The following is a 72,089-nucleotide window of genomic DNA, read 5'->3' on the forward strand; positions in this document are numbered from 1 at the left end:
CATGTAAGCAAATGAGCCAGAGTGGAGAAGGCTCTGATGGGGCTTCTTTGGCCTCCGTGGGGATCAGACAGCTCTCCAGCCCTTAGTGGCCTCTGGCATCCTAACCTCCCTCTGGCTGGAGGATGCTTTGTAGATTTTCAGCTTGCTTTCACGTTAAGTGATCTTATCCAGTGTTTCTGGCTATTCTGTAAGTTTTGGGAATAGAAAAGGGACTGAGTACACAGCTCTAACAGGTAAAAAAAAAACTGAAGAGCAGAGTTAAATGGTGGTGGAAGAAGGACCAAAATTAGGGCTCCTGAGTCACCTCCAGATCTCCTTTGCTTTTCAGGCCAATCTCTCCTAGACAAACCCAGCTGCAGACAGTCTGCATATTCCAGCTTGGAAACGTATACTTCTCTTTTCCTGGAAGGTCCTCTGCATGGCTGGTTGTCTTCTCATCATTCAGCCTCAACTCAGATGCCTCTTGTATAAAGAGGCCTTTGCTGGCAGCCTAATCTAATGTTATTCCCACTTCTCTACTAGCCACTCAGTCCCACCACATTTTTCTCTTCGAAAGCACAGAAACGATCTTCTGTATCTGCTTCTTCAGCCGTCTGTTTCCCATCTCCTCTCCCACTAAAAGGTGTGTCCCATGAAAGCAAAGAGGATGTCTCTTTTGTTCATTCCTGGGTTTTCAGAACATAAAATACCGCACCGTGCATTGAAAGTATTCAATAAATATTTGTTGAATAAATGACTCCCAATCATTCAATTTACCACATACTATGAATCGGGGAAAAATCGTATATGGGAAAGGTCTTCGTCACATATCAGGAAGGTCTTCTACTGAGAAATCATGAGACGGGCTCCAGTGGGACTTCCCACTGTCTGAAAGTGGCCATGGCCTAAAACACTGGTTCCCGTAGGACAGTGCGTGGCTGAGACACCCTAGGTCACCTACATCACTACTTACAGCTGCCCCCTCAACTCTCTCGTCCCGTCAACCGATTCTCTTCCTAAATGAGCCCCACACCCTTTCTCCACAGTGAAAATTTTTTCCAACAATGCCCGTTGTTAACCATAGAGAAGATAGTTTCACCAAAATCGAAGGGAACGTGTTTCTTTGATTTCTAAATCTCAAAGTCCTGATGCTAGCTGACTACAGGAAGTCCAGTACTTTCCCAGGTTTCCTCGTCCACATATTTCTAAGGAACCTCCAGAAAGTTTTCACATGATTCTTCTCTCTCTCCTAACTGTGGCTCGCCGCTGCCGCCATGCATTTGGCTACACACGCCTCTTCTGTGTTCTGCAGATCCCCTGCCATCTTGAAATCATTTCCTCTCAGATTGCTGTTGTTTCACAATGAGCCACTGGTATCAGACCTTTCCTTCAAGTCCACATGACTGTGGAGACCAAGAGGTAGCTTTTAACATGTTGAAGACAGAAGGGGACAGGCAAGAACAGTAACATAAAGAATATGCAGACAATGTAAGTGATGGCTGCTCTCAGTAGTCACAAACGTCCTCCACTGAACCTTGGCTGATTTCTTCTCTTCCCTTTACTAGTTCCTTCCTTTTACTTACTTTGGGTTTGCTTTCTTCTTCTTTCTTTACCTTCTGCCAGTAGAGACATAGACAATTAATTTTAGACTTCTTTCCTTTTACAACATAAGCTTTTAAAGCCACATATTTCCCTCTAAGCAGTGCTTTAGCTGCTTCTCACTAGTTTGTGTGAGGCTGTGTTTTCACTCAGTTAAAAATAGTCTCTAATTTCTCGTGTAATTTCTTCCTTTATAAGTTAATTAGAAATGTGTGGGGACTTCCCTGGTGGCACAGTGGTTAAGAATCCTCCTGCCAATGCAGGGGACACGGGTTCCATCCCTGGTCCGGGAAGATCCCACATGCCGCAGAGCAACTAAGCCCGTGTGCCACAACTACTGAGCCTGTGTCCTAGAGCCTGTGAGCCACAACTATTGAGACTGTGCACCACAACTACTGAAGTCCACGTGTTTAGAGCCTGTGCTCCACAACGACAGAAGCCACCACAAAGAGACGCTCACGCACCACAACGAAGAGTAGCCCCTGGTTGCCGAAGAAACTAGAGAAAGCCCACACACAGCAACGAAGACCCAACACAGCCAATAAATAATAAAGTTCTCGAAAGGAAGGAAGGAAGGAAGGAAGGAAGGAAGGAAGGAAGGAAGGAAGGAAGAAAAAAAGAAAGAGAAAGAAAAGGAGAGAAAGAAATGTGTGACAATTTCCAAGTATTTGAGGATTTTCCAGGTATTTTTTTGGTTATTGATTTCTAGTTTAATTGCACATATAATTTCTAGCTTGATTTCAAAATCTTTTAAGTTAGCTGAGGTTTCATTTATAACTCAGGAGAGGGTCTATCTTGTTGAGTGTTCAATGAGCACTTCCACAGACTGTGCATTCTCCTTGCAGCTGGGTGACGTGTTCCACATGTGTTCCATGTATTTCAATCAGGCTGACAGCACTGTCTTCTAAATACCTATTGATCTTTCTGTCCACTTCTTCCAATAACAACAACAACAACAAAAAAGGAGTTTTGAAATCTCCTCCTATTACCGTGGATTTGTCAATGTGTCCTTAAAGTTTGATCAGTTTCTGCTCCGTGTATTTGTATTGCTATTGTTAGGCCCATACATGCTTAGGATTAAGTTTTCCCAATAAATTAACTTATTATTACTAAAAAATCTTCTTTATTCCTTATAATAATTCTTTTTCTGAAGTTATCTTTGATGTCAATATAATCACTTCAGAATTCTTTACATAGTGCTTGCATGCTATACCTTGTTTCGTCCTTTTTCTTTTAACCTATCTCTTTCATAGTTAGAATGAGTTTCTTATATACAGCATATATTTGGGTCTCACTTTTATCCAGCACTTTATAACGGAGTGCTTAGAATATTTAAATTGAATGGAACTATCAATACGTTTGGTTTAAAGTTTAAATCTATGATCTTGCAAGTACCCCATCTGTTGTATCTTCCCTCCTTTTCTGCCTTCTTTCTGATTGTGTTTTATATTTATTAACCAGAGGTCTCTTGACTGATTTTTACTCTGTTTCAAACTTTTCTGCTTCTTGGCATGCTCGGTAATTTTTTATATTACACCCTGAATATTGTGATTTTATTTTGTGGTATGCTAGATTTTGTTACATTTCTTTAAAGAATGTTAGGTATTGTTCCCACAGGTGGTTAAATAATTTGCATGTCAGTTTGATCGAGTTTTGTTTTCAAGCTTTTTGATTATGAGCCTAGACTAGTTTTTCCTTTAGGATTCTTAAATGAATCTTCTCTCTATTCACTCTGGCATCTCCATCAGGCTTGGGGATTTACATGGTTCGAAGTCCTGTGTAAATTCTGGGAGTTGTTTGACTTACAACCTCTATCCCCACCCCAGGAATTGCTCTTTCCTCAGAAGCTGTTCTTTGTCCAGCTTTGTGAATGTCACTCCTGCATGTGCAGGTTGGTATCCAGCCAAAGACTCAAGGACAGACACATGCATATTTCTGGAGCTATTTCTCTGCATGTGTGTCCCTTCTCCTGGTCATCTGCTTTGCAATTCCAACCAGTCACACCAGCCTTTCTGAACTCCAATCTCTGTGTTTCCAACTCAACATAGCTGGACTATATGTTTGGATTCCCATTCCCTGTGCCATGGTTTAAAAATTGCCAGGCATAAAGGTAAGGTAACTGTAGATTTCATGTCATTTGTTCATCTTCTTTCAGAAATCACTGTCCTGCACCATTGTACAATGTCAAATAACAACAACAAAAATTGTTTCATATGCTTTGTCCAGTTTTTTAGTAGTTAATAATGAAAAGGTACATCTGGACCTTTTTACTCCCTTGTGGAAAGGTAGCCTTTCTTCCAGGAGTGACTGATATCAAGGAAGTCCATTCATTTCAGGACAATCCCCACTAAGTCCCATAGAAACTAGGCCTTAACATCTGAATTGTCTCACCCCTTGACGTTAGCACAATAAACAACATCCATGTATTTTCCAAAGTCTGGCTCATTGATTCTGGAAAGTACTGCATGTGGTATTTCTATACCTCAGTCAATCCAATTCCTTTCAAGATTCCTCTAACAGCATCAAATTTAAAATGCTAACATAGCTTCAGTCATTTGGGTCTTTCTTCATGACTTCTGCCCCAACCATGAGACAAGAACTCATACCCATCTTTCAAATATGATAAATGTTTTTGAAAGATGAATCAACCTAAATCTTAATGTGGAAAACATATATTTTTCCATGTTAAGGAAACACAATACAGTGCAATGAAATGCTAGCTAAAATGGAAACAATTTTTTTCCCATCATCATGAAGAATTGTTCAGCTTTTTGGTCCATATCATCTCGAATGTCTCTATTTTCAAATCTGCTTTATCTTAAAAAAACTTCAAACTTTATCAAAGTGGTCTTACAGTGCAAAGAGCATCTACATAATAACTTTATTTCCACAAATTTCAAAAAAAGAGAGTTGGAGAAAAAGCCTGAAGCTTTTAAGTTATAGTTCTTTCTGGAGTTCAATATCTCTACCAAAGTTTTAAAGATTCACAGGACTTATTTCAAGCCCTGGGTTAAATTACATTTTTTTTCCCTCTTCCCGCAGCAGTCTCTTTAAAAGGGAATCTTTTCGAAGTTAGTGGCCTAAGACGGGGTGCCAATTAAAAGATGAAGTCACATGAAAGTTTCTTCCCATCCTTCGGGTTTTCTCCCTGTTTCTGTTGTTTGGTTCAGAGGCATCTGTATTACCTGCATCTAATTATGCGGCCAGATAATCAAGGATGGAAGTCAACTGTAGATACACGCTATTGAGCCACTTCTCAGATCGTCTTCTCTCATGTATGGGACAACAGTATTACATTGCTCCTGGGGCTGTTTTGAAAGAACATCTGATTATGTTTTAAAGGGACAAGGACAATAAATGTACAGCTTTTTGCTTTTTATCGTGTTCCTAATTTAGTTTCATTCAGTTTAATACTCATATATTCTTCTGCATATATGTGTTGTAAAAACCACGTGAAAAGGTGTTTAAGAACACCAACTTAGATGACAGGTCTTTAAAATTTTAAAGTCTCTTCTCATCTGGGACAGGTTCTTTCTCACTTAAAAAAGTCATCAGGTGAGACAGCTAGATGTGGCCGGGCCTATACGCGGAGAGAAGAACAGACTTAATTGCATTGATGTACCCTAAGATCAGAGCCTCCTGGTGACCTCGCGGAAGACCAACGTGTGTTACTACGCAGAAGAACGAGTCTCCACCCCTTCCACGATCAGAGGTCTCTCTCTCTCTGAGTACAGGGAGGACACTAACAGGGAGGAATTCCATCAGTTCCTCTTAGTTCTTGATTATTTGGCCCCAGAAAGACTGAAGCTAGAATCCAGGCTTGTAGTAGAGCCTGAAACATGGCCCGGAGTAATTCCTGCCGCCTGGTAGTCACACCCTTGTGGAATCCCCTCCCTTGGGGGTGTGGGTTTTATTCAGTCACCTGCTTGTTATAGAATATGATAGTGTGATTAGATGTCAATTCTGAGAGTCTGTCTTGGGTATTCTCTCTCCTGCTCTCTCTCCCTCCCTCCCCCACCCCACCCATCTCTGTCTCTCTCCCTCCCTCCCCCACCCCACCCATCTCTGTCTCTCTCCTCAGTTACCCTGGAGGAATCCAGCAGTCCTTCGGAGAGGTCCAAGTGATAGGGACCTGAGGTTAATCAACAAACACACGAATGAGCTGAGAAGTGGATCCTCCTCCATTTGACTCTTCAGATGAGACCACATCTTGCTGCAGCCTCATAAGAGATCTTAAGCCAGAGGCAACCCAGCTGAGCCATGCTGATTCTTGACCCACAGAAACTATGAAATAATACATGTTCACTGTTTCAAACTACTAAACTCTGAGGCAATTTGTTAGGCAACAGTAGGTAACTAATACCAACGAAGCTACACAATGTTATGATTAAAATGAACTCAAAGAAAGGTCAACAGGTCGGGAAACTCGAGCGCTAGTCCTGCCTATGTCACGAACCAGTTCATGTCTGTAAGAGTCTCATTTTTTTTTCTGGGTTTCTGTTTCTCCATTTTTAAAAATAAGCAATTGTGCTTGCTGATTTTTTAAACCATATAGTTTTGTATTTCTTTTAGGATCTATACAGTGTAAGTAGTTTATGTGTGTAAAAATAGACAAGCCACAAGATTCTGACAAAGAAAACAAAGAAAATATTTTTACAAATGGAGAGAGACTTCCTGCTTATGGGTAGGAAGTCTCAATACTGTTACGATATCAGTCCTCCCAAGCTGACCTATTACAGTCAACATAATCCCAATCAAAATCCCAGCAAATTATTTTGTGACTATCAACAAACTGATTCAAAAGTTTCTATGGAAAGGCAAAAGACCCAGTACAGCGAATTAAATATTGAAGAACAACAACAACAGTGTCAGAAGATTTACCTCAAGATTTACTATAAAGGTACAGTAATCAACACAGTGTGATACTGGTGAATGAACAGACAACTAGATCAATGAAACAGAACAGAGAGCCAAGAAACAGACCTACACATACACGGCCAACTGATTTTTGACAAAGGAGCAAAGGCAAAACAATGGAGAAAGACAACCTTACTGTCTTGAAAAGGTAGTCTTTTCAATAGATGGTGTGGGATGACTGGGAATCCACATGCAAAAAAATAATAATAATAATTTAGACTTTACATCTGTCACACACACAAAAAATGAACTCAAGATAGGTCACAGGCCTAAATGTAAGAAGTGAAACTATAAAACTCCTACATGACCTCGGGTATGGAGATGACTTTTTAGACACCACAGCAAGGGCCCGAGCCATGAAGGAAATCACTGATAAGCTGACCTTTATTAAACTTAAAAACTTTTCCCCTCCTAAAGACACTGTGAAGAACATCCCCGCAAAACACATGTATCCGATAAAAGATCCACATCCAAAACAGATGAATAGCTCTTAAAACTCAACAATAAGGAAAAAACAGCACAATTAAAAAGCGGGCAAAATATCTTAACAGATACTTCATCAAAGAAGACATACAGATGGAAAATAAGCATGTGAAAAGATGCCCAACATCACAGGTCTTTAGGCAACTGCACGTTAAAACAACGAGATACCACCACACACCAATTAGAATAACCAAAACTCGAAACACCGACAATACCAACTCCGGATGGGGATGTGAAGTAACAGGAACACTCATTCCTCGTTGGTGAGAACGAAAAACGGTACAGTCACTCTGGAAGAGAGTCTGGCGTTTCTTACAAAGCTAAACATAGTCTTAACATACAATTCAGCAATCACGCTCCTTGGTATTTACCCAGATGATGTGAAAACTGTCCACACAGAAACCTGCATGTGAATGTTTACAGCAGCCTTATTCATAACCGCAGAAACACAGAAGCAACAAAGCTGTCCTTAGATTGGTGAATGAATGAACAAACTTTGGTACAACCATACAATGGAATGTTACTCAGCAATAAAAATAAATACATTATCGAGCTGTGAAAATACACAGAGGAATCTTACATGCACATTACTAAGTGAAAGCAGACAGTCTGGAAAGCCTACATACTACATGACCCCAACTGGAAAAGGCAAAATAGTAAAAAGATCTGTGGTTCCCAGGGGTTGGGGGAAGGGAAGGAAAAGGTGTACAGGTGGAGCACAGGTGATTTTCAGGTCAGTGAGACTATTCTGTAAGACACTCTAATGGTGGATACATGATATTACACGTGTCAAAACCCACAGAATGTACAACACAGAGTGAGCCCTAAGGTAAACCAGGGCGTTTAGTTAATAATAAAGTATTTTCTGTTCATCATTTGTAACAAATGTACCACACTAATGTTAACCATAGGGAAACTGTGGGCTGGGAGGAGGATGGGGAAAGAAGAGATACATATGGAAGCTCTGCACTTTCTCATCAATTTTTTTGTAAACCTAAAACTATTCTAAAAAAAATTTTTTTAAATATTGTTATATATCTATTCCAATTCCCATACTGGGTTGGATTTGTTTTCACCTGGGCTTATGTCACACTCATGACCCAGCAGTGACAGCTCTGCCTACGACAGTAGACTGCATGGTTACCTTCTAGACATCAGTGACAGTCTTCAAGGTGTGATATCTTCTAAGCATCTAATAATTAATTATTAACACATTTATTATATGTGTGGGGTTAAGAAGACTCAGAGGGGAGACTGATTCAAATTTTATTTCCAATCTTTCTAATAGTAAATTGCTAGTAAAGTTACTAAATCCATATACCTTGATTCCCTAACCTACACCAGTGACATAAAAAGTGTGAGGTTTAAATGAGTTCCTGATTATAAATCACAGAAAAATGTGTGGCACATAGGAGGCACTCCATAAACGTGAACTATTATTTTGGTTACACATTGCTCCTTTGGGTTTTACACACTGCCTATATGTGTGTCTCTCTGTGTTAGCTCCCTAGCCAGACAGCAGGTCTATATTTTAAACATCTTAAGAAACAAAACAAAAAACTTGGATATGAACAGTGGACCTTGCATGTGCCAGGTGCTTAGCAAGTATTTGCTGATGGATGTTTAGAAGAATACAAAACACAGGAATGGCTGGAGGGAAATAAATAAGGGAGTATTTTCAAAATGGCCTTTCGTTTGGCACATCAATACAAATAATCCTATTTTTAACCAAACTGTCTGGAGAAATATTTTCATCCACACCTTTGTCCCAAGGGGACTTTTTTCTTTCTCAATGTATTCTATATCAGCATTGACTATCAGCTATATTCTTCTCCTAATAACTTTAAAATAGAGCTAAGAAGAAGGAGGGTCAGCCTCACAAAGAAAACGCACTCACCAGAAACCCCTCAATGGAACACAACAGCTGTGTCAACAACAAGTGAAAGGATGAATTTTTAAAGAACAACTCTGAATTCCAGCTTGGAAGCGTCTTGTTTCAAAGAACATCGATGGGATTACATTTCACTGAACTAAGTATTGACTAATAAAACATAAGAAGCACAATGCAACTAATATGTATCTTTCATAAATTCCAAAAAGAGATGATGGAAATTGAATTGCTCCAAATTGAAGAGGTTACACAAGTGTATCAGTCACAAGATCCATCAGTTTTCTAGGCAATGGAAAGAATCCCACTCTTCCTTTTCAGTGATGTGATATACTTATAAATGAAAATGCCTGGACCACAATATTTGAGTGGCATGAAAGACTGAATGTCAATAACAAGGAATTTGCTTTCTTCTCCCAAAATTGTGTCCCCTTGAGTCTCCTTTGTTCAGTAAAAGCATATGATGCAATAAAAATAAAACAAAACAAAAAACTGCCTTATTTTTGGTGTACCATCCAAAAGATTGGATTAATAAGAAGAATGAAAATAATAGCCAATGTTAATTATGTACTTTCTCATTTAATTATCAAAACCGTATGGTGTGAGATATTTTTTATTATCTTTCTTTTACTATCTTTCTTTTTTATCTTCCTCTTGCAGAGAGAACACTGAAGCTCAAAGAAGTAAAACAACTTATTCAAGGCCTAATTATTAAGTGAGGAAACAGCTTGAAAATGTCTGGATCCATACCCTCCCTCTCTCCTGGCTGCCTGGACCTGACACCAAAGTAACAGAAGACTTAATTCTCCATTCCCTTTTCTCTCCTATGGGAAATCAAAACTTGTCTAGGCTCTGTCCTGTTGCCCCAAGGCTTGACTGGTGGTGCAGCAATGAATTAGTCACAACTTCCAAACTAAAATGCTAGCCAGTTCACTGTCACCTCTCCACAAAAACATACTGCCTTACATTAAGGTTAAATATATGAAAGGCAGTAAGTAGTCCCAAGGGAATTTTAGAAACCAGGACTAACCAGAGGGAGAAATATTTCAGTTTGGGGGGTTAACTTTGGGAGACAGAGGTGTCTTCCTTCATCATTTTACCAACACAGATGGGAGTTACTTTTTCTACCTTATGAATGGTCCATCTTGATTTTTAAAGACATAGTTATACAACTGGGTACCAACTGTCTATATATGCCTCTTCACATATGGCAAACAATGTGAAGGCTAAGGACACTGACATGGAAAATAACAATGCAGAAGCAGAAAAACTCACCTGGAAAGACCTATGATATGAATCTGATTGCCTAGAATAGCGTTTCTTAAGGTATACTCTGTAAGACGTTAATAAAAAGATAGGAAGTGATGTAATTCCAAAATATGCTCGAAAATTCCGTGTATTGTCATCTCTTAGAGACTCAAAAATATAAAGGCACTGATAGGTCTCAAAGTAAATGAACAAGGTAATCTTTGTTTGAGTCAATGTTACCAAATGGAATATCTATTAATATTCTTGGATATTAGGGTTCCATGGAACACACTCTGCTAAACGTGAATGCAATCACTGAAGAGAGAGAGGAGAATAAAAGGAAAAAGCGATGCTTGGATTCAGATCATAAAGTGAAAGTGGCCTCCATCTGGAATCTGGATTAAGTGCAGTGAAGCTGCTATGTATCTAGATGGTGTTCTAGTCATCATGGACTGACTGCTAGAACATTCCCCCGAATCTCAATGAACGTACATGAGGGAAGTTGCTTTATAACACACGTGACAACTCAGTGTGGTAATTTAAGGACCCAGCATTCTTCTATCTTATACTTCCAACATCCTGTAGGGACCTCAAAGTCATCTTCTAGATTCTTAGCATCAGACAGAGAAAGAACAGAGGCTCTCACAGGAGATTGTTTGGCCCAAACTTGGAAGTGGTGTGCCTCACCTTTCACGTTCCTCCACCTAGAACTCAGTCATCTGGCCATACTTTACTACAAAGGAGTCTGAGTAATGCAGTCTAGCTGTGTGCCTTGTGGGAAAAGAATACCATACAGTGACTATTCTCTGCTACAGATGGAATTAGAATCTGAATTGAAGTCATAGAAACCAGGCTGGGTCTGTCCAAACAAATTCCCATGGAGATGAGAGTTCATATTTTTACCTTGGAATGGAGAATCCTGGGTTAATTGGCATTAATCTATCCCTCTGCCTATTTCAAAACTAAACTGATTGTGCTTCCTAAATTACAGAATGAGAGAGCAAAGTCTCCTGGAGAAGAATAAACAGTGAAGTTGCACCAGAATGTAAGGCTGCTTGCCCCTGTAAAGCAATGTTCTATTTTGTTTTATTTTGTCAGTTAAATAAGGAGCCTTTCTTCAAAGTCTAAAATCATGAAATAATAGGAAGAACATGAGTATGCCAGTTCACCAGTTCAGTGTACAGAGCTCTCTTTTTTCTTCCGTGACAAGGGTCTTACTAAATACGCCGAGAACATTCACTAGCACAAGAGGTTAGAAGAGATGTTATATAAATGGACTTTCAAGTGACTGATGACTCACAATATTGTCTTAAATTAATTTGAGCATATGTTATATGTTCAAGTCACAGCCTTCATATAGGTGAGCACGTGTGCATGGTTATTATAAGATCAACTGTTACAGGATGAGATGCTTATGAAAGAATTATCCATGAATATAAATAGATACCGGCTCACCAGAAATACTGCCAAAGCTCTGCCAATGGCCTGACATAGCAAGGGACTAAGCAACGAGACGCTCGTCCGTTAAAAATAAAATTCAAGTATCAGAGGGGCAACTCACTTATTGGAAGTTCCAGGAACACAGCACTAAGTAAATAAATGACTTGACTTGGCAGGGAGGAAAAAAGTCGAATTTGGAAGAAAGACACCCCTTTAATGTTGCCATCGGTGAGAAAATCCTACTGGAGCCCCCAAGGCTGTGCTTTAGTCACTGCTTCATCTGGGATGGAAGGAGTAACACTCCCATTTTACAGAGAGAAAAACTGAGAGCTTGAGAGGATAATCCAAGGGCGCAGCAGAAAATGACAAATATAGGATTTGAGCCTGGTCTTTCTGGTTCCGATGCCTACGTTTTGCCTACTGTATATCATTCTGTCTGCCTCCTCCAAACTGACCGAAAACAATTCATGGTGACACATCCTAATTTCCAAACCATTTCCAACCAAAGATATTACTTCCTGAAATATGTCCATGAAAAGCTATTATATTTTGCGATCTCAAAGAGTAATTTTCTTTTAAGATACTGAGTTTCTTTTTTGCTAAGTGGCAGAGTGTGCCCAGGCTTTGCCATTTTACTTTGCTTAAAGTAACTTCTATAAATGTGCATTTTCTGAAGATGCGTAAAAAATTCTCCCTGTTTTCTAAGCGATTGTGACTAAGTCATGGAGAATCAGGTTGAGAGAATCACATCAAACATCTCAACAACTAGTTGAAAATAAATCTGTTTGATGCCACACATGCCTATATATAGCAAATATAAGCTCTTAATAAATATTTATTGAATGAAAGAATAACTGAGAATTTCATATGGCATTTGGGAAGTACCCAGAAAAACAGAAACATTTTTGCCATTGTTTAAGTTGCTCTATTTTTCTGGTTGAGTGGTATCAAATAAGAATCTGTAGGAAACTCACTGGCCTTAATAATAGGCAACGACTTGGCTTAATAATAGATAACAGTTTACTCTAGGGGTACAAAAAATGTGACTACAAAATAATGAGACATCTTTTAAATGAACACTTCAAATCAATTTCTCAGAATGAATATTACCCCTAAATTAGTGTATTAGGAGGCCACAGTATCATTTCAACAATGATACCATGTTTGCAAACGTTGTGGGATTACCTAAGTGAAACTGTTTTCATAGCGGCAGGGATGGAGACAGTGGCAGGAGGGAAGCCAGTGAATCAAATCCTACCTGAACTTCCGGGGAAGAGACCCCAGGCCTGCCCCTGCAGATGGCTGGTCAGGGAAAGCCTGCAGTAGGAGAACGGGAGCAGCTGGCTCCAGCTAACTTGGCCGTACGAACAAACATGTAAAAGAAACACATAGGCACATAATACAGACTCTCTGCCAAATAGCTGCTTCTGACTGTTGCATCCTTCTTACTTTCCATGGGGGGTGAAATGGACCTGCAATCTGCTGAAAGAAAACCACGGCAGATCTACCATCCCTTCACCCATCTTCTGGGCCAGAACTATGCAAGCTCTGATCCACACAATCTTTCACAAAACTCAACTCAATTCTTAACACTCGTATAAGGTAGAAATTTTCTTCCCATAAGAATTAATAAACAGATAAAAGTCTCCAGGCATACTAAAAAATACTCAGTACTTGAAAAGAAGGGTAGACAGAGACAGAGATTTAGACATACTCATATGCGTGCATATATATACAAATCATATCAAATTTCCCTAAAGAAACAGATTTACTGAAAGAAATAGGGAAAAATGTATATACCTCTCTCTGAATTATATCAAAGAAATTCAGAAAAATAGTCAGTCTAAGAAATGAAAACAGCATGAGATCAGCAAATTTTACTTTCAGTTTAAAAATTACATGATGAAACAGCACTATGTAAAACAGCCAAGACATGGAAACAACCCAAGTGCCCATCATCAGATGATTAGTTTAAGATGTGGGGTGTGTGTGTGTGTGTGTGTGTGTATAAATACATATATATAATGGAATACTACTCAGCCACGAAAAAGAATAGAATATTGCCATTTGCAGCAACATGGATGTACCTAGAGAATATCATACTAAGTGAAGTCAGACAGAGAAAGACAAATATTATATGAACTCAATTATACATGGAACCTAAAAAATAATGAAAAATATATATATACAAAACAGAAACAGACTCACAGACATAGAAAACAAACTTATGGTTAACAAAGGGTAAAGGGAGAGGAAGGAAGGATAAATCAGTAGTATGGAATTAACAAACTACTATATATAAAGCAGATAAGCAACAAGGATATACTATATAGCATAGGGAACTATATTTAATATCTCATAATAATCTATAATGGAAAATAATCTGGAAATATATATATGTATAAAACTGAATCACCTTGCTGTATACCTGAAACTAATGCAATATTATAAAACAACTATTCCTGAATTAAAAAAAAATTTTAATCACATGTCTGTAGTCATTAAAATTACAGTGATGAAAGACAACAGAAAATTGCAAGTTTAAGAATATGGAATTAGAAGACAAACATTTTCCCTACTGACTCAGAAGAGTTACAGATAATGAGAAAATGAGAAAAGGAAAAAGAGGAATAAATGAAACATCAGGAAAGAGAACGTACATACAAGTAAGAATAAATTAAGTGGATAAAAGCAACAATTAAAAAAGTAACAGCACCCCAATGTTCACTGCAGCACTGTTTACAATAGCCAGGACATGGAAGCAACTTAAATGTCCATCAACAGATGAACGGATAAAGAAGATGTGGTACATTTATACAATGGAATATTACTCAGCTGTAAAAGGGAAGGAAATTAGGACATTTGTAGAGACACGGATGGAGCTAGAGACTGTCATACAGAGTGAAGTGAGTCAGAAAGAGAAAAACAAATATCGTATATTAACGCATATATGTGGAATCTAGAAAAATGGTACATACCAACTGGTTTGCAAGGCAAAAATAGAGACACAGATGTAGAAAACAAGCACACAGACACCAAGGGGGGAAAGTAGGGGCAGGGAGGCAGGTTAGGGTGGGATGAATTGGCAGATCGGGATTGCCATATATACATTACTAATAAGAAAAAAAATGTCAAATTGTACACTTTAAGTATATGCAGTTTATTGTATGTCAACTGTATCTCAATACAAGTTTTTTGGGAAAAAAAAAAAGGAACAGAAGAAGAGGTCCTTGGGCTAGGGGAAGGACTAATTCTTCAGATCAAACGGCCTGTTCTAAGTATGGGGCAAAATTAACAAAATATACATTGTTCAGGACTCTAAATGTTTCCTGTACACATCTCATGTATAAAGAAAATTATGAGGAACTAGAGAGAGGAAATCATATTCTTCATTGGGGGGGGGAACCCTTATTGACACCAAAATCTCCTCCTCAATATAAAATTGCAGAAGGCAAAATCTATAAAATTTTGACAATGAAGATTATGACCAAAGATTTCTACACTCAGTCAAGACACTTAAACGTGAGAAAAGCAGAAAGACTTTCTCAGACACACAAGCATTTTCTTAGTGTTCCATAAACATACATTCCCACAAAAAGGGAAGAGGAAGTCTCAAAAACTTTAATAAACAATTAATTAAAAATAAAATGGCAATGGACAAAGGATTAATCTCCAAAATATACAAGCAGCTCATGCAGCTTCATACCAAAAAAGCAAATAACCCAATCCACAAATGGGCAGAAGACCTAAATAGATATTTCTCCAAAGAAGACACATAGATGGCCAACAAACACATGAAAAGATGTTCAACATCACTAATCATTAGAGAAATGCAAGTCAAAGCCACAATGAGGTATCACCTCACACCAGTCAGAATGGCCATCATCCCAAAATCTAGAAACAATAAATGCTGGACAGGGTGTGGAGTAAAGGGAACTCTCCTACACTGCTGGTGGGAATGTAAGTTGGTACAGCCACTATGGAAAACAGTTTGGAGGTTCCTTAAAAAACTAAGAATGAAACTACCATATGACCTAGTAATCCCACTACTGGGCATATACCCAGAGAAAACCATAATCCAAAAGGAAACATGTACCACAATGTTCATTGCAGCACTATTTACAATAACCAGGACATGGAAGCAACCTAAGTGCCCAACAACAGATGAATGGATGAAGAAGATGTGGCACATATATACAATGGAATATTACTCAGCCATAAAAAGGAATGAAATGGAGCTATATGTAAAGAGGTGGATAGACCTAGAGTCTGTCATACAGAGTGCAGTAAGCCAGAAAGAGAAAAACAAATATTGTATGCTAACTCAAATATATGGAATCTAAAAAAACAAAATGGTACTGATGAACCCAGTGACAGGGCAAGAATAAGGATGCAGATGCAGAGAATGGACTGGAGGACACGGGGCTGGGGGGGCAGGGGGCAAAGGGGAAGCTGGGATGAAGTGAGAGAGTAGCATAGACATATAAACAGTACCAACTGTAAAACAGATAGCTAGTGGGAAGTTGCTGTACAACAAAGGGAGATCAACTCGATGATAGGTGATTCCACAGAGGGCCGGGACGGGGATGGTGGGGGGGAGTCGCGGGAGGGAGGGGATATGGGGATATGCGTGTAAATACAGCTGATTCACTTTGGTGTACCTCAAAAGCTGGTACAAGAGTGTAAAGCAATTATATTCCAATAAAGAATTTTAAAAAAATAAAATAAAATAAAATAAAGTAAAATAAAATAAAATAAAGTAAAATAAAATAAAATAACCTTAAGTGAAGGAATAAGAAAAAAATTAGTAAAAAGAGAAAGAAAAAGAGAAATTTAATCAGCTAATATATTTAAATACATTTAATGTTTTCTTGATTTTACCAAAATATTATGAAGGTTCTCACTCAAGTATGTTATGACTATCACATGGATTTCCAGTTATTGAGTCCAAAATGTGTCCTGATTTCAAAGATGTTATAATGTGAAGAAAATGCATCTTCAAAATGATTAAATAGGGTATTCATTCCTAAATAATTGAGGTAATATATAATGTAGAAAATTAATTTCAAAAGAGAAGAAACAATATTTTTAAAATGAGATGTAGAATTTTCTAATGTTACAAAAAAAGCTAGAAGAATTAAAACTAAGGATGATATAAAATTATTTCATATGTCTTATCTTAAAAAGGATGAATCAACACAGCAGAAAATCTAACTAACCTTGGATATGGTGGTGACTTTTTAGATACAACTCCAAGAAATAATTGCTAAGCTAGATTTCATTAAAATGAAAAACCTTTGTTCTGTAAGTCACTGTTAAGAGAACTAAGAGACAAGCCACAGATTGACAGAAAATCTTTACAAAACACATATCTGATAAAGAATTCATATCCAAAATATACAAATAACTCTTAAAATTCAACAAGAAAATAAACAATCAGATTAAAAAATAAGTCAAAGACCTTAACAGACACTTCATCAAAAAAGATACACAGATAGCAAATAAGCATTAGAAAAGATGCTCCACATCATATGTTATTAAGGAAATGCAAATTGAAACAACAATGAGATATTGCTACACACCTATGAGAACAACCAAAATTCAAAACACTGGCAACACCAAATGCTGGTGAGGAACTCTCATTCACTGCTGGTGGGCGTGCAACATGTTACAGCCATTTTGGAAGACAGTTTGGTGATTTCCTACAAAATAGAACATACTTTTACTATAAGATCCAGCTTGTGCTTCTTGGTATTTATTCAAAGGAGATGAAAACTTATATTCACCCAAAAACCTGCACATGGATGTTCATAGAAGCTTTATTCATAATTGCCATGATGTGGACATAACCAAGACGTCTTTCAGCAAGTGAATGGATAAGTAAAGTGTATTACATCCAGACAATGGATGTAGTAAGTGCTAAAAAGAAAAGAACTACCAAGCCATGAAAAGACTTGGAGGGACCTTAAATGTATAGTACTAAATTAAAGAAGCCAATCTGAAAAGGCTACATATTATATGATTCCAACTACATGACATTCTGGAAGAGGCAAAACTATAGAGACAGTAAAAAGATCAGTTTGCCAGGGATTGAGGGTGGGGAAGAAAGAATAGGTAGAGCACAAAGGACTTACATCACTGAAAATGTTTTGTATGATATGAAAATGTTAAATACATGTCATTATAAATGTGTTCAAACCCATAGAATGTATAATGCCAAGAGTGAACCCTAATGTAAAGTATGGACTTACGTGATTATATCGATGTAGGTTCATCAACTGCAATAAAAGTACCACCCTGGCAAGGGATATTGATAATGTGGGAGGCTGTGCATGTATGGAGGCAGGAAATAGATGGAAAATCTTTGTATCTTCTATTCAATTTGCCATACACTTAAAACTGCTTTAAAAAAATTAAGTCTTTCAAAGGAAGAAAAAGAGTAAGAAGCCAAAAGAGGTGAAAAAAAAAAAAGCATTATGGAGATGTGTAACAAATTAATTAATAAAATTATTATGCTTTTTTTCTATAGGAAAAAAGGGATGAACCAAAAACATGGTTTCATTATTTATATTATCCCTAGAGATAACAAAACAATACAGCATGACTAGCAGAAAAAGTAGTAAAGAAAAAAGAAATAGCAAGAAATTATTTTTAATAATTATAAAATTAAAGAGATATGTCAGATTTCCCAATAAATGTAAATGAGATAAATTATTCTATTAACTGATGAAAATTTCCATATGTATTAAAAAAATCCAGCTATACTATTTACAATAAACACACTCCAAATAATTAATAGAAAAATCTTTAAAGCAAAGGACATGGAGATTAAAAAAAGAAGACATTCTTAAGAGTATTAGAAATCAGGATAATGCTACTAGACTATACATTTCCTTTTAATTAGGGAAAAATTTTTAAAAGAGACTAATTGACAGAAGAAACAGAACAGATAGATATGCATTTTAATACATATGCAGATGTCAGCCTCACAAGAAAGAAGCAATTTTCCCTAAGAAGGCTTTAAGAACCTGCAAGTAAAATGTTAACAAGCACAGAAAGAAAAAATCAGGTAAATGTTAAAGTTATAAAAGACCACTTACAAAGCAACTAAGCCAGTAATGCCCCTCTTAGCATACAGAACAGCAACCTCAGGCATTCACTCCAAGGTAAAGCCATGAGAGAACTAAGCTCTAGAAATAATGGGAATCTGCTTGCAAAGCAATAAGGGTTCAATTAGGGAAACAGTGACAATTATGAGAGTTGCTAGGTTGGGTGCAAATTAAGAAGACAGAGCTAGAGGATTAGAGAAAAATCACTACCTAGTCCTAAAGCAGGTGGACAAGTGGGAGTTTACAGGGAAATCTGGAAATTCAAGTATATGAGCCACAAGTGATTCTGCAAAGGGGAGTGCATGGAGAGGGCTATGGGAAGATGTTGCCTCTGTATATTTCATGCCTCTGTGGGTCTGCAGCCAAGCACCTGATGTTGGGCCTGAGGCGCTATGTGTCAGCAAGGTCAGCAGTTTGGAAGAAGAACTGAACACCAAGCAGAAACGAATAATAAGGACAATCCAGATCCCTCCGGGCATTTCTGTATTTATTTTTCACCACATCTGCCTACAAAGACCTTAAGAAAGTAATGGCCACAATTTTGCTTCCACCTTCCAAAATTTCATGCAAGGTCCTCTTTTACCTAATTCTAATTCAAAACCATACAGGGTAAGGAATTCTGGGAAATGTATTCAGGTTTCTGAAGTTGACAAGAGAACAATACGCCTAGGCTGGTTGGAGCTACAGGAGGAAGATGACATTTCTACACTGAGCATTAAGTCTGGAGATGGAAGAAAGTCAAAGCCGAGGAAACTGCAAATCCACAACCAGCAGAAGAGGGGAAAAAAAGGGAAAGAAAAGTATACCCAAGAGAAATGTACAAAACAGCACTTTCTATCTCTCAGACTAAAAGTTGCATTACTTGGCAGTGTAGAATAACCCTCTAGATATTGATAAAAGGCACAATGAAAAACAGATACAGAAGTTATTAATCTTACTTCACCAAACAACAGAGAATGAAAATATATAAAGCAAAAACTGTTAGAAATAACAGAAAAAAACGGCCAATTTCAAAAGCATTGTAAGAGCCTTTGGCATGACTCTTTTTGAAATCAATAGATCAAGAAGACAAAAAAAAATACTGATACAGAACATTTGAATTACATAATTAGCAACCTTGATTCAATATCTATTTATAGAATTCTGTACTTGGAGAATAAAATTCCTGCCTCAAGGATTGTTTATAAAGTTTGGCCACATTTTAGGCAATTAAAAATTCAAGAAATACACTAAAGCAGAAATCAACAAGGTATATTCTTTAACAATAAGGTAATAAAATAAGAACTTTCAAAACTAACGTTTGTATATACATATTTAGGGCCACTTGGAAGATTAAGATGTTCTTCTGAATGAGTCTTGAGTTAAACAGCAATAAAAATTAAAATTACAAACTATTTTAGACATTAATAAAACTAAGAACACTGTATATCCAAATCTATAGGAAACAATCAAAGATGTATTTAGAGAAAATTTTGAAACATATCTTAAATGCATACATAAAGAAGAATTATTTAAAATGAATTATCTTTCAGCAAAGCTGTAGGACACATAATCAATACACAAATATCAGTTTTAATTCTATACACTAACAATGAAAAATCTGAAAGGAAAATTACAAAAAAATCCAATTTACAATAATAGCATCAAAAAGAATAAAATACTTAAGAATAAACTTAATCAAGGAGATGGAAGACTTGGACAATGAAAAGTACAAAACAATGCAAAAGGAAATTAAACAAGGTACAAATAAATGGATGTGTACCCTGTGGTCATGAATTGGAAGGTTTAATATTGCTAAAACATCTTTACTACCCAAGCAATCTACAGATTCAGAGCAATCCCTATCTAAATTCCAATGACACTTTTTGCAGAAATAGAAAAAAATCCTAAATTTTCATTTTCATATGCAATTTCCAAGGATCCTGAATAGGCAAAACAATCCTGAAAAAGCAGAACAAAGCTAGAGATGTCACACTTCTTGATTTCAAAACATATTACAAATCTACAGTAATCAAAACAGTGTGGTATGGCTGAAATGCAGGCATACACTAATGAAACATAATAGAGATCTCAGAAATTAACCCATACAAATATGGTAAAATGATCTTCAACAAGGACACCAACAGTACACAATGGGAAAAGGATAGTCTCTTCAACCAATGATGATGGGAAAACTGGATACCCACATGCAAAAGAATGAAGTTGGATCATACCATGTGATACACAAAAATCAATTCAAAAGGGATTAAAAACCTAAACATAAGACCTGAAACTATAAAGTTCTTAGGAAAAAACAAAACAAAACATGGAGGAACAGCTTCACAACATTTTAGGATTTAGCAATGATTTCTTGGACATGATACCAAAGACACAGGGAACAAAAGGAAAAATAGACAAATGAGACTACATCAAACTTAAAAACTTCTGTGCAGCAAAGGGTACAATCAACATAGTGAAAAGGCAACCTATGGAATGAGAGAAAATATTTGCAAACCATATGTCTGATAAGAGTTTAACCTCCAGAATATACAAAGAATTCCTACAACTCAATGACAAAAAAACAAATAACCCAATTTAAAAATGGGCAAAGGACATGCATAGGCATTTCTCCAAATAAGATACACAAATGAAAATGAAAGATGTTCTGTATCACTAATCATCAGGGAAATGCAAATCAAAATCACAATAAGATATCACCTCATACCCATCAGGATGACCACTCTCAAGGAAAAAGAAAATAACAATGCTGGTGAGATGTGGAAAAACTGCAACACATAATTGTTGGTGGGGATGTAAATTGGTGCAGCAACTATGGAAAACAGATGGAGTTTCATCAAAAAATTAAAAACAGAATTATCATATGGTCTGCAATCCTGCTCCTTGATACATATTCCAAGAACTGAAAAACAGAATCCTGAGGAGATATTTTCACACACATGTTCACTGCAGCAATATTCACAGCGGACAGGGATGGAAGCAATCTGAATGTCTACCAATGGATGAATGGATAAAAAACATACAGTATATACATACAATGGAATATAATGCAGTCTTTAACAAGGTACAAATTGTGCCATATACTACAATATGGATGAGTCTTGAAAATATTATGTTAAGTGAAATAAGCCAGTCACGAAAAGACAAGTACCGCATGATTCCACTTACGAGGTGTCTAAAGTAGTCAAAATCAAAGAAATGGAAAGTAGAATGTGGTTATCAGAGGCTGGGAGAGGGGAAAAGAGGAGCTGTTGTTTAGCAGGTATAGAATTCAGTTTTGCAAGATGAAAAAGTTCTAAAGAGCCCTTTCACAACAATATGCATATAGTTAGCAGGTACTGTACTAGACACTTAAAAATGGTTAAGATGGTAAATTTTATGTTACCACAATAAAAAAAATAATTTTCAAAATAGCTTTTAAAAGCATCTAAATAAATAATAGGGAGAAGCTATTAAAGATTAAAGCAGAAACTGATAAAATCGAAAACAAAAAATGCAATCTTAACCAATCAATCCAAAATCTGAGTCCTTGTGAAAAATGATAAAATAGAAAATAGAAAGGGAACAAAATTCTAAATAAAGACAAGTGGGTTTGTTTGTTTAATTATAGGAAGATCCTATGTTCAACTGTGGTAGACCATGGCCCGTTGGGTCTTCAATGCAAAAGGTAAGTGACAGCATGTGTCCACAAACTGTATCATTAAATTATTACAGATGCAGCTGTGTATGTACACTGCCTGGTCAGAATTACACAACTTAGGGCACATTGGAGCCACGTGATATTTATGGCATAGTAGAACAAACCATCACCATTCTCATGCATTACCAGAAGGAATGCAAAGCAGTACCAGTGAACAAGGGGAACAAAACTACCTATAAGTCCTCTATGGCACAGGACCCTGCTGGGTGATAGAAAGCCCTGAGCAGGGTCTATCCAAGCATCTTATGCACCAAACACATCACCCACCCAAGTACAGTTAACTTATATTACTATTATAAAATGACTTTTGGAAAATCAGATCACCCAGATCAAACATTCAGCAAGTGTCCTAAAAGAAACATTACCCATGTACTTGAAAACCCTCCTTCCAATCACAAGTCTAAACCTATCAATTGGTAATGTGCTTAAGACCCCAGCAAGTCTATACAAAAACTTCACTCCCCAGAAGTGGCTCTTTGTAGGTGAGAAGTCCACATTCTCAGCTTCCTGTTTCTTCCCAAGTTAGCAAATGTCCAAAGGGTAAAAGCTATAGACGTTGGATCACCTCCTAGAGGTTTCCCCTTCTCTGAAGAATTGAGCCCTGCAGTGTATCATGTCTAAACTGCTCTCCTCTGGCTTCTAAGAAAAAATTTCTATATTTCATGCAGCTGTCAGAGTTGGTTTTGGTGAGACCGGGTCAGCCTCTAGCTCCTTCGTACCACATGGAAGTGGAAGCAGAATGACTAAAAGATGTAAAAGCTCATATTTGTGTGTTTATTATTTACAATATAAACTTGTAAATTTATAATTTTATATAATACTTCACTGATTTTATTTTTAATTTCTAATTGTCTAGATAAAGTGATAAATAAATATACAGTAGTAAGTAAATAGAAAATTATTTGACAACATACCCGCCAATTGTTAATATTAGTTATTTGGGGAAGGTAATTAGCACTGCAATGGAGGATGCAGTGGATGGCTGAGGAATTGGGAATTTTCAGATTTTTCTCTATATACTCCCATGTTGTTTGAATTTTCAAAACAAGGTGACATTTCTTTGGTAATTGAAAACAATATAAAATGGAAAATCTATATAAAAGAATGGACAAAGGTAAACAAATGTTAACAAAAAAGAGGGACGCTGATGATAATAATTGAAAACAAAGTGAAATTCAGGCCAAGGAGCTTTCAATCAAGAAAAGATAAATGTCCCCTAGTCATTAACAAGCAAAACCAAAATAAATGCCATAAATATTATGCACTAAATCACAAAATGTCTAAATATATAAACCAAAATTTAAAGAATATTTGGCAAAATTCAGTCATGCTGGGAGACATTTACCTGCCTTACTGTTTTTAATAGACGGGGGAAATAAGAAATAAGGACACAAAGTAGGATTTGAATAAGTCATATGCTTACCAGTAATGAGTCTAGTTTGCGTCCTTCAAGAGAATATACATCCTCTTTTCAAATACCTGAAAAACACATGCCAAAACTGTCAAATACCAGGCCATAAAGAAAGCTTAATAAACTCCCTAAAGTAGGAACTGTATGTGTCATTCTCTCTGATCACAATGAAATAATCTTAAAAATTAAGAGTAAGAAGCTAAAGAAAAACTCATCAAACCATTTGAAGTTTTTTAAAAGCTCCCCGGATGTTGTCAAAGTGAGTCTAATGTTGTAAAATAATAAGCTAGTGATAGTAGCCAAGAAAATATTGACGAACACTGAGAGAAAATTACCCAACCATGTATTAAAATATTAAGAAGCGAAAATAATTAAAGCAATGTGATGTTCTCGGAGGAATAAGCAGACCTGCCAATTAAATAGAACTAACATCTAGACTTTAGTGTGTGCTAAAGGTATTTTATTAGTTTATTAGTTTCCTGGGGCCTCTGTGACAAATTATCACAAACTGAGTGGCTAAAACAACAGAAATGTATTGTCTCACTGCTCTGGAGGACAGGAATCTGAAGTCAAGGTGTCAGCAGGGACATCTTCTTTCCAAAAGCTATATGGAGGGGACTTCCTTGCCTCTTCCCAGCTTCTGGTGGTTTTTGGCAATCCTTGGCGTTCAGCAGCTTGTAAACACATCACTCCAATCTCTGCCTCCAAAGTCAAGCGGCATTCTCTCTGTGTATCTGTGTCAAAATGTCCCTCTTCTTTTAAGGAAACTAGTCATTGGATCAGGGTCCACCTTACTACAGTATGACCTCTTCTTAACTTAATTACATCTACTCAGGACCCTATTTCCAAAACTGGTCACATGCACAAGTTCCAGATGGACAGGAATTTGGGGGTAAAATAATTCAACCAGTACACTTAGTCAACACACTTCTCGAATGCAGATAAAGAAAACCTAATTCTAGTTAACTTCAGTAATAAAGTGAAATGTTACCATTAGCCTCCTCTTCTGACACCCATAGGCAGAGACTTCACAGTGACCAGAACTAAGTGATTCTTTTTCCTTTTTTAAAAAATTTTTATTGCAGTATAGTTGATTTACACTGCTGTGCTAGTTTCAGGTGTACAGCAAAGTGAATCAGTTATACATATACATATATCCACTCTGTTTCAGATTCTTTTCCTATATAGGTCATAACAGAGTACTGAGTAGAGTTCCCTGCGCTATACAGTAGATCCTTGTTGATTACCTATTTTATATATAGTAGTGTGTATATGTCAATCCCAATCCCCCAAATTTATCCCTCCCCTCTCCCCCCCCACCCCGATAACCATAGGTTTGTTTTCTACATCTGTGATTCTACTTCTGTTTTGTAAATAAGTTCATTTGTACCATTTTCTTAGATTCCACATATAAGCGACGTCATATGATACATGTCTTTCTCTGACTTACCTTATCCTCTCCTCTAAATCCTACTACATGGCTTCTCGCCACTGTTTCCCTGTGCACATCTCCTTTCTTCTTTTCTTTCTACAGACCTCCTTCTCTGTGCACATACGGGCCATCAGATTCCATTTAGAGGTTCTCAGTTTCAAGCACACACAGGGATCAGTCACCTAACTCTCAGGCCCAATTCCAAATTTCCAGGAGAAATAGCATTGGCGCAGGCCATCAGGACACAATGGTTCACTTCTATGGCTTGGGGGGCTGTTTTCAGAGAAATGTGACCATCATGAGCTAGACAGTTTCCGCCTAAAATCACTATTATATGTAGCATTTTAAACCAACAAGGAAAGGATGACTGATTAATAAACTCTCTGGGAGCAGAAAATAACAATTTAGGAGGAAGATGATAAAGCCTTGCTATGCAACAAAAATCACAGAAAAATTAAAGATTAAATGTAAATAATATTTTTAAATACAGGTAAAAAAAGAGATGAATATTTGTAAACATTATTCTATTTTTAAAGTATTTTGAATCATTCCTCAAGTGTAACAGATAAATTAGTTATATATTATTTTAAAACATTAGTTGCAGATTTATGGTGTTACTCTAAAGTAATTTCTCAAGTTTGATAGCATATATATTAGTTATATATTATTTTTAAATGTTAGTTGCAAATTTCTTTGAGCTCAAAGAGTGAAAATTTGCCACCAATGAGAATTTTTTAAAATGTAATATGCTCAATTCTTTGAAAGATTTTCAAATACAATGTGGAATAATATATGTATCATAGGGATTTAGTCAGTGTTTCTTAAGATGATTACTTTGAAAGAGAAGGCAATTATTCAAATGTATAAATATCAGTAAGGCTATTTTTAAAATTAACTACAAAATAGTTTGTACAAACCTGTTTCATATTTACAGAAACTACTGTTTCTCTATTTCAGTGTTTGTTTTTTGAGTGCTTTAATGTTATTTTAGGTACTATGGCCTCATCAAATGATTCTACAGTGTTAAAAAAAATTGCTTCTTAATTTAAATGAGATTGTTCTAAAAAAAAATCTAGACGACATTCACTTAATGGAAACCCTATTCCGTGCCCTAATTATAATAAAACCTCATTTAGAATTTTGAAGATAGAGGAAAGTTCTTGTTAATTTCATTTCTCATTAAATAAGCCTATCTTGAAAATACTTTTGGATTAGCTTTTACTATTGAAACATTTGAAGAAATACATTATTCTGTCTTTCGAACTTAATAGTTGAGAAAAATGGACATAATTATGTGTATCTTTGATCATTTAGGGCCCTCCAACATGGGGCACATTTAAGCACTCAAGAGTGATGGCTGAATGAAAAAGTAAGTGGATTAATTTTCCAACATTTATTGTAAACAATGATTTGCACTGACTAGTATTTTGAATAAGGATGTGAAACAGAGCAGTATCGAAAGATTCTATCTTGCCTTTACTGCATTTCTGTAAAATCTATTTTTTTTAAGTAAGTACTTTATCTGAGCATATTTCATCATTTTTTTTCTCTTTCTCCTACAAGTTAAAAGCAGAGAACTCCAGTTAAATTGAAATGCTAGTTTTTTTTCATTTCCATTAATTAATGCCTTATAGTATTTAACTCATTTTTCCACATTCTAGTCTAAACCAATTAAATAATCCCAGCAGAGAACAAATTTTTCTCTTCAACTTGAAGTATCTGAAATAAGAGATGTGAAAATACCTAGAAAATTATAATAATGGTACAACACAAAAGATATTGTTCAAAATATTAACAATAATACTTAACCTTTATTGGGTATTTAATAAGTTCCATGTATTGAGCTAACTGCTTTATATACATAATCTTATTTAATCCTCAAAACCACCCTCTGAGATAAAAACTATTATTACCACCATAAGGAACATGGAGATTAAGATTAAAGGCCTGAGAGTCTCTGAATCACAGAGGCAAGGCTGTAGGAATGAATGGTCAGTTTATTTATGAAAACCTATTTCTTTGCATCCTCAGTGCACTAAGATTAACCCAATGTAAGAAATACTAAGAGCCAACCACTGCCTGACCTAGATAAATCCCTATAGATGTCAGAATACAACATTGGCCCATCAAACCACAAAACTAAGTGGATCAAAACTCATTTTTAAGACAGTCCAAGCTTTCATAAAAAGTTTCTAGTGAAGAAAAATGGAAATCCACTCGGGATTTGGTATGCTGTGGTGAGTGTGCTTTCACTTACACAGATTCAAATATCAAAACTAAAAATACAAGATAGCAGAGGACATGTAAAACATCCCCAGCCAACTGTTTCCTGACTGCTGACAGTACGAGGGAAAGAACTGCTAGTGAAATAACTTCTTGTTGTTCAACAAAATAGTTCTTGATTCTGTGAAGAGCACAATAACATCCTCTTTCTATTGCGATGTAATTGATCCAACAAAGAGGTATGTATTTGCACATTTTCTTCTCAGGGTTGACTGAACAAATTTCACAATCTCAAAAGTGAAAAAGCAAGGAAGTTACTGAGTTTAAGAAGCTCTTACACAATCTATGTTGATTTAACATTTGGAAATCTTATATTTTGCTATTTCATCTGCTTATTAGCACTACATTAATTCTGGAGGAGGCCGTCATATTCTATTTTCACCCAATATATCACAATGAAATGATTAAATATCTTATACTTAGCAATTAACAAAGGGCTTTGATCTTTTCCAAAATCATTCAGAAACTGCCAGTGTAATGATAACATACACTTGACTGCTTTCAAATAGGAAAAGTCCCTGAAAGAGAAAAAAGAGGGAGAGAGACAGAAAAGAACTTCTGTTTTAAATTAAAATGAGAACTGGATTTCTGAGGGCATGTGAACATTAATTTTAAAAGGACCTGACTTCCTTATCAGGCAACATTATTGGAGCCACAGACCTGCACTGAAAAGGAAAAGGAGAAAAATAACACACATTTGGGTGCTTTGGAATTAAGAGATTGGTTTGATAGCCTAGGCATGCTGCATTCATTTACTTTTGTCTGCTAAATAGCTGGATAAAACTAAATAGAGTGAGCCTTTTGGTAATCTCAACTCCTTAGACTACCATATATACGTAAATGTGTCATCACATTAGACGAATATTTCTAATTATGCCTGTGTGTCTGGCATTGTACAGGTGATGAGAAGAGTCTGCTCGTTCTCCAGAGGAAGTTGAATCTTGAAAGCCAGGTGGTTGCACTGGAGTGTGTTTCTCTAAAATCCAGGAAATTGTGCCTTGGTTGGTTTTCCTCAGTTGCTCAGATTTCGTCAAGCACTAGGTTCGGTGCCATCAGAGGTGGTAGATTCAAATACTGGGAAGACATTGTCATTGCAATGACACTGAATTTAGTTCTGAACACATCCAGTTTCAAATCCCATATATACAATTTACTAGCTATTTAACTATGGGAAAAAATTTTAACCTCTTTGAACCTCAGTTTCATCTTTGTTTTAGGAACAGTAAACTTATTCCACAAGGAAAAGAGATGGGCAACTAAAATACATGTATGACATATATATAGATAAATGATTTTACACACACACACACACACACACACACACACACATATAAAGGCATATAGAAGACATAGTTTATTGTGCCTGGCATAAGTGGAATTCAATAACCAGTAGCCATTAGTAGTAGCAATACAAGGCCATATCATAGAGAAGTTAACAGTTTGAGTTCTGAAATGAAGCAAACCTGACTTTAAATCCTGACCCCACTAGCTAATATTCTTATAACCATAGACAAAGTAATTTAACCATTCTGTACATCAGTTTTCTCCTATAAAATGCAGGAAATAATCCCTACCAACCAGAATGTTGTAGAGATTAAATTAAATCACATACATAAAGTGTTTTTCATAAAGCCATCACCTAAGAACTTTTTAAAGAAATAGCTACAGATTCTGGATTAGAATGATGTTTTGCTACTTGTTTTATCCCAGTGACTCCCTGACATGAAGGGGATGTTCAGCATATATCTGTTGAATGGTCCTTTAACTCACAGATCATGCCTTGTAGATCAGATATGAGGTACCATCCCTCCTACTCTCAACTACTTTTTTTCTGTATATCAGACCAGAAATTTTAATTTACATCTGACTCTATATTTTGATTGATGTGTTGTAGCCTTAGAGTTGAATGCAGACAATAAACTGTCACAACTGAACTTGGAATATTGTCAGGTTACCCTGACAACTGTCAAGATTAGCTGCCTGGAAAAATCCTCAAATGTAGGAAGAAATGAAGTGAGAATACTAATGTGGAACTGAGATACACTATCAGTGTGATGCTGGGCAAACTGTTACCTCTCCGAGCCAGTTTTCTCATGTATTCTGTGGAAAGAATTGATTCTAGGGTCCTTTCAGTATCTAAAAACCACGCCCTTGCTAATGGTCATGAGTGCCACTAACCTCTCCTTTACTTTAGAATGCAAGCTTTCTCAGCTTCATCTGTAATCCGCCTCAAGATAACTTTTAAGTGTGGTGTGAGGTAGGGATTGAGGTTAATTTTTGTTCCAGCACCATTAGCCAGTTATTCAGCACCTTTTATTAAAAGGCTCTTCCTTTCTTCATTGATTTGTCTTGGTACCTGTATTGAAAATCAAGACCATTTATGTGTGTGTTTATTTCTGGACTCTGTTATGTTCCTTTGATGAATTTTCTCTTCTTATGTCAATACAATGCCATCTTGATTACAGTAGCCTTTATAATAAGTCTTGAAATCAGGTACTGTGAGTTTTCCAAAATGTTCTTCTGTTTAAAGATTTCTCTGGCTATTCTATGTTCTATGAATTTCTATATATATTTTAGAATCAATTTGTCAACTTCTACCAAAAAGTCTGCTGGGATTTTGATTTTGATTTTTATTAACTCTACAGATCAATCTAGAGAAAATGAACATCTTAAGAGTATGTAGTCTTCTGATTCAAAACATTCATTTATTTAGGTATTCTTTTGTTTTTCTCAGCAGTATTTTGTAGTCATCTATAGAGAGATTTAATGAACCTTTTGTTGTAATTATTTCTAAATGTTTTATGTTTTAATGCTATTATAAGTGGATTTTTTCTTAATTTTATTTTCTAATTTTGCTGCTAATACACAGAAATTCATTTCATTTTTATGTATTTTCCTTGAATCCTACAAACTTATTTATATTATCTTTATGGGTTTGGTTTTCTTTTCTTTTTTTTTTTTGATTCCTTATTTTCTACATAAACAATCATGTTGCCTAAAAGTAAAGACAGTTCTTCTTTTCCAATCTTTATGGTTTTACTTTTTTTCACTTACTTCATTGCACTGGCTAGGACCTCTAGCGAGAAACTGAGTAGAAATCGTGAAAGCAGATACCCTGTCTAGTTCCTGATCTGGGGGAGAAGCATCCAATTTTTCACCACAAAGTGTTGGCTGTTATTATTTTATTTTGTTGTTGATCCCTTCATTAGACTGAGAAAAATTCCTTTCTATTCCTACACTGAGAAGTTTTTTTCATAAATGGATGTTGATTTTCTTGCATCTATCAATATCATCTTACGGCTTTCCTCTATTTTTCTGTTAATGCTGTGAATTACACTGACTGATTTTTTAGGGTAGCTTAGTCTTGCATTCTTGGGATAAAACTCATTTAGTCATGTGATATTACTCTTTTCATCTATTTTTGTATTCAGCTGCCAATATTTTGTCAAGGATTTTCACATCTATACTTATGAGGCTTATTATTCTATTATTTTCATTTCTTGTAGTGTCTTTGTCAGGTTTTGTTACTGGGGTTATGCTGCCTTAAAAATAAGTAAGAAAGTGTTCTTTATTCCTTTTCTAAAAGAGTTTATATAAGAATAATACTATTATTTCCTGAAATAGTTGACAGAATTTAACACTGAAACCATCTAAGTTTGAGATATTCTTTTGGGGAGTTTTTAAAATGAATTCTCTTTTTTTAAAAGATACAGAGATACACATATTTTCTATTTATTTCTGTAAATGCTGGTAATTTTTGTGCTTTAAGATATTTCAGAGCTCATCTAAAGTTGATGATACATAATTTGTTGATTTTTTCTTGTTATATAACTTGCTGAAAGCAATATTTTAAATTCTCCATCTATAATTTGTATTTGTCTTTCTCCCTTTAGATATGATTGCTTTTGTTTCATGTATTTTTTGTCTCTATTATTAGGCCCACACACTTTTAGCATTATTAGGTCTCCCTAATAAGTTGACCAGTTTATTAATTTAAAACGTCCTTCTTTATTTCTGATAACGTTCCTTATTTTCCAGACTACTCTGTCCAATATTAACATAGTCACACCAGTTTTCTTATGCATGGTATATCTTTTTCCATTCTTTTATGTTCAAGCTCCCTGCATTTTTGTATTTAATGTGCATGTCTTGTCAACAGCATAGAGTTGGCTCTTGCATTTTTTTACCCAGTTTGATCATCTCTGTCTCTATTTGGCACTTATATTGAATATAATCATTGATACAGCTGGGTTTAAGTCCATGATTTGGCTATTTTTTCTCTATCTGTCACATCTCTTTGCTGCAGATCTTCCCTTGCTATTATTTTATACCTTCTTATTGGTTACTTGCACTCATTTTAGTAGCCCTTTTTAAAATTCTCTACTGTCTTTTAGCTATACCTTTTTTTGTGTGGTTACTCAAGGTTTAGAAAAATGCATCCTTAATTTATCATAGTCTACTTGTACTTAATATTATATCATTTCACATAAAATATAACCACCTTGTAACAGTATAAATCTTTCTGATGCCCTTCCTTTGCCTGTTGCTATCATATATTTTACATTTACATGTGTTATAAACCCCACAATGCAATGTTGACATTTTTAAACCATCAGCTGTCTTTCAAAGAAATTAAGAGAAAAAAATGTACTTTTTACCCACATGTTTACCATGTTTTATGTTCTTTATTCCTTCCAACAGACCCAAGTTTCAGCTGCTTGAAAAACTTACTTTAGCCTTTCTCATAATGCATTTTTGCTAGTAATAGACTGTCTTGGCTTTAGTTTATCTGAAAATGTTCATCAAAATACTGCATCGATCTGTCCATATATCATTAAAGAAATAATCCATATATTTCTTCACTGTGGCAGAGACATCTATTCCTCACAAAATATCCATAACCTACTCAATTTCTCAGCTTTTTGCAATTAGGCAGGTCATAAGTTCTGTAAGTTTGTTACTTCCAGGCAAAGCATTTAGGAGCAGCTATGAGTTTTCTGTCAGCTCCCTTGCTCTGCAATCATGGAGGCCATATATTTTAAATATTTCACCTACAAGATCGTGAAGGCTCTGTGAGCCTAGATCCATGTGGAGCAAAGTCCTTTCCTTTCCCCATCCTGTGATCTGCACTGGAATGCATTATATAAAATTTTGCTGAATTAATCTATTGAGATTTGGGGATAATTTGTTACCTGGTGTAGCCTACCCTGACTAATACACCTGCTGATTTTAAATTATAAACTAAATTATCACAATATATGGTTTTTAGGATTCCATTTCTACTTTATTAATCTATCTGTCCTTTCTGATACCAGTACTAAACTCTTGATTTTTATAACTTTATAATACAATATGCTGTTTGTTTCAGGGGTACATATATTCTCATTATTCTTCTTTTCAAAAATACCTAAATAGTCTCAACTATATCATCCTTATAAGTCACCTTTACTTAACTTTAATCATATTACCGAAAAAGTAGCTGGGGTTCAACTTACAGATTTCTTTAAAGTGAGTCTTCTTATCCAAGCACACATTAGATCTTTCTACTTGTTCATCTAATTTACATTCCACAATAAAGCTTTACAGTTTTCTCAATATAGATTCTGCACACCTCATTTAAGTTTATTCCTGAGGTTGTTACACTTTTTCTTAACACACTAAATGATATATTTTTACCACTGTATATTTTCACTGGTTGTTTAACAGATACATTGTTGACTAGAACCTGTATATGACCCTATTACCACATAGGAATCATCTTCATGGCTAATTCATCATCCTTCATCATACATAAATGTGTGTGTGTGTGTGTGTGTGTGTGTGTGTGTGAGTGAGTGTATTTCAAAGAATTATGCATTCCTTATGCCCCACTTGATTAGGTCACCAAAGGATAGAAAAAATTTTGAAAGTACTTTTTTGTTATGTTGTTTAAAAATTGAAAGGGACCTTAGGATTATCTAGTCTACCTTTCTCATTTTTTATGTAAAAATATAAAGTCTATTTAAGAGAAAACACTTCAGTTTCAAGACCATACTGATTTCAACTTAGCATTTATTTATTGACAACTTGCCATGCTTTTGGTATCCTGATTCTAGGGAGTCCAGAGTATGTCCCAACCATAATCTAAGACAGGCATACAGTAGCAGCTCAATAAATGTTTGATCAATTTGCTTTATTTTGAAATAACAATGTCATTGCTAGGGGTCATTTGATGTGCTAGGCACGTCATATTTATAGAAGCAAGCACTATGATCATGAAAATTACTGGAGTATGATTTTGCATCAATTCATAGTTACCACAAATTCTTTTGTGAGTTTCAGAGGAAATCTGCCTTTGTAACTGGAAAAAATATAAGGCTGGCCATTTGGAGCTCCAGTGGGAAGCAGGTGAAAGGATTTCTTCTCCTTCTTGGGCTTCCCAAATTATTTTCCATCTTACAATAAATTACACATAGTTCCCTGGCCCCAGGAGCCTAGTTTTCTAAGTTTGTTTTTAAACGTGGCAGGGATTTGCAGACAGCTGCCACTGGAAACATCTATGGCTTTATCTCCTTCAGTGAAGAGCTGAGTACATTAAGACATAGCAGCATTTTACCAAGGGTTGCATCCAAGCCAAAAGAGATTAGGACAAGACTCAACTTATGCACACAAGAGGTACAAAAAGTTAAAAACTGAAATGAATTTTCAAGAGGTTAAATTAAGAAACATGAAAAATCAAGTCAATGTGGGTTAGGGAGAAAAACTAGGACATGCCAGTCGAAATCTCCAATCTTAAGATTTATCACACAATTCAAGGCTAAGACCACATCCTTTGTAGCTTAAGTCTCAACTCTGCCATTTGCTAGCTGTGTGATCTTTGCATTTTATTTAACCTCTCTGAGCTTCAGTTTCCACATCTGTAAAGTGAGGATAACATTATACCTACCTTAAAAAGGTCTCTGGGAGGATTATATATGATCCTAAATAAACACTTGCCATGACACCTTGTGCACAGAAAGCCTCAATTAAGTAATACAGACTCAAGGGAGGCACTTGAATATTAACAAACAGTCTGACCCAGGAGAGAAAAAATTATGCTCCATGTTTTTCAGCCAATAGTTTAAGAGCTGGTTTTAAATCAATCAAAAAATTGAGAATATTATTTCAAGCAATATCATTCATTCTAATCCAACTCCATATTAAGGCAGTAGGCCAGGCATTGTGGATTACAAGAATGAAGAAAGTATGGTTTCACCTTTCAGTGAACACTAAATCTAAGAGGCGGCGAAGGAAAATTACACTGGAATATAAGGGACTGTAATAAGCACCATATGACCATCAAAAAGCTCTCAAACCTGGGGGAGAGTGATTGTGTTGGTTGATGTGATCAGGGAAAGCTTTGAGAAGGAGGGGGTATTTATACTGAGTCTTGAAGAATCGGTAGGGTTTTGAGAGATGGAAGTAACTGGAGATAGCTGACTGGAGGAATGAATAGAAAGAGACAGGACGAAAAACAAGAAATGAAGGGGACTGATGATACATTTATTCATTCATTTATTTACGCATGTGACAAATATTGGCTGTTTGAGAATCAGAGATTATTGACTTTGGCTGAAATGTGTAAGATGTGTGGGTAAGTCGGGAATAAATCCATGAACAGGTAGGCTGGGGCCCAGGCATGATGGGTATACAGATACCATGCTATGATCCCAAGTACAGGAGAGTTACAGGCTCTCTGTGAATAAGAGAGTCACCAGAAACGACTGGAGCTCTGCTTTTAAGATCATTATCCCGCAGGCTGAAGGTCCTTAAGGGAGTCCTGATGAGAGGTGATGAGGGTCTAGATTTGAGGGTGGCAGTAAGAACACTCTGGAGGAAAGCTGGCAGGATTGATCACTGGTTGGACAAGGACATAAGCCCAAAATAAATTAGGCTCCTCACCTCCGTGACTAAGAAAACAGTCATTATCAAGTTGGCATGTCAGGAAGAAGCTGATAAGGGGGAAGAAAAGGGAGGAATGATGATGCTGAGGTCAAAGAGACATCATGATATTGAGGTTTTCACGGGGAAACCTGAAGAACACTTGGGATGAATGAAATTGCTAAGAACCAAGAACCAGACCATGGGAGCCTACGGGAAGCAAGGGGCACTCTTGAAAAATTAGGCACTGAGGCACTACGTTCAACTCTCTCAAAGGAACCAAGATCTGGTTCATCAGCTTCCAGCATCATTAAGACCAGCTGTCAACAGCAACCCTGTGTGGCAGCAATAAATAAAAATAAGAATGTCTCCTCTTACGTATGGAAGTCTGAATGACCTTACGTTCTTTTGTGCTCCTAGGATCGAATTTGTGGTTCTTGGAAACTTCCAGGGATGGCAGACCTTGAAGGAAGTAATGCAGAACTTCATGCTGCTTTGACAGATAGAGCTCGAACAGGATTTAGTTGAAAAATAAACGTGGCCCTATTTCACCCCAGCTTTGGGGAGTAATTATTATTTATTGTCACAGTTATTATTTATCAGGGTGATGGTGGTGATGACAATGATGGGTGTCTCATGAAGAGAAAGTAGCCCAGCCCAACTTCCTACTTTCTAAGGAAGGAGAAAAAAGAGCCACCAGCAGGATGAGGACAGTGGTCCCCTGCCTGCCTTCTGTTGGAGGTCCCACCAAATGTGGTGGTCGTGAGTGCCCATGAGGAAATGCTCCCCACTGAGGAGTGATGAAGGGAGACTATCTGGTTAATTAACAGGGAGACGAAATTTCGATCTAGGAGTACTTGTTTCTGGAAATGTGCAAATCCTAGCAACTAAGCAATGACTAGTTGACAAGCTCCATTTATGTTTTACATTGAGGGATCCTAATAAAATTGTTTCTACTCTCATCAAGGGGAGAACTCAATTAATTCCAATGAGGGTAGATGTGTCGATTTACCTGATGGAAGACAGTTAGGTTTCTAGCAGAAATCAGTGCTTTTCCTTCTGAACTTCTACCAGAGTGGTCTCTATTTACAGGAGGTTAGTCTGAGTACTTCAGTAGCACAGTTTCCACTGTGGATCTTGTAGGCACAAATTGAATTTATAAGATTTAAACTTTTACTTTTTTTTCAAAGTATTTCCCCAGCTATGATTTCTATTGGTTATAACAACCCTGTGATGCAGGCCAGATGTTTGACAAGGAAGCTCAGGCAAAGAGAAGTTCCACCACGTTTCAGAGTGTGCACAGCTGTTAGGTTTCATGATAGACCTAAAACTGGAACCCAGTCCCTCTCTTCTCAGTCCAGCCTCCTGATGGCAACACATCGTGCTTAAAAATCAGAAAAACAAGTGAAGAATGACTGTTACCTTACTGAAGTAGCCTATTTTCCTAATGAACTTAGAGCTAAGGTACCAACCGTAGAAGCACTGATAAGCATGTTCTTCTGAGGCTTTACAAATCATTTCATTTATAAAAACACAGTGGAGCCAAAACGAATAAAAAGCTGCATTTTCTACCATCTATTAAGTGCTTGTGGTATGCTCTGCAATACAATCTACACTGTATTTTTTTCTCCCTTAATGCTTAACCTTATAAAAGAAGGTATTATTCTCCCCACGTTACAGATGAAGAAACCAAGACCCAGAAAAATAAACTAACTTGCTTTAATATAGATGTAACTATCACGTGTTTGAGTCTTGGTCTCATACACGATCCTGCATTCACGCTGGACTGTACTCTTTCACACTCTTGTCAGGCATGGAGCCAGAAGCACTTGCCCCTGCCCAGAGGAGACCAGAGCTGCTGGCACGCAGGTGATGTTACAGCCTCCATGGTCCCTTGCGAGAAGACCAGAAGGAGACAAGATGGCCTTCACAGTGTCTGACCGTTGCCTGAAAGTGACTCCAGGCTTTGGCACAATCTAAGCATGTGCCTGCAGCGTGGTTCTGTGCCTGGGCAAGTCTGCCACGGGGGCCATCCACCTCCTAGTCAAGAGTGGCCTCATGCAAGATTTGTTCCTCTTGAAACTTGGTTTCAAAAAGGCTCTACTCTCATTCTCATCAAAGTGTAAAGTATCTGCAAGGAGTTAGAAAAGCTCTTCTTTTAGGAGACTATTAGAGGAAAGGACTAAAACTCCAACATACAAATTCTCAGAGGTCCAAGGGGCCACCCTGGACTCCCAGAATTCCACACTGGATGTGCGGGGGAGACGACCACGCGGCTCCTCCAATGGGGGAGGCAGTTCTAGGCACCAGGAGCAAGAGCTGTTTCCTATGTGCATCATTAATGACGTTGCCTTGAACGTAGTATATCTGCACGTAAATAACGTGATATTACCATACCTCCCCCAATCTGGAATGAACTTCATTAACAACTTGAACTCTAAACGGAACCAAATTCAATAATTATATTTTACTGACTTATAGAGGAAAATGTAAATGCCTAACTTTTCTGGGGGTCATTTTTAGCTCACTAAGAAAGATGGCCCCGAGGGAGTCATGTGAGAGGCTGCGAGTGAGCCCTCCCTGAGTTCCGCTGCTCCTGCTTTCCCTGATTCCCGCCCTTCCTGAGCCCAGGTTCCAGGGCTCCATGAATTGCTCCTGTTTTTACATAAGAACCAACAAAAAAATGGTGGAAGTGCAGAGTAAGGAGTAGTTTTCTTACACTGGGTTTGTTAGTTAAGTTACATAGTTTCAAAATACAGAACTATTAAGCAGTATAAAAAAGTGGTTACAAAATGTTAGTGCCAGGAAGTGTTGAATCCCAGTGCCATCATTAGGACAATTTATTGACTCCCTCTAAAGTCTAGTATCCCTATTTATAAGATGGGAATTATGACCCAAACCTCATAGGATTGCCACAAACATTAACTTACATATACACAGTGAGCAGGTTTAGCTATAATAAAGGACAAGGACTGCTGGAGAAAAGTTACAGAAACGGCAAAGGTCATATCATGGAAGGTCTTATATGCTATGCTAAGAAGGTGAGACTTTATATTTGAGGCAACCAAGCAATTAAAGGGGAAAGACAAGGTCAAATTTTCATTTTAAAGAGATCACAGAGAGAAAATACTGTGAAGGGAGATTGGAGAGGAGATAGGAAATAGATAAAAAGGACCCAGAATAGGGGAAAGGCTGTGGCCCAAATCCAGTGGATTAATGATCAAGACCTAGGTGGCGCAGTTGGCAATGGGTTTAGAAAGTGGGAGCCAGCATTCTGCTAGCTCTCAGGGTGCAGATATTTAGATTGTGAATGGAGCGAATTGAGCTCCTCCTACTACACAATACCTGTGAAGAGGGTTTTTTTTGGGGCGGCGTTGGGGGTTTTTTTCAAGTCACCTGTCCACAAAGTATACCACAAAGGGAAATGTGTTCTGTATTTTAGGACCTTAGGAAATAAATCATACACTCTGGGAAGCTTGAGTTTATAACGATATCACTATTGCCTTTCATCCCCCAATTATACCCCAGAATGAAAAATCTCTTTATTCAAAATAAACCCCAAATAAAACCCTACATTACCCATTGTAGCACAGAACCAAAGTGTCACTGCTCTTTATCTAAAAAGATATGATACATCAAAAGCAGTGTGCCAACAAGGAGAATGAAACCAAGCAGGACTCTGCGGGGCTGCTGGGCTTAGAAGCCTTTCTGTGTCCCCCATTCCCTGTTTGCAGGGAACAGGCTTCAGCCTCCATGACCTTCCCTGAGTTCCAAAGGGCAGGTTCAAACAGTTGTTAATCAGGGAAGGGAGGGGATGCAGAGACAAGGGAGAAGAAGTCAAGAAACAACAGTGCAGGGCTTTCTAGGTGGTGCAGTGGTTAAGAATCCGCCTGCCAATGTAGGGGACATGGGTTCGATCCCTGCTCCAGGAAGATCCCACATGCCACGGAGCAACTAAGCCCATGCGCCACAACTATTGAGCCTGTGCTCTAGAGCCTGTGAGCCACAACTATTGAGCCCATGTGCTGCAACTACTGAAGCCCACGCACCTAGAGCCTGTGCTCCGCAACAAGAGAAGCCACGGCAATAAGGAGCCCGCACATCACAACGACGAGGAGACCCCACTCACTGCAACTAAAAGAAAGTCTGTGCACAGCATAAAAGACCCAACACAGTCAATAAAAATAAATAACTAAATAAATAAATTTATTAAAAAAAGAAAAAGAAAACAACAGTGCAGCCTTGGGGCAGGGTCCTGGTTCCACCTCCAGGGATACACATAACATCTTTGAACTCTTCTGCAGAACTAAAACCCCAACAAATGGAAGACAAACTACTTGATGAAGCAATCCTCATTCCAGAGAGAAGCGCACAGTTTGACAGCCTCGAGAACCAAAGAAGCCCATCAGGAGACCACCTGAGGCCAGACTAAAGGAGTGCAGGTCCTGCACACACACGAGCCTTATCAGCAAGCCCGCCCTTTGAACCACTGTTATAAAACTCCTCGCCAAATCCACCCCCCGGGATTGGGACACACAGTTTTTGAAAGCATGAGCCCACTGTGTCCCCTTTTGCCTGGCAAAGCAATAAAGCTATTCTTTTCTACTTCACTCAAAACTCTGTCTCTGAGATTCAACTCAGCACCAGTACACAGAGGCCGAGTTTCAGCATCAAGAATAACTACGTTAAGCTTCATTGTTCAGGAAAAATCAGAGGGGATCAGTGGTTTTATCTTTGGGCTGCACTGAAGAGTCTCTGCTTTTCCAGATACCAGCTCTGAGTTCACTGCTTGAACGTGGGCTGCCCAGACAGCATCAAGAGGATGAATGAAATGTTTCGGCTGTCCACAATTAGTTTAGAAACTCAATAAATATATATCTCAAGCATATGACTACCCATATCTTTTTTTTGTATTTGCTTATTCTAATTATAGTTGAGAGTGGGGACCACAGAATAAAATTAAGTTTCATAGAAATGTCTGATTTGATGCAAGTGAAACTCTTTACAACAGTTTTGGAATTAAGACAAAAGATCAGGTCTGTTCCATGAATCCTGTACTACAAACAGAATGTATCAGTCTCATCTGGGCCCCGACTGTCTCTAAACTTTACTTCCCTTCTCCAGTCCATGTCCCACCCCTGCTCCCTGCCTACACACACACACACACACACACACACACACACACACACACACACACACACCATTTTCAATACTGTATTTAACACTTCAGTTCATCTTTGGGGGCAAGCGAAAAGGGGGTACCGACCTCGTTCTGAAATCCAACAACTCTAATAGCTGGAATTATTTTCTTAAGAATAATGAGACTGAATGTTGTAATTTCTTTTTTTTTTTTGCTTTATTGTTTAAGAAATTTTATTGGAGTAGAGTTAATTTACGACGTGTTAGTTTCTGCTGTATTAATGCCATAATTTCTAAGTGAATGCCCTGTAAATGGTAGATGTATACATAGAATATATTCCTCAGAATACAATCATGAAGAAGGACACATTTTACTTTCTGTGGCTTTTAAATCCATAGGTCATCCTCGTGCCCTGACACACAACAGAACGTGCAAGACAGCTCTGGGAATTTGGTATCTCCTGGCTTCCACACTTACAAACCCTGCATCCTTGTACAAGCTCCCTGACGTGCTCCCTGAGTGTCAGTTCTCCTCATCCATAAGGTGGGGATAATAATAGTATCTACATCCTCATCACGGGGTGTTGTGAGGACTAGTGAATAACTCAAGAGAAGCCCTCAGCACAGCCAGGCGTACACTAAACACTCAGTAAATGTCAGCTGTTGTCCTTACCCTCTTTATTAACATAACTATTTTTGTTGGTTGGAAACAAAACGACAACGAGGACAGAGGAAGAGTGACTGAGGTTTCTCCAAGACACGTTACGGGTCCTTTCACCCAAGACTTGGTGGTGTCTGACATATCGCTTTGAAATGTCCAGTCCTTGTAGCTTCACAGACAATCACAGCTCTCTCCCTCCTCCCTTCCCCGCCGAGTGGGCCAAAGATGAACCTGGACTCTGTGCAGAGGGTTTCCCGAGGAAGGGAACAGAGGATTTACCAAGGAAGGCAACAAGGCTGGGCTGCAGGCAGGCGATGTGAACCCAAATCCTCTCTCTTCTACTGGAAAAAGTTCTTTAAAAGCTCCAAAGCCTAACTGCCTCCTCTCTAAAGCAGGGAAAAAATATGTACCTATAGGGTTGTTGTGATTATTAGATTGAATGAAAGAATAAGTGTAAAACAAAGGTAAATATTATCACGGAAGGAAACAGGGTGATGTGTTTCTTTTCCTCCCAGGGTGACCCCTAAGAACACATGTCGTAAATTCAAAGGAATCCCTCCCTCCTGAACCCCTGAAGGTTGCTAAGTTCCTATCAGGGCACAGTGACGTCTAAAGATGAGCAGGTGTGTCTGTTGCCCACCCTGTCCTAGGATGGAGGGAGCATCCCCACAGGGCAGGAGCCAGGTCAGGTCAATGTCCTGAACACCACCCACCTCTACCACCAGCTCGCTCTTCCTTCAAGACTCTTCAGTGTCGTTAATTTGGTCAATGAAGCCCTTTCAGCTTTAATGGAGAAAGGAAGTATCCTTTTCCTTGATTATATAATCAGCGTTTCCCCGATTGTAAGAAGAAACCTCAAGCTCAGGGTAAAACCGGTGAAAGACAGACATTCGACAACAACAAAAAACTGGGAGTACTTGTTGATTTTTTTTTAATAAATGTGAGCCTTGAAGGTCATAGGCTGCCTTTTAAATCTTTATTTAGTTATTGCCTAACTTGTATTAGAATACAGAGACTACATTAAGGAAAAAATTTTAATGAGAACATTGTATCAAAGAGAAAAATAAAAATAGGAAAATTAAAGGGAGTTGGGGTAAGGGCATAAAAAAGGTCTAGCAAAAATTGCGAGGTGGACCACAAATTTGGTTTCCTACTTCTAAGTGGGAAAGAAAAGCAATAAGCTTTGAGACTTATAGCATGCATGAAATGAAAATCCAGATAGTGTAGCTGGTAAAGTGTAGTTGTCCCTGGTACTGGGACTAGAGACAGACTCTTCCCATGAGTCCTTATGAAAGGGGACCATGTCACGGCTTCCAACTAGTCTTCCTGAATCCACTCTGGTCCTGAAAATCTGTCCTCCTCTCAAAAAACCAAAATGATCTTCCCCATGAACAGAGTTTATTATATCACTTCCCAGCTCAGTCTCTCTCAATGTCTTTTTGTCCTCAGGGAAATATGATTCTTTTCTTGTTGTGCTGGTAATTGTTTAACCATCAGCTCTTGGAAGGAGGCCAAGGCCCTGACCTGTAGCACTTGCCAATCACTGTGGTATAAATAATGGCTGATTTCAAGCTACCCAAGTGATGTCACTGAAAGCAAACTGGGAAGAGATGTACACAAATACACTATTGTGTAGAATTTCCACCACATGGATATCTTCAAAACATAGAAAATAGCGAGAAAAAAAAAAAGAGGAATCAACCAATGATGAGTCTTGAATACCATCTTTTAAAAACAGGACTTATTTAGTTATAAGTTTATATAATTGAATTTTTAACGATAACTGTATTGAACAATAGAGCTTGTAAGATTCTGGTCTACTTAGTACACGACTCTCTCAAACTCATAAGCAGGTTCCAACACATCACTGCTTCTGAGCCACCCTAAGATCTGCCCCCCAGTTGTTTCCTCCAGGCTCATCCCTGGCCTCTTGCTCTCTCACACCCTCTGGCCCAGACATCCCGAAGCACTGCAAGTCATCTCCGCTTTCTCTTCTTTCTGAACCCTTGTTATATACTGTTCCCTTTGACTGGAAGACCCTGGCTCACCCTTACTTGTCCTGCAGATCTCTATTTACGTGTTCTTCCCTCCAGGAGGTCTTATTTAGCATTGTAAATGGTGTGGGACCTGTGTAATACAGACTCAATTTGGCCCAAACCTGGCCTTTCTCCATGACTCCTTGGGAGAAATATCCAAACCCTTGGAGAGGACTATCTGATAAGGGTGTCCTTGTTTAAGGGATTGATCTCCAAAATATACAAACAGCTCATGCAGATCTATGTCAAAAAAAAAAAAAAACAAAAACAACCCAATCAAAAAATGGACAGAACAAGGGGGAGAGGGGACAAGAAAGAATGGATTGGAAGTTTGGGGCTAGCAGATGAAAACTATTACAGATAGGATGGATAAACAACAAGGTCCGACTGCATAGCACAGGAACTATATTCAATATCCTATGGTAAACCATAATGGAAAAGAATATGAAAAAGAATATACATATATATATATTCATATATATATAACTGAGTCAATTTGCTGTACAGAAGAAATCACAACATTGTAAATCAACTATACTTTAATAAAATCTAAAAAAAAACAAATGGCCAGAATAGACATTTCTCCAAAGAAGACATACAGATGGCCAAAAATCACATGCAAAGATGTGCAACATCACTAATTATGAGAGAAATGCAAATCAAAACTACAGTGAGGTATCACCTCACACCAGTCAGAATGGGCATCATCAGAAAATCTACAAATAAATGCTGGAGAGGGTAGAAAGGGAACCCTCCTGCACTGTTGATGGCAATGTAAATTGGTACAACCATTATGGAGAACAGTATGGAGTTTCCCAAAAAAACTAAACATAGAGCTACCATATGATCCAGCAATCCTACCAATGGGCATATAACCAGAGAAAACCATAATTCGAAAGATACTTGCACCCCAATGTTCACAGCAACCCTATTTACAATAGCCAAGACATGGAAGCAACCTAAATGTCCATCGACAGACGAATGGATAAAGAAGATATGGTACGTATATACCATGGAATATTACTCAGCCATAAAAAAGAATGAAATAATGCCATTTGCAGCACTATGGATGGACCTAGAGATTATCATACTAAGTGAAGTAAGTCAGACAGAGAAGGACAAGTATCACATGACAACTCATACGTGGAATCTAATTTAAAAAATGATATAAATAAGCTTATTTACAAAACAGAAACAGACTCACAGATTTTGAAAACTGATGGTTAACAAAGGGGAAATGTGGTGGGGGGGTGGGGGAAGATAAATTAGGAGCTTGGGATCAAAACATTCACACTACTATATATAAAATAGATAACTAATAAGGACCTTCTGTATAGCACGGGGAACTCTACTCAATATTCTGTAATAACTTATACGGGAAAAGAAGTTGAAAAAGAATGAATATATGTATAACTGAACCACTTTGCTGCACACCTGAAACTAACACAACATTGTGAATCAACTATACTCCAATAAAATTTTTTTTAAAAAGTGTCTGTTTATTTGGAGGACTTGCATGGCACTGAAGACTGCATGCTAATAATGTGATTTATGGTGGAAGCTTTGGGCTACAAGGTTTCAGTCTGACTTCTAGATGGCCTGGAAACTAAGGCAGCCACATGGGTAGTCAACCATATCTCTGGAACTAAGCCTCAATAAAAACACTGCACACCAAGGCTCTGGTAAGCCGTCCTCAGGACAATATCCTGTAAGTATTGTGACACATCACTGATGGGAGAAGGTCACACTGTCCATGACTCTACAAGGAGAGGCCAACAAGAAGCTTCACATTTGGAACTCTCTGGGCTCTGCTTCATCTACTACTCTCCTTGGCTGATTTTCATCAGTATCCTTTGCTGTTATAAGCCATAATTATGAGTATAACCACTTTCCATGAGTTTTGTGAGTCCTTCTAGTGAATTACTGAAACTGAGATGGTCTTGGGGACCTCAAAATTGCAACTGGTGCCAAAAGTCAGGGTAGTTTGAGGGATTTCCAAACTTTCCAATGGCCCTTTCAGGTGCTTTGACTTACTGAAGTGTATCTATCACCCTATGCAGTGTTTGCCCATTTACCTGTCTGAGAATAGGGACTGGGCCTTATTCACTATTACATCTCTAGAACCCAATTCCTGGCAAAATGCAGCCATTCAAACACTGGTAGAATGAATTTAATGGACAATGTCCTCATATTGATGTCAGAACTGCACCCTTGTTCCCTAGGACTATATTATAATAAGAATCAATTAAACTGAGGACAATAATGCCTGATAGACGTTAAAAAAAGAACCAACTTCATGAGCAGTCAAGAAACATGTCTTTACAAATCTCTCTCTTTGATGAGTTCACTTGATCTAACAAAAATATTTAGACCAGAGAGAAGTAGGAGATTATTCTTCAGTTAATTTTCCATCAGTTTTGTTTCTCTCAACTGACCTTCTAATAAAAATTACCCTGAAGAATATGGGGGCTTATTTTCTGGGATATACCTGAAGGGCAGGTAGAAGGATTGGTCCAGAAGCTTCTTAAGCCAGCTGAGTTGAGGGTAAGATTAACACAGATCTGAGTATAATACAGGCATCTGATCAGGACACCTGTGGGCAGAAGGCTATCACAGAGACAAAATTTCTTTCATTTGTTCTATGTAATAATACAAATAGCTGCTAACTTTACCTAGGTCTATCACAGACAACATGACAGGTCAAGTTTCTTAACTCCTCTGAACCACAGTCTACATACCTGCAGAATGGATATAACAGCAACCGCCCTGCTTCACAAAGATGTTTCAGGGATCAAAGCAGCTAGTAAGTGTAAGAGATTTGGAAATACCAAAGCATGTAATATTGCTCTTCTACTGCTATCAGCATACCAGAGAGACATCCCACCTAGACACTTACTTAATGGTATCTGAGACTGATAATTACTTGCAAAGAAAAGGTAATGAATCACCAAGGTCTACCAGGTAGCAGATCAAAGCTATGGCATAAATGGCAGGAGCTATTTTTCACTGAGTATTTAACCTGTGCTGGGGACTGGGCAAATCCCTTCACACTGCATCATTTTATCCTCACACCTCTGCAAGGTGCATACAGTACTATCCCCATTTTACAGATGAGGAAACTGAGACTCAGGAATATGATGTCACTTGCCCAAGGTCACACAGTTGGTAAGCAGAGGAGCCGAGACTCCAGCCCAGATGTGTCTCTCTGAAAAACCCAAGCTCTTACCACGATGTGGACCTGCGCTGCTGTGGAAGAACCCAAAGAGGGAATATGTGGTATGTTGTTGATGACGGTGCAGTTATGATTACAGATTTAGTCATAGCTCTCTCCAAAATTCACGTGCATCTAGGTGGGCTGAGGCGGGGATGGTGTCTGGAGAGTTTAACATAGAAAGGTATCACCTGCCACAGACCACAGTAAATAATGTGACCTCTATTTCAGACTGGACCCCAAAGACCAGATAAGAATGCCTGGGGGAAGCTTGAAATTTAAGTCTATTTTATAATCCACTGGAGCAGGGTGCTGAGACAAAATTAATTCATGACAACTTGTTCTCAAACTGTGAATTTTTGGGAACATTTCCAGTATTCATTAGCTCTCAGATTCACACTTCCACCTGTGTGCTGAAGAGCTGTTTTATCAGTTCCTAGAGCAAGAGGATAAAATAGAGAGATGAACTGACTTTGTCTCATTTCCTCTTTAATTTGTAATTTTTAAATGTCCGTAGAGTGAGTTAAGAACAGTGGTCATCACTCCTCTAACTCCTGTCTCCCCGCTCCCTTCAAATCGTTAGGCTCCTTTCTGTCCATTTGTTCTGCAGGCTCTGGGTTTCTCTCAAACGGGATTCTTGTTTTAACTGAATTATGTCCAGAGTAGGCTGTCAGGAAGAGGCCCCTCCTTATCACCTGTAATCACTTTCTTGGCCAATAAATACAAAAACAGACCTTATACTAAGGCTACTAAAACCTGAATGTCCCTGAGCTTAATGCTACAGCAAAACTCAGTGAATTTCCAAAATCAGTGAATTTCTGATTATCAACACAAAAACTTAGCTCGAGTGAAAATGGCTATCACCTGGGCAGTCCATTCACAGATCTCTTCTCAGGTAGCAGAGTTACGATCTCCCAGTGCAATGCATTGGGTGGTTATGCTCCAGTTAGAAGTCATCTTCTAATTCTTCCCTCCACAATGCTTACCTTATCATCCACGAAGTCTATTTCTAACTTAGGAAATATGACAACCTAGCCCAGCTTGATTAGTGTCTCAATCAGGCTAGGAATACAATGTATAGACTTTTTCTTACACCAACGCTGCAACAACCCATCCCCCACCTCCCAACCACAGACCCTACTAATGTGGTGGAAATTTCACAACTCTGGCAATTCAGAAGTATCCTATCATCCTCCCCCCTTCTGCTAATTCCTGCTCAGGGAGAGAGACGTCAGAACAGATGTTCTCCACTTCATTTTCCTGCATTCCTGACAGAAAGAGATGTTGGCATCAGTGACAACAGAAAGGAATACTGAAAAGAATTCTTGAGACGAGAAGGAACTGAAGAGATACTGTGGTTAAAGGAGTCGATAATGCCCCGACCCTGAACGTCTCACCTTCCCTCAATGTCCTACCTTTCTGTCTTTGCCTCAACTTGCTAGCTCTGCTCCCCTTTCAATTATCTCATATTAACGTTGAGGTTCCAGACACCTCCCAGCAAAATTTCACCACCCTCTGCTAAATGTTTTTCATAAAAGAGAGTTGAGGGTGTGAGTCATCCCTCTGATTTTCCGTTTTGCATGCTCAGTAGATACCCATTAATGCAGAGCTGTGTCAGTAAAAACAGAAACATACAAATTACTAAAGACATTTCTAAGGCAAGAGGTAGCTGGCTACACAGACATGCAGTTGTATTTCGTAAATTTAAAAAGAAATCTTGTCAACCAGGGACTTTTTTAAACACTCAGATTTGATGAGCAAAGGAATAGCTTCAGAGACGTATATGAGACAGTCATATTTATACGACTGTAAATTTTCTAAGCAGAAAGGATCTGAAACATGCTTTTTAAAATAGCCAGATAGAGAAATCTTGGTGTGAGCAATTTACACCTGAAGTGACTGTTCTGTCTTTAGAACACTGGGAACAGTGAGGTGTTTAATGTATCTTCCAGACAATTACAAAGCAGTCCTTGATCAAAACCCTCTGCAAGGGATATTGACAAACCTGCCCAACTGCGAGAATCTCCTGTAGAGAAAATGATCTATGAGATTACCTGCCGGGGGGGTTCATGGGTCAGACTGTCAATATCTAGAGAAGGATCACAGAAATAAACATTTAATGTTTGCTGTCCTGACGTCTATATTTCTAGCCCTGGTAAAGCAGTTGGTCAATCAAAACCAGTTAAAGCAATTACAATCTTCCCCAGCTAACATGCAAGAGAAAGAAACGGAACTCTTTGTGACGAGAAGTCAATACAGCAAGATAATCCAAAATTGCTTTTTTATTCATGCGGAGGGAATTTAGTACTATTATATCTTGTCACTTGTAATTGTCTGATTAGATGAATACAGTGAAGATGTATTAATGTAATGAAATCAAATACTCAATTAGAATTTATTTTTTCTTCCCTTCCTACATTGTTTGAGATCCCCCACAGAATTTGGAACACAATGTTCCTTTCCCTATTGAGTTTGGCTTCTTTATATTTGGCAAGTATTTATTCTTTTATCTATGTTTCTGTTAGGAGCTGCAATGAATGGGTCTGCTTTTCTTGTGCCTTGACTCCTGCTGTCACACAATATAGGCGATGTTGCTCAGTGTGAAATTATTTTGGAGACGACATAAATCACCAATGCAAGACAGGCTGTGTGCTGAATTCTAATGGCAAATGTCTTTGAAGGGATAAGAGCGAGTGTGAATGGCAATGTCCGAAGGGGGCTGTGATTTCCAAAATGTCGACTTAGAGCTTGAACACCATCTGGTAAAAGATGAGTCAACTGGTGACTCTCTTGAAGGGTTAAAAAGGAACATGGGTATAATGAACCAGCATCTGGCTGGTCATGTTCAAAATAAAAGACCTGCGTGGGGAGTGATCCAGCTTCTGATGAAGAGCTCAGGTTCTAGAGTGGACAAGACTGCCTGTGTCCCGCTTCCTGACTGCATTTCCTTCGGCAGGTTATTGTACCCCTCTAAGCCTCCGCTGTCTCATCTGTTAGATGAAATAATGATCAAACCTGCCTGATGGAATTATTATCAGTCTTAAATTATGTAATCCCCACGCAGCGCTTGGTACAGAGTCTGCATTGTAAGAAGCACTCAATGCATGTCGGCTAACTGTTCGCTATTGTTAGCTGATGTAGGGCCCATGGTAATTATCTGAAAGCTGATGAGTATTCAACTCAACAGGCATTCATTCGGGCCCTTCTGTGTACACAAGAAACTACACAGATTCAAAGAAAGTTAACACATCATCCCTGTCTTCAGTTTAAGGGGATTAACCTGGTGCTCACCCTTATCTTAGAAGGTGGACTGAGGTGAGTGTTTGTGATACTATGACCACAGTATCTTCTTAAAGGCTTCTTCTTCCATTCCGATCTGCATTCTATTCCGTTCTCTATCAAGGAGCAGAAGGATCTTTGTAAAACCTTTATAATGTCTTCCTGTTGAGCTTCCAATAAAACCCCAACTACTTACTCTGGGCTACTAGGCTCTGCCTAGTCCGGTATCTGGAGACCCTGTCTGGCATCACTCTGTCTCTCTGTCACTGTACTCCCCTCTTCGCCTTCCCTTCCCTAAAGGACCTCTGCTTCTGTATCTTCCCTCATTGGAACTGTTCCCCCCCTCCTTTTTTTTTAACTTTTTATTTTTTGGCCTCACTGCCCGGCAGGTGGGATCTTAGTTCCCTGACCAGGGATCGAACCCGTGCCCCCTGCATTGGAAGCACAGAGGCTTAACCACTGGGCCACCAGGAACTCCTTCCCCTCCGTTTCTTTGTGTAGACAAGTTAATTCTAATTCTTTGTCAAGTCTCAGCTGTGATAGCACTTTCTAAGAAGGACTTTCTTAACTTCCTCACTGCCCACCACCACTCTAAACCAATTTCTCTCTGATTTTTCTCTTAGAATCATCTGTAAGGACTTCCCTGGTGGCACAGGGGTTAAGAATCCACCTGACAGTGCAGAGGACATGGGTTCAACCCCCGGTCCAGGAAGATCCCATATGTTGCAGAGCAACTAAGTCCGTGTACCACAACTACTGAGCCTGCGCTCTAGAGCCCACAAGCCACAACTACTGAAGCCCGAGCGCCTAGAGCCCGTGCTCCATAATAAGAGAAGGCACTGCAATGAGAAGCCCTTGTACTGCAATGAAGAGAAGCCCCTGCTTGCAGTAATTAGAGAAAGCCTGTGCACAGCAACAAAGACCCAACGCAGCCAATAAATAAATAAATTTTTTAAAAAAGAAAAAAAAAAACCTGTAATTTTCCTTTATAACTTTAAATATTTATTTCTGTGACATCAAAAAAAAAATCTATCTCCCCTACTAGACATAAACTCCTTGAGGTCAGAGACCATAACTATTTGAGTCATCATTATATGCACAGTTAGTAGCACTAAGCTTAGCATATAGTAGTTGTACCATAAACACTGAAGAAATGCGTTAACGGGTGATTTTCCCCCAAAAAGGGTCAAACCATCATTCTTATACTGATATAAAATGAAAACATTTGAAAGATTTTAAGACATTATTAATGAGGGAACCAGGCAGATGTTAAACCAATTCAAAGGAGAAGTAAAAGGATATACAGAATCCACTTATAGATCTGGAATATTGTAATAAATGTGCAAACTGAGACAAAACTAGCTTTTCCATACTAGGGAGGAAATTCAACTGAACCTTCACTTGACAGATTTTTTTGCATATTTATAGACAAGACTTATTTTGCATTGCTCTAAGTTATCTACAACTTACAGAGCTAGAAAATATCTCAAAGGCAATGGAAGGCAAAATGCAGAGAACTCAGAAGGATACACTCTAAACAATGCCTAGCTTTCTACTGTAAGACACATTTTCCCCTACAACAAATAGAAATTATGAAGGCACACACCAGGGTACTTTTCATTCTTGGGGTGGGTGAGAGATTTCAGAAGTCTTCATAGAGGAAGAAGAGTTGGACTAAGTCTTGAAATGTAGGTAGGATTTCCACAGTGGTAAACTACTTGAGCTTTTTGATCAGAGCTCTAAAGAAATTTTTCTGGTGGTAATGGACTTTTTCAGGCAAAAACACAGTATTGGAGAAAAGAGCCCAGCGGAGAAACTACTGGAAAAGAGGAAGGAGCACCCAATAGGAAAGGAGAGGTCTCAAATTCTGGTTCTGACAACCAATATTTCTTCAGGACTAAATTACAGATCTCTAGGCCTAATCCCAGAAATATTTATTTAGCATCTGACTCCAGGGATACAATGGTGAAGAAAACAGGCCTGGAACTCAGATTCTGGAATACTGATTATCTGGATAATAAGATGATGGCAGCCAAAAGGGGCTTTCAATTTCTCCAAAGAAGACATACAGTTGGCCAAAAAGCACATGAAAAGATGCTCAACAACACTAATTATGAGAGAAATGCAAATCAAAACTGCAATGCGGGATCACCTCACATTGGTCAAAATGGCCATCATCAAAGTCTACAAAGAATAAATGCTGGAGAGAGTGTGGAGAAAAGAGAACCTTCCTACACTGCTGGTGGGGATGTAAATTGGTATAACCACTATGGAGAACAGTATGGAGGTGCCTTAAAAACTAAAAATAGAGCTACCATATGATTCAGCAATCCCACTCCTGGGCATATACCCAGAGAAAGCCATAATTCGAAAAGATATATGCACCCCAATGTTCACTGCAGCACTACTTACAATAGCCAGGACATGGAAGCAACCTAAATGTCCATTAACAGAGGAATATATAAAGAAGATGTGGTACATATATACAATGGAATATTACTCAGCTGTAAAAAGGAACGAAATTGGGACATTTGTAGAGACATGGATGGACCTAGAGACTGTCATACAGAGTGAAGTGAGTCAGAAAGAGAAAAACAAATACCGTATATTAACACATATATGTGGAATATGGAAAAATGGTACAAATCAACTAGTTTGCAAGGCAGAAATAGAGACACAGATGTAGAGAACAATCATATGGACACCAAGTAGGGAAAGGGGGGGGGAGGGGATGAACTGAGAGACTGGGATTGCCATCTATACATTACTAATAAGAAAAAAATATTAAATTGTACACTTTAAATATATGCAGTTTATTGTATGTCAATTGTATCTCAATAAAATTTCTTAAAAAAAAAAGATGTGGTACATATACACAATGGAATATTAGCCATAAAAAAGAACAAAATATGCCATTTGCGGCAACATGGATGTACCTAGAGATTGTCATACTAAGTGAAGTAAGACAGAGAAAGACAAATATCATGTGATATCACTTATATGTGGAATCTAAAAAAACAGTACAAATGAACTTATTTACAAAACAGAAATAGAATCACAGATGTAACAAACAAATTTATGGCTACTGGGAGGAAGAGGAGAGAAGGATAAATTGGGAGATTGGGATTGACACATACATACTACTATGTATAAAATAGATAATAAATAAGGACCTACTGTGTAGCACAGGGAACTCTACTCAATACTCTGTAATGACCTATATGGGAAAAGAACCTAAAAAAGAGTGGATGTATGTAAATACTGATTCACTTTGCTGTGCATCTGAAAGTAACACAACATTGTAAATCAACTCTGCTCCAATAAAAAATTAACTTAAAAAAGGGGGTTTCCAACCTCTAAGAGTCTGGAGGTACAGGTGCTCTTCCCAACATCATATTAAAATGACAGCGATCAGCTGTGTCTACGTCAGGAACTGTTTAGCACATGCAGAGTATGGGAAAGAAAGTCCTCATCACACAGCTAGTATTTCTGATTGTCATCTAGTACAGGGGTCAGTAAACTGTGTCTGTAAAGAGCCAGATGGTAACTATTTTAGGTTGTGCGTGTCATACTGTCTGCTTGTCTGCATTACAACTACTTAACCCTGCTGTTACAGCCAAAGCAGCCCCGGACATGTACACAATAGGAGTGCATGTGTTCCAACAAAACTTTACTTTCAAAAACAAGGGATGGGCCAGCTATGTCCCACAGGCAGTTTGTTAACACCTGTCTCAAAAGGTGAGTGGCTGGGTATCAAAGGGATCATTAGAACTGTGAGCCAGGGGAGGGTGGTGATCATTTTATTTACCTCCATCCCAAACAGTACTTTGCACACAAATTCTAGAAAATACACTGTAAGATACTTTAAAAAAAAAAAAAAATCCTCCTCTGAACTTTCAGAGCAAGCTGTAACTCTTCCAGCATTCATCACATCCTGCCTGGTACAGAGTTACCCATCCACATGTCTTTATTCCCTCCTAGGATTTAAACTCCTGGAGGGTAGAGACCATGCCATTTTCAATGTTTCTATTTGTTCCTTGGTGTATGATAAGTGCAAAAAAAAAAAAAAAAAAAAAAAAAAAAGCTTTCCTGGATGAGTCAATGATATCATGTTGTTTCTTTGATGTTGAAGCTTTCATGGCCCCAATGAAATGCCAGGCAGTATCTCAGCCACTTTCTCCAGGAACGAAGCATCTCTTGGGGCAGGATGCTTGGCTACGACCACCGCTGTGTGTCTGTGTCTGTTCCTCACCACTCTCCCTACTTTCTGGGACTACTCTTGAATGCGTCATTATTTGCCTTCTTAGGAAATGTCCTCTTAGCGGCTGGCCATGACCCATTTAACATGATTCAAGGCAGCGTTCATATATTTCCCCCCAGGGCTGTCCTTTCCACGTGCGTGTCTGAGAGCTTTTGAGGAAAGCACAGTGTTTTGCTGTCGGTCATTATACATATATATACCACAAATAATAAACTGTTAAAAGAAATATCAGCTGCATTCAAATTTCTAGTTTGCTTTTTTCTTTTTCAGTTTTCCTTACGTGTTCCTTCCTTTGTGAGAACATCAAGCCCTCATTTCCCTGCCTACTAATAGCTTTTTCATGAAGTGCTTTTTCTCTCTTTTTTCTCTTCTTTCTTTTCTTTCTCTTTTTTTCTAGCTTTTAAGCAGTACCAGATGTTGAATGAAAGAAACTTTCTCTGATTGGTGTCCAGAGAAAACAAAGAGCATGTATCACTTCAAGCCTAACCTACACAAGGGGAAAATGGACCAAACAAAGGCTGCCAGGATTAAACGCACTGCAGATGGTACAAAAGGAAAATTCTGAAGTAGTGTTTTGTTTTGTTTTTTTTACCCCTCGTGCTTTCACTGTTCCTCTTCATACCTGAATAAAGAGTTAATTTTTTGTTCAGAAGAGATGATAGAATAGGAAACAGAAAAGCCACAAGAAAAGGATTTTATTGGAGACTCATCTCCTGGCTTATTGTGTGATCCTAGGCCAATTTACTAAAGAAAGATCCCCATTCATATTGTGGGGTGTTGAAGGATGTTTTGAGAGAGGAACGGGGTGTTTTGTGGCCAAGTAAGTATGAGATATGTTGGGTTAAACAAGTTAAACAACAGGCTAACAAGTATCATGAACCTCCAAAGGGCTATGTATAGACTGAGCCTTTCCCAGTAATCTACACAGGACACTTTTATTGCAGAATATTTTACACAACTGTTGCCGCTTTGGCATACACTTCAGGAAATGCCCTCTGCTGGGAAACACAGATCTCTGGAAAAATTTGGTGCCATGATCTTTGGTATCATTAACATGGTATTTCTAAAATGCTGGCTGACCGCCGGGCATCACGCAGTGTGATGTGGAAGACTCCTGAGTCCTTGGTCACCCATCTCCAAAGGACGTGCAGCCACGCAAACCTGAAAGCTCACTTGGTGGGACAGCGCCAAACCAGTGGCCAGGAAAAAAAATAGCTACACAGTGTTTTTTAAACTATGTGCGGTGGAGCCACAGAGATTCCCTTAAGGCACCACAAGGCCACCACTAAGGGACAGATGGTTAGAGAGAAACTCAACCAGGAAGGGCTACGTTCTCCAGCCCTGAATTAACAAATAAGATCCACTTGAAAACAAGATCCTGCTGTTATAGGATAATAATAAATGCCAAAATTTTTTATTTATTTTAATCTATCTTTTTGGGTCTGTAAACATCTTTTATTTGTTTTGCTTTTGAAAAAAATTTTTGTTATTTTTTTCCTTGTTGGTTATTTATTCTAAATAGAGCAGCTTTAAAGAATTGAAATATTACAGATAAAATTCGCATCTATGTATTTCCTCTCTCCAGTCCGTTCTACCTCTTCCCTTACAGAGGTCAGTGCAGATATGAATTTAATGTGAACCCAAGCAATGCTTGGACCCTTTTTTGCTCATGATATATTTACCCATTTCCTCCTTTTGATGGACGTTGGGTTAGTGCCCATTTTTCACTATAATGTAATAAACATTAAGTGCCGAAATTATCAATGTGTACATTTCCACTCAATAAATGAAAGGAATCATTGCCATCCTTGTCTGCATGTGTTTCCACCGCTGAGAAGAGCGCTCTTTCCTACAACGCTAGGAGGCAGAAATGGGCACATGGATGGCTAGACAAGAACTAAGCAGCAGAAAGAGGTGGGAAGAGTCGTGAAAGAAGCGAAAGTTCCACAGTAAACAGAAGGGGTGTGGGTGTGGGGATCAAGACAGAGAAGAGAGTGAGAGTGAAGGAGAAAAATGCCAGAGGGCAGGCAGTGGACGGAGAACTTGAGGGAGTTTTCATGAGTGAAAGGCTCTGGGGGGGTGAAGGGCAGGAAAACCCTGGGCGGGGAGAGAAACAGAGACACAAGAAACACTGCTGGCATTATGAAGCAGTATCATTCAAGTGTCTTGGGTACAAAATGAAACTCCTTGATTAAAATTACTTTTTAGTACTATGCTTTTTCTCTATTAATGTGGTTCTGTGCAGATACTGGGTTATATGGGCTCAGAACTCAGGGTTACAGAGATAAATGTACCATTTGCATTAGGCTTTTTGAAATACTGCAAATAGCTTGAGGGGTCCATCATTACCTCTGAGCATTCCGAGATATTCAAGGTGCCAGGTTGGGAACTCATTGCTTAGATGAGGTTGATAAAAACCGTGAAGAACTTTAAAAAGTCTCATTTAGGAAGTGTAACGAGATTAACAGCTTTTATTATTTTACTGAATTTGATAAATAACCTGAACGGTTTACTTTTTTTTTTCCCCCACTCAGAATCTCCTGTCACCAAGCCTTGTAACTCTTTTGCTTCTAGTTGCTATAGAAATGGTGCAAGGAATCTTTACTGATTTGTGCAGAATTCATTTCTTTCTGACACCATTGCCTTTAAAAGCTACATTCAGGTTGTTTGTGAAAATTGGGTCATTGTACTGTATGGTAATTAGAAATGCTGCTATTTTAATTGAAGGCTATGAATGAGTTCTGATTTTATTTTGGTTAAGTTTGATGGGTCCTCTGAGGTTATTTTTTAATCTGCATGTCTATTTAATTCTCAAGTTTCTTTCTTCTTCCTCTTTTTGCTTTTCCGTGTGTGTGTGTGTGTGTGTGTGTGTGTGTGACGTCCTATTTGCACTATTTTTTTTTTTTTTGGCTATGTTGGGTCTTTGTTGCTGTGCTCAGGCTTTCTATAGTTGTGGTGAGCAGGGGCTTCTCTTCATTTCAGTACACACACTTCTCAATGCAGTGGCTTCTCTTGTTGCAGAGCATGGGCTCTAGGCCCGCAGGCTTCAGTAGTTGCAGCACGTGGGCCCTAGGGCACATGGGCTTCAGGAGCTGCAGCACATGGGCTTGGTGGTTGTGGCTCATGGGCTCTAGAGAGCAGCCTCAGTAGTTGTGGCACAGGGGCTTAGTTGCTCCGCGGCATGTGGGATCCTCCGGGACCAGGGATCGAACCCATGTCCCCTGCATTGGCAGGCGGATTCTTAACCACTGCACCACCGGGCAAGTCCCCCTATTTGCACTTTTTTTCTGACGATTTCTCCCTCAGCTGCTTATAGTTGACTTAAACCAAAGAGTGAACCCTTGATTTCCATCCATGCAACTTTTTGGAACCACTCATCTTGCTGCTAACAACCATTTCATTGTGGGCTGTCTTAAGGGATGCAAATTAACAGAGAAAGAATCCATCACCTTCTGGGATCATTTCCTTTCCTGAATTTATGGCCCTTAGGAGGCCCAGGGCACAATGGCGAGGTAATTTTCTCTACATTCTGTGACAAGAATGAACTCCTGAGAACCAAGAGTGGCTCTTTTCTTGCCATAATCAGGCGAGGGGGTCACAATGCCTTCATCTCTCTTCCGACCTCAGACAGAATTTTGGCCATTCCCTGTAATCAGAAGCGCTCAAGAGGAGTCTTGGGTGACTCAGGTGCAGACGGCCCAGCTCTCATTGCCATAGGTAAAACGGTGATGCCTTTTTAAGAGACTCGTAAGATGTCCTGCCCCCAGCTTCCTTTTTGCTCCTTCCAGACGTGTGTCTCCCTGCTTAAGCCACTGTATCACATTAATATGTGAAACTATTAGGCCAACCCTGCCGAAAGTGCAATGCCACAGAAGGGAGAGTGTGTCTTAGTTTCCGCTGCACATCTTTCTCTGCTTGCATTTCTGCACAGGGCAATCTCTGTAGACACATGTTTGCTCAACATAAGAGGTTACTGATTTGAGGAGAATTTATTTTGAACAAATCCTACAAAGCTTGTTTTCTTTTTCCAAAAGCTGATAAAGCTGAGATCATACAAACTGCAGGGCCAAGGTGGGGCACGGAAGAGAATCCAACGTTTTCTTTTGGGGGAGACTTCAGATCAGTCTGAGGAGCACTCTGGCATTCTCCCTGTCACCTGCTCTCACTCTCCTCAACCAGAAGGTTTAGAAATAGCGATTAAGAGTCTTACTGTTTTCTCAGTTCTGCTACTACCAAACTTAGCGCTACTCATGTTACTTGGTCTGAACGGAAAACCAGTCCCCTCCTATTTTTTTCTTCAGTTCTCGTATTATTTGCTTATAAATGGCTCATTTAGCTGTTCTTCATTTGCAGGAGAGCTTTCTGGGGCCTCATCAAAGCCCTCTTCTCTCACTTTTAAGTCTCCCTGCAGGTTTCTTTCTTGATTGCTTTTAAAAATCCTTCTCTTTCGGAGAGGCTCTGAACTTGCCACCTTTCTTTTCTAAAACAATCTCAAACCCATTTCCATATCCAAATTGTTGTGATTTCAAGGAATTGTATTTAGAAGCCTGAACGAGATGGGGAAGCTTTAGAAAAATAACTCTCTGCTGTATTTATGCGTTTGTTTAAAACACAATTCCACAAAGTGCAAAGGAGAAGTTCAGAGAACTTGCTGAGAACCTTCCAAACTCCTCATCCAAAGCACTGGGCTGGACAGCGAAGAGTGAAGTGTTTACACACATACACACACGCATATACACAAATACACTCATGTACACACACATACACGGCACACTTACAGAAACACACAGGTCTGAATACCTAATCATAACCCTTGGAAACACCTACCAGCAAACCAATGCTAATTTTCAAATTAACTTTTCAATGCATTCACTAAAGAAAATATTCACAAATATTAGATGTGGCCAACCAGCCTACATTTTCCTTTTTCTCGTTTTTAAGAAATTTCAATAACACAAAATAGGGGGGAAAAGATTGGCTTTTCTTCCTTATTCATGTGCCCTTATGCATGAAACCCAGACAACATAAATTAGTGAACAATGGCTTCTTTTTGAAAACTGAAGGATAGTTGACAATATTATATTAGTTTCTGGTGTACGACACAGTGGTATGACATTGATAACCACAAGTCTACTTACTATCTGTCCCCAAAATTACTACAGTATAATTGGTCATATTCCTCATGCTGTATATTGCATCACTGTGACTTGTTTATTTTATAACTGCAAGTTTGTACCTATTAATCCCCTTCACCTATTCTGGCCAACCCCTCACCCCTCTTTCCCTCTGACAACCACCAGTTTGTTCTCTGTAATATAAGTCTGTTATGTTTGTTTTGTTTTTTCAGATTCCACATATAAGTGAGATCATAGCATTTGTCTTTTTCTGTCTGACCTATTTCACTTAGCATAATGCCTTCTAGGTCCATTCATGTTGTTGCAAATGGCAAGGTTTCACTCTTTTTTGTGGCTATTGCATTGTATATATATAACACATCTTCTTTATCCATTTGTCTATCAATGAGCAGTTAGGTTGTTTCCATATCTTGACTATTATAAATAATGCTGCAGTGAGCACAGGAGTGCATACATCTTTTCAAATTAGTATTTTCATTTTCTTCAGCGTAGTACCCAGAAGTGGACTGCTGGGTTGTATGGCAGTTCTATTTTTAATTTTTTGAGGAACCCTCTCATACAGTTTTCCATAGTGGCTGCACCAATTTACATTCCCACCAACAGGGCATAAGGGTTCTCTTTTCTTCACATCCTCACCAATACTTGTTATTTGTTGTCATTTAGATAATAGCCATTCTGACAGGTGTGAGATAACATCTCACTGTAGTTTTTATTTGCATTTCCCTGATGATTAGTGACATTAAGCATCTTTTCATATGTCTGTTGGTTGTTTGACTTCTTTAGAAAAATGTCTATTCAGATCCTCTGCCCATTTTTCAATCAGATTGGTTTTTTTTTTTTTTTGATATTGAATTGTATGAGTTCTTCATATATTTTGGATATTACCCCTTTATCGGACATATCATTTGCAAATATCTTCTCCCATTCAGTAGGCTGCTTTTCAATTTTGTTGATGATGTCCTTCACTGTGCAGAAACTTTTTAGTTTGATGAAGTTCCATTTGTTTATTTTTGGTTTTCTTTTTTTACCCTTGCCTGAGAGAGATCCAAATAAATACTGCTAAGAACAATGTAAAGAGTTTACTGCCTATGTTCTCTTCTAGGAGTTTTATGGTGTCAGGGCTTATATTTAAGTCTTTAATCCATTTTGAGTTTATTTTTGTATATGTGTAAAAAAGTTTTCAAGTTTAATTATTTTTCCATAGCTGTTCAGTTTCCCCAACACCATTTTTAAAAGAGACAGTCTTTTCTCTACTGCATATTCTTGTTTCCTCTGTCATAGATTAAGCAACCTTAAGTGCAGTTCTATAAAACTTTATCATATGTAATAGATTAATGTAGTGACCACCACAATTAGGATATGAAATTATTAATTATTTCATCACTCCAAAGTAACTTCCTCATGTTACCCCTTTATAGTCATACCCTCCCCCCAACCCCAACTCCTGGCACCACTTATTTGTTCTCTATCACTATAATTTTGCCATTTTAAGAATGTTAGATAAATGAAATCATACCATATGTAACTTTTTGAGAATGGTTTCTCATCAGCACAATGGCCTTGAGATCCGTGCAAATTAAGTTTGTTCCTTTTTATTGCTGAGTAGTATTCCATAGTATGGATGTACCACAGTTTATTCATTCACCCACTGGAGGGTATTGGGTTGTTTCCAGTTTTTGGCTATCACAAATAAAGCTGATTTGAATATTTAAAAAAAAAAAGGGACCATAAGTGCATGGGTTTATTTCTGGACTCTCTCTATTCTGTTCCACTGACCTATTTGTCCATTTTTGTGCCAGTACCATCCTGTTTTGATTACTGTAGCTTTGTAGTATATTTTGAAACGAGGGAGCACAATACCTCCAGCCGTGTTCTTCTTTCTCAAGATTGCTTTGGCTATTCAGGGTCTTTTGTAGTTCCATACAAATTTTAGGATTATTTGTTCTGGTTCTATGAAAAGTACCATGAGCATTTTGATAGGGATTGCACTGAATCTGTAGCCTGCTTTAGGTACTACGGACATTTTAACAATATTAATTCCTCCAATCCACAAGCATAGTATACTTTCCATTTATTTGTGTCATCTGCAATTTTTCATCCATGTCAAAGTTTTCAGAGTATAGTTCTTTCACCTCCTTGGTTAAATTTATTCCTAGGTATTTTACTCTTTTTTGATGCAACTGTAAATGAGATTTTCTTAATTTCTCTTTCTGATAAGTTTGTTATTAGAGTATATAAATACTAATAATAAAACACAGCTTCTAAAATACCCTTTACCAGAACAATCAGGTTAGTCAATCCATAAATGTGTTAGCCAAAACTGTCAGACCGGTTTTGCAAAGAAAACCAAAATTGTCTGTGAAGTAGATTACGGAGGTATTGATCCCACATCCAAGTTCAGGTTCAGTGCCATTTAGAGATGAGCAGAAGGGAGTCAGGACAGAATCAAGAATCAGTTATTTCATGATCTTAGTCTTCTTTCTCCAAGACCTCTTCCCACAAAATGATTTTTATTCACCTACATTTTATTCACTTTATTTGTTAGAATTGATAGATGTCATATGTTTACCAATTGCACAAAATTTTTGGCTAAATAGCAACCAGTGCATTAACAGACTAATAACTGGCTGAGGGGAGAAAAAGAGGTGTTGTTTCAGATACTGGGCAAATCAAGGGCTTCCTTTTTTATATTAATTTGAATCACGGTCCTCAACTGAGAATGTTTAAGAAACACTGCTTTTTAAATTGTCTTTAAATTGAATAAATATTGACTTCAAGATGCCATCCCCTGCACTGGCAAGAAATTCAAGCTCAAAAGTTAGAGTCCTCTCTTCTTCCTCTTTTCCTTCTGGCTCTCCCTCCAAAAGTTGCCCAAGAATAGGGCAGTGCTAGGAAAATGGGACCACTAGTGTTCTGCCCCAAACTCCACTGGGCACCATCTGTGTCCTCCAGCCACACCCACAGCAGCCTCTTGGAGGCCACCTGCCTACTGTTTACAGGACGCTCTGCCAAGGCAAAGACACATGACATCGTGCAGCGGTCCCTTCATGGTTTTTCCATTCCATTCCAGAATTTCCATCGTGCTGGTTACCTGTGATTACATTAAAACCTGCCCCAGAACAGTGGCTTCAAGCAATGTCAATCCTTTGTCTTGTTCTGGGGAGTACCTGGCTCAGCCAGGTGGTTCTTACTCAGAGTCTTTCATGAAGTTGCATCAGATAGTAATGGGCTGGCATCACCCTCAAAGGCTTCCTACTTACACGTCTGGGATCCAGACTGGGACTCTTCAAAGAGCTGAGAGCCAGAACAGCTGGCGTTTCTCAGGGATCTCTCCTTCTCTCTGTGGTCTCTCTACACCATCTTTCCACGAGGCCTCTTCACAGTAGTCAGGCTTCCTACATGGTTGGTGAAGGCTCCCAAAGGAGATATCCCAAGAGAAACCAGCAGAAGTGGCCTGGTTTCCTGCCTTAGAAGTCACCTCCATCACATTTTGCTCCTTGAGGCAGTCACAAACACCAGCCCAGTTTCAAGTGAAGAGAGTCAAAGATGTGCACTTTTAAAACGATTTGTTTTAAAACCACTAGATCCATAGAACAGAATACTGGTCCTATTTCTCTGAGGTCCCACTGTCATCTTAACACGTGCCCCATTTAGAGAAATCTCACCTTTCTCCTTTCCTTCTAAAGTGTTTTCTTCCAGCCTCATCTGGGACACCTAGCATCATTTTTACAATGGCCTCAGGCCAAGGATGGCACATAAGAAAAAGAGAATCCAAAGATTTATGCCTATAAGCATAGATACTGATACAAACACTAGAATAAAAAAAATAATGCTTCACCACAAAAAAGTAAAACAAACAAAAAGACAAATGACAACTAACACTGGACTTCATTTCTGAAGACCACAGGGAGTGGTAGCGACTGGGGAAACCTGTCCAAAAGGGGTAGCTGCTCTTCTGCTTTAGCCAATTGTTGCCATGAGGGGTAGTTTACTAGCCAAGCCAGGTTTTCTAGAAAAGTCAGAAATCTGAATTTTTATGCGAAACATCCTGATTGTGAAATGTTGGCTACTAATTCCATTGCCTTCAAAGACACATTTGGGCCAAGCAAAATATGTTATTGACCATATCAGGCTTCTAGATGTCAGTTTGTAACCTCTGTCTTCAATTTCAATACAGATAGGAAGAAAAGTTGATTTGAGGCTACTTCTGACTTCTTCTCCTTCAAAATCCCCAAGTCAAGGAAGGATGAAAGAACCTATCTACACATGAGTAATGAAGAAATGAGAATCTATAGGGGGAGAAATGTATATTAATATTTCAATAAAGTACCCTACCACACGGTGTGTAGAGCAGGAGTCAGCAAACTATGGTCCACCGGCTATAGGTGGCCTGCTGTCTAGCCTTTGTAAGTAAAGTTTTACTGGAACACAGCCACACTTACTAGTTTATGCATTGCCTGTGGCTTCTCTCATGCTACAATGTAGCAGTTGAATAGTTGCAACAAACTGTTCGGCCCACAAAGACTACAATATTTATTACCTGGCCCCTTTTCAGAAACACTTTGCCAACTCCCGCACCCTATCACTGAGGCTGGGAATCACAGTAATTTAAAACTAAAGGCTCTTAAATCTGTTTGCTAACTTTGGGGACACAGGGTCGATATTTCCATCTTAAGGTAAAAGCTGTGGTTTCTCTGGATTTCTGGTAGCAATTAAGTTTTGCTGTTCAGCTTGGTCTATAATTAGCAGGTGTAATAAACCCTGACTGCTTTCCCTGTGACATGATAGTTAAAGCCTATAACTCAGCAGTTTTATTCTAGTCAAGAGGAAGAATAAAACACACTGCAGGCTATGCTTCCCATCCTCTTCCGAGGCACCTTTATTTCAAATTCAATGACAGTGTGTCACTTTAGAGCTTTCTGCCTTGTCAAGAGCAGAAAGCTTAGAATGAGGATATAATTCAAAGTCTTCAGCTGTGTTTAAAGAGACTCAAATATTTTCCAAAAAAAAAAAATATAATGGATATTTTTAAGAAAAAAAGGTTAAATTCCTTTCTTAAACTTCCTTTACAAAAACAAAAAGCCTACCAGGACTTGATAAGATAGAAACAGTTATTGACAAATGGGTGCTGGTTTTTTCCCAAAGTGTACAACGCAGAAAGAATAAACTGGTGAGATCTACAAATACTTCAAATTTTTGTTCAAAAACATCGCCATTGCTATAGTTGTACTTGGATCCTGTACTTCACTAACTACACAGCAAAGTGAAATACAATGAGTCTAGCACTACCTGTTCAAGACCAAGATAGCATACGCGCTTCTCCTTATTCATCCCACTATGTTCAGCTTAAACTCCTGCACACTATATAGAAAGCAAACATAACTAGATGTTGAAAGGTGGATAGCAGAAGGTGGACCAGCTAGGAAGCCTGGAATCCAAGGAATGACATGGTGGTGTCAATGGAGGCCCAGTGGGAAACCTAGACGTCCATTTCTACCTGGTGGTACCAGGCAAGACTCCCCTTCACCTACTGGTTTGGTGTCCAAGAAGGCCTGTTAAAACATAAGATTTAAGTAACACCCAGATTTCATATTCAAAATACTCAAGATGTCCAGGGTACAAGTGCAACTCAGTCATTATACCATGAACCAGGAAAATCTAAACTTGAACAAGAAAAGACAATCGACAGGTGCCAACACCAACACAATCACTGTGTTGATGTAAAATTGTACAGATTATCCAACAAGAATTTTAAAGTAATCGTCATACAAATGTTTCTATAAGAAATTACAATCACAATTGAAACTAATTAAAAAATAGAAAGTTTCGGCAAAAAAACAGAAACGATTAAAAAAGAACCAAATGAACACTTTAGAACTATACAAGAACAAAAACAGAAAACTCAATGGATGAGCTCAAAGTAGAATAGAGCAGACAGAAGCTCTAGCTTTCTAACTGATCTCCCTGTTCTAATCCATCCTCCTTTCATCTTTCTAAGGCTTACTTCTGTTTGTGTCTCTTGGATATTGCCCAGATGAAGTGTCATCCCCTACATCTCCCTGGTCTCTCTTACAAGAACTCAAGTCATGTGTTTTGTGCAGTATTGAGCACAGTTATCTGGTATTTAGTAAATTAATAAGCTGCATAGCTGTCTTCCTATTATATAACTATGTAGATAAAAGTCTTCTCTACCATATCAGTTGCTGGAGGGTAAAAACCTTGTCTTATACATATTTATCGCTAAAGTGACAACAATTATGGTACACATGGAAGGAGCACAGGGGTGTTGGTTGAGCACATGATCAATGTATTTTATTGGATATGCTGTAGGAAGGGAGGAAATTATAGACAAACTCTTGTTTTGATGAGCTTCAAGGCCATCAGCTACTTTATAATCAAAATGTTAAGATCTAAAACTGTTCTCAGAATGTACATGCTGGGTATGGTATATATGTATATATAGCTATCCTTTTTCAAATTTTTCCTATTTAGCTTATTATAGAATATTGAGTAGAGTGCCCTGTGCTATATATAGTAGGTCTTTGTTGGTTATCTATTTTAAATATACTAGTGTGTATATGTCAATCCCAAACTCCCAATTTATCCTCCCCTCCCCCCACCTTTCCCCCTTGGTAACCATAAATTCGTTTTTCTAAGTCTGTGAGCCCCGTTTCTGTTTTGCAACTAAGCTCACATGTATCATTTTTATCAGATTCCGCATATAAGCAACATCATAGGATATTTCTCTTTCTCTGTCTGACTTGACTTAGTAATGACTCTACAAGGGTACAAAGTTTCTGTTTGAGAGGATGAAATTGTCCTGGAAATAGTGACAATGGTTGTATAATGTACACACTGTAGATGTAAACACTACCACTGATTGTACACACCACTGAATTGTATACTTAGAATGGTTAAAATAATCATTTTTATGTTATGTAAATTTTACCACAATAAAAAAAATGACTCTAGAAAGACTCTCTTTTCCTAGGATTATGAGATCCAATCTTCTAGAAACTATGAAATTGATCTAGGTCAGGGACAAGGAACGCTGCAGGACTGCTTAGCATGGAAATTAATTCAATTTCTCTGTACATTTTATTCCCTCAGCATTTAGCATTTTAAGTGGATTTATTTTTTTAGATGAAACGCCAGAAAGTAAACATTCCCATTCACCTCTCTCCCCTCCCCACAAAGATGTTTGGTGCCATCTGGTGATGAGGTAGAAAGATTGGATTTCCAGAGGGATTTAGTCCAGGCTGTTTAAAGCAGGAAGTTAACACAGAGGTTTTTAACCTGCAGTGACAAATGGCTCTGGGCTAGGATCAAGTTCTACAAATAGATTAAGCCTTTTTTCTTCCTAGGAATAAAACTGACCTGTCAAGTCCTAAAAATAGACTGCTAATCACCTGGCCTATTTTCCTACCATTATTTGAAATGAAGGGAAAAAAAAAAACAACTTTTTTTTTTTTGCCAGACCTCATTCATTCTTATCAACCTAATTAACAAATTAAGCATGATTTTTAATAGGAGGTTTTTTTGATAAATTGTCTCCTTTAAACATGTTTATGATTTCTTATACCAAAAAGGACAGCTGCAGAAAGAAAGACATATCTAAGCACATCGAGTCCCAGAAAACTTGGACTGCAGCAGGCAACTCAATGTTTCCCTTAAATCTTGTATATCTCAATTTTGCCAATAAACAGAAGCTTTTAATTTGGGATTAAATGTGATATTATCTGAACTTTCATAACAAATATTGCTGAGTTAAAGAGAGTCCCTGGCAAATCTAATCAAGCACTTCGGGTTTTCCAATGGTGCCTGGCCTCCTTACAGATGTCCTAATACCACAGCAGAAAGATCAGCCTCCTCAAGGAACCTCAAGTTTGAGTGACAGGCAAAGTTTCAGATTTCTCTAGGCGTGTTTAGATAAGAGGAGCTTTCCTATCATTCCCACCATTTGATTTTGTTCACTTGATCCACTTCCCTATCAAGTGAAATTCTTCACAATTCTCTGGGCAAAATGTCTATGAGAGCTGGAAGAACATTCGGCACTTCCTTTGAACAAAGAGATACCAAAGAACAATAATAGTTCTTTTACAATATATTGTTTACATCCCTCTTTGTTCCAGAATGGATTTAAGGCAGTTGTAGCAATAACAGAGCTGCCATTTATTAAGTACGCACTACGTTTCAGTGATGATCTGGGCATTTCTGTGTGGATGTTAAGAGCGCAGAGTCTGAGGCCGCACCTAGTTCAAATCCCAGTACCACTACTTACTAGCTCTGTGACCTCCCACGAGGTCCTCCTCTCTTAGCCTCTCCGTCGGAAAAATAGGGGGAATTATGGTTCCCATCTCTTAGGGTTATGGTAAGGTTTAACTGAAATACTGCAGATACTTTAACACAAGGCCTAACATGTAGAAGGTATTCAATAAAGGGAATTTTTAATTTAGAAAGTACTCAGCCAAGGTGATCATTAATTTAATCTTCGTAACTTCAAAACATACAGTGTTCTTCAATAGGACACAGGGTCAGTGAGATTAAGCAATCTGCCCGAAATAAGCAGGGATGGACTCCACAGCTGTCTGCCCACAAAACCCATGAGTCTCTCCTCTCTCCTACAATTCTATTCATTCCGTTAATTTTACGGTAATAGCAGTGCTCATAAAAGCCATATGACTGGAGATGAAAAAACACACCTTAACATGGGCTCATAAGCTCTCCTTTAGCTTCCTTTTCCAGGAATTCTCTTCTTCTTCCTCTGTCTTTGATGAGGCAAAGATTCTGATGGCTGAATCACCAAATTGCCTAAACTGGGATTGGTCTGGCTGAGAGAGGGAAGGGGACCCAGGCCTCAAATGCCCACACCAACGGCCCAAGCTCAATGAATCTCAGACCCTGTCAGCCCAAAGATGGACAGAAAGGGACGCTCCACGTGGCCACCAGCTTGAGTGACGCTCCATCAGACTGGAGCTCTTAGGCACACACCAGTGACAGCTGCAAACTGCTGGTGCCACTCAGGGCACTTTATTACGTGGTATCATCCAGCAACGATGACACAGGAGACAGATGACTGCTGTCACTGAAAGAACACTAACAAATCCTTATCACCGTCTTTAATTGAGCTGACTTTATTGTGCATACTTTGTATATGTCATGTTTCACTTCTTATTTACCTGGCCCCCCGGGGAAGATTTATTTCTTTTCCTCTTCTTCCTCCTCTTCCTCATCCTTCCCCTTCTTCCTCTTCTTTTATCACCATCCTCCTCCTCCTCCTCATCATTTGGTTTTTCCCATGCCTCCCTCAGCTCACCATTTCTACTCGGAAGTTACTCTGAATATTCCCTAAATCTTCCTTTAAAAATAACTTTCCATTCAATGAGAAAAATTGCAAATCTACGTTTGCAACTCTTCCTGTTTGGAGCAGGCTGGCCAATCTTTTTTTTTTTTTTTAATGACACCTGTTGCCTGACAAAAATGTATCTTCCCAGAGAGTACATGATTTCCCCCACTTGTCTCATGCTACCTGATTGAAAACCGCCATTTTATTTTTACGGCTTTGGCTGTCACCTTTGTAAATTACAGACCCAGCTTCATGAGACAGCACTGCAGCTGGGAATTCATTTCAAACTGATATTTTTGGTGTGACCACATGTGGCCCTATTTGTTCACTGAGACCTGCAGGAATGGGAATGTGGGCATTTTAAAATCTCACCAGGCTTTCATCTCTCGTGCTGGGCTGTCCCTTTGCTGACACGGACCATTATTTTCCCCTCACTCACTCAGCCTCTCTGATTTGCTTTCCACAATCCTACACATTTCTCATCAGCTTGTTGTGAGCTCTGACACATCCCAAGTAAGTTATTTATTTTGACAGTTGTGTGTGTAATACATCTAATGTGGGATGAACCTAGGAGTCAGATAACTGGTTACTTTAGTCCTGGGAAACAACTTCATTATCTTGTGAAATGTACTTTCAACACTGGATCCTAGCAGGTAATGAATGATATTGTGTAACATGTTTGCAGCAATTACCTTTGGAAATGAAGACTCCCTCTGGTGCTATTGATAGAATGTGAGGTAAGACCCTTTTTCTTGTCCAGGGTTTCTGTGTGAGACCGGAAACCACGCAACCTAAGCACAGAACGTCTGCGAACAGGGGTGATGACCTGTCCACCCCACTGCCTGGCAGCCCTCCAGTCTCCACCCACTTTGGACTTAGCCTTGCACTAGACTTGGAGACCAATCCGGACCCCAGTGAGAGGGAGTTTAAGGATCCTTAGACCAGGAGCCCCATTAATTTTCTTTTTTTTAAGTGTACAATTTGGTATTTTCTTATTAGTCAGCTATTTTATACATATTAATGTATATATGGCAATCCCAGTCTCTCAATTCCCACTACTTTTCCTTTTTTTTTTTTTAAGCCCTTTATTGGAATATAATTGCTTTACACTGTTGTGCCAGTGTCTGCTGTACAACAAAGTGAATCAGCTGCATCTACACGTGTATCCCCAAATCCCCTTCCTCCTGCGACTCCTTCCTGCCTTCCCTATCCCAGCCCTCTAAGTCATCACCCATCATCGACTTGATATCCTTGTGCTATGCAGCAGCTCACCACTAGCTATCTATTTTATATTTGGTAGTGTATATATGTCAAAGCTACTCTCTTACTTTATCCCAGCTTCCCCTTCACCTGCACCCTGCTACTGTGTCCTCAAGTCCATTCCCTACATCTGCATCTTTACTCCTGCCCTGTCACTGGGTTCATCAGTACCACTTTTTTTTTTTTGGATTCCATATGTATGATTTAGCATACGGTATTTGTTTTTCTCTTTCTGGCTTACTTCACTCTGTATGACAGACTCTAGGTCTATCCACCTCACTACAAATAACTCAATTTCACTCCTTTCTATGGCTGAGTAATATTCCATTGTGTATATGTGCCACATCTTCTCTATCAATTCATCTGTTGATGGGCATTTAGGTTCTTCCATGTCCTGGCTATTGTAAATAATGCTGCAATGAATATTATGGTACATGTGTCTTTTTGGATTATGGTTTTCTCAGGGTATATGCCCAGGAGTGGGATGACTGGATCATATGGAAGTTCTATTTGTAGTTTTTTAAGGAACCTCCAAACTGTTTTCCATAGTGACTGTACCAACTTACATTCCCATCAACAGTGCAGGAGGGTTCCCCTTTCTCCACACCCTCTCCAGCATTTATTGTTTCTAGATTTTGGGATGATGGCCATTCTGACTGGTGTGAGGTGATACCTCATTGTGGCTTTGACTTGCATTTCTCTAATGATTAGTGATGTTGAGCATCTTTTCATGTGTTTGTTAGCCATCTGCATGTCTTCTTTGGAGAAATGTCTATTTAGGTCTTCCGCCCATTTGTGGATTGGGTTATTTGCTTTTTTGGTATGAGCTGCTTATATATTTTGGAGATTAATCCTTTGCCCCTTGCTTCGCTGGCAAGTATTTTCTCCCATTCTGAGGGTTGTCTTCTTGTCTTGTTTATGGTTTCCTTTGCTGTGCAAAAGCTTTTAAGTTTCATTAGGTCCCATTTGTTTATTTTTTATTTTATTTCCATTATTCTAGGAGGTGGGTCAAAAAGGATCTTGCTTTGATGTATGTCATAGAGTGTTCTGCCTATGTTTTCCTCTAACAGTCTCATAGTGTCTGGCCTTACATGTAGGTCTTTAATCCATTTTGAGTTTATTTTTGTGTATGGTGTTAGGAAGTGTTTCAATTTCATTCTTTTACATGTAGCTGTCCAATTTTCCCAGCACCACTTATTGAAGAGGCTGTCTTTTTTCCATTGTATATTCTTGCCTCCTTTGTCAAAGATAAGGTGCCCCTATGTGCATGGGTTTATCTCTGGGCTCTCTATTCTGTTCCATTGACCTGTATTTCTGTTTTTTTTTTTTTGTGCCAGTACCATACTGTCTTGATCACTGTAGTACAGTTTTGAAGTCAGGGAGCCTGATTCCACCAAGTCCGTTTTTCCTTCTCAAGATTGCTTTGGCTATTCGGGGTCTTTTGCGTTTCCATACAAATCATAAAATTTCTTGTTCTAGTTCTGTGAAAAATGCCATTGGTAATTTGATAGGGATTGCGCTGAATCTGTAAATTGCTTTGGGTAGTATAGTCATTTTCACAATGTTGATTCCTCCTATACACTAACAATAAAAGAGAAGAAAGAGAAATTAAGGAAACCCACTACTTTTCACTGGTTAGCTTTTATTTGGTTTCATTGTGGCCATAAACCCTCATTCACATAACTGGACCATCCACATGTTCATGGTAAAGAGCTCTGTATCTTCCTTCTACTGCCTGCTCCACTGAGCAGCATGTAGGGGTTTCTGTGCACCCTGTTTTCTAGTGCTGGCTCTTTCTTGTGAGTATATTTGTTATTTCTTCAGGGGACCCTTGAGGGTCCCTCCCTGAGGGAGATGCTCTTACAACCTGGCTTCCTCCTTTACCCCAGGGCCCCTAAATATGATTTGGCCCTCTGCCTCCATGCAAGTCCACTCCCTAGCCACCAACTCCTCTGGACAGCGCAGAGGGTTCCCAACAAGCTGATCTGAACACCAGCCACCCTTACTGGCATCAGGTCTTCTTACTGTACCGGATACTGCAGACACCACCCCCCGTTCCCGACTCTCCATTTCTGAAGTCCACTCTCTCTTCCACACCTTTCTCCATATACCTGCAACATCCATACAGCGACTTGTAAATGGGGTAGCATCACCCAACCCTTACTTACAGGATGAATTTCTTAGATACGTCTGACTGCAGCGGGTTAGCACTTGGTGAACTCTACTCGTGGGCAGAGAGAAATCAGCTTTCTCCAAAGAGGACAATCTCCTCTTGCCACCTCCAGTGTTATTTACATAGAGGTGAGGGGCTGCTAGGATGGCCTCTCTGTATAAGAGCTGCAGTAAGGTGTCTGTCAGGCCTTCCCTAAATTTAGA

Source organism: Hippopotamus amphibius, chromosome 5 (assembly GCF_030028045.1).
Source record: "Hippopotamus amphibius kiboko isolate mHipAmp2 chromosome 5, mHipAmp2.hap2, whole genome shotgun sequence".
Classification (NCBI taxonomy): Eukaryota; Metazoa; Chordata; class Mammalia; order Artiodactyla; family Hippopotamidae; genus Hippopotamus; species Hippopotamus amphibius.